At 39.2% G+C, this 72,089-nt stretch overlaps 1 protein-coding gene across 1 annotated transcript; it reads right to left on the bottom strand.

Annotated features, from left to right (window-relative positions):
- Positions 1–12,173: 12,173 nt before the first annotated feature.
- SLC25A36 (solute carrier family 25 member 36) lies at positions 12,174–42,623 on the bottom strand. Its single transcript, XM_059822841.1, has 7 exons — positions 42,583–42,623; positions 31,698–31,868; positions 26,844–26,921; positions 23,963–24,063; positions 16,325–16,391; positions 13,432–13,721; positions 12,174–12,690 (listed from the first exon to the last, which is right to left on the bottom strand). The coding sequence occupies exons 1-7, from the start codon at positions 42,621–42,623 to the stop codon at positions 12,497–12,499; spliced, it is 942 nt and encodes a 313-aa protein (XP_059678824.1). The 3' UTR covers positions 12,174–12,496.
- Between the last annotated feature and the right edge of the window lie 29,466 nt (positions 42,624–72,089).

Here is a 72,089-nt window from a genome sequence, read left to right on the forward strand (position 1 = left end):
CATCATAAAAAGCTCAATAAAAAGTTAAAATCCAACCCTAAGAACTTGAACTCACTGATTCATATGTACATGTCTCTACACTCAGTCACCCTAAGTAAGAAATAATACCCATCATGTTTTACACACTGAAGGAAAAGATGAGAAAGCTCAAACATACTTCTTTCAGTTCTGTGGGACAGGAAAGATGTTATTTATGAATGTGAATTTATGTGGTACTTCTGTTCTGTAAGTGTTATGACACATTAATGATTTACTGTTGGGTGACCCTACCTGTGCTGCATAAAATTTCGACTGTGAGATGATATTACCATTGTATTTCACCTTCAAAGTGCTTTCTTAGACAGTCTTGCGCTTTTCATCCTATTATATACCTCATATTCATGTTAGGAGATATTTAATTGCCTGTAAACAAGGAAATAATCAGAGTAAATTAATCTTTTAGGCATTCATGTAATTTTGCCTCCATTAATTCCATCTTACTGACTTCCTGCTAACCTGGAAAAGTTGAAGTGGGGGTGCGTGAAGGGGTGGAAATACTGCTTAGAGAACAATGACTGGAATTGCTTTAGCTGGTATGCAATTCCCATAAGACCATACTGCTGTTTCTGCACAGAAATTCTTATGACTAGAAAAACAGTGGGAAAACCATGTTTCTGTATAAAAAGCTGCTTTTGATAGAAGGGTGATAAAATTTCATCATGAAAAGACATATTTGCGCCTGAACAAATTCACCATTTTGCCCAGAGGGAGAAGTTCAGTCATTTACACCACGAATAAGAGTGCTGGCTGGCAGAAAGAGCAAACTGTACACTGGATCAAATTTTCACGTACTTGCAAAACTATCAGTTTTCATATTAAGTGAAAATTGGTAGTTTTCTATAGCTCTGTTTTCAATATTCCCCATCACCATCAGTCCAGGGACAAGAAGTCTCAAGGTCAAGAACAAGCCCCCACTTTCAGAGTCAAAAGTTCAGAATGACCTCTTACAAAAATAGGCTTTTTTTCCACTAGTCCCTCTAGGTCTTCTGGAGTTACACTGCTTTTTCACAATGAACCACTTTATAACACTTCAAATTAACAGGCTAAATAACAGCTCTGTTAATAAAATCAGATATTGCAGTTGGAAATGCTTTTCTTCCCACTAAGACTCCTAAATATTCAAAAACTAAACGAAGAGAAAGCTAAATCAAGAATTAGTTTGACTACACCATTTACCTGACTTAGCTTGCAGAAAATTAATTTGCACCTAAAATATTCTGCATTAATTGGGGCCTGCTTATAAGGCAACTGACATTCCTCTCAAAAGGTCTGTGTCTGTGGCTTACACAAAGAGGTCCTGATCCATGACTAACACTCCTCAATGTTAGGATAATATTCATCATAATCCAAATTCCCTCAACACAATTCAGTAAGAGACTCTAGCTAACTCAGTGAGTTTTTAAATCATCTCATATTATGGTCACCTGATCAGTCCTTTCTGTAGAAACTGAACAGAAAAAAAACTACGGAGCTGAACCACCAACATTCAACTCCAGCAGGTCTCCTCAGTAAGGCTGTCAGGGGTTGCAAAATACCTCAGTGGGTTGAATTTTTTTTTAATTTGATTTGTGCTCATCTGAAAGTGTTAACTATCAGATTGACAGTTGTGTTCTTGAACTACAGCAATAACTTAATGGTTTTTGACCAGTGGCAGTTTGGGGCTTTTTGATTTAGGGATAGCAAGTAATTATTTCTTTATGGAGGCTGATAAAGATGCAGCTGCACCCTTGCATGCTGCAGCAATTTCGACCTACAAAACCAATCAATAATGCCAAGAAGAGAGTAAATGAAGGTTTGCATAAGGTAAAAACACATGTTGCATTCTTGCCATATCCCCCCTGCCCCTACTTGTTTCCTTCTTTTGGGTACCAGCAGCTTTAAGCACTTCAGCACAATCTTAATATATGCTGACAGAGTGCTCTGGCAGAATAGAGTTGAAATAGGTGCTGGTGTTTTCCCACTGCAATATAGTATATATACAATATATATGCAATATAATTGAGTAAGATGCATATAGTATGTAACATTGAATACAGATTTCGGTTCAGAGCCTTATTCATCCCAGGGACTCAAATAAGCAGTTCAAACCCATAGCAACTCCATGTTTTCTCCAGATACTGTCTCTTTGCCTGTATCCTTCTTTTGGAAGGGATTTACAGCACTGTATCTCAGTTATTTCACCTTTAGGAAGGAACAGGAAGCTTGGCAGATACTGCCACCACATGTTGCCAACTCTCCATTTGAATAATGAGGTGTATTTTCATAGCTAGGGAGAAATAAAGCTCTAAGTTTCTCGAAGATTTGTCTTTCTTGAGATATTTGGGAAGGGGAGGTGGTTACGGCTTTTGGTCTTCTCCAGTAAGCCGAAACCCTCATACTTTTACATATCTTTCAGTGTCTTTTCTTGTCTGTCATCTCTAAAAATCCCATCCCTCCCAAATTAATTCTGCACACCATTTCAGGGAGGATGGAAGGGTAAGGTAAGTGGCAGCCCTAGTAATTCTCAGGATCTGAGCTTTTTATCAGAATGCTGTCCCACAGAAATATCCCATCATGTCTGATGAACGCTCCAGTGCCCCTGCCCTGCCATAAGGAAACAATTTTTTACCCTGAGAAAGGTGGTGATGGGAAGGAAGTATAGTTCTGGCTGAACTGAGCTCTGGGGAACTGCAAGCTCAAACTGGTTCACCCCTGTGTGGTTAAGGCATTTCAGCGTGTGTGGTTTTAACAGCTCTAAGCTGCTGTTGCTCAAGAGGTAATATTCCATTTACATCCAAGCTATAAAGTTTTGGCAATAGTTCCCTCAGTTTATAGCAGTTAGGGACTAGAGCAGATATTCTTCCCTCTAATGGGGAAAGGTCAGTATTTTTTATACGGGTTTTGTGATTTTATTTTTTTTTTTTAGTATTGCAAAGAAAGCACTTTAAATCTTTGTCTATTGCCTGAATGAATTAGGGAATAATATTGGACCACCCTACAAGCATAGCTGGATGGTTGTCATTTTTCAGTATTTTCCCTCAACTAGTCTCTTAGGAAAATGTGTGAATGATAATAGATCATTCCTTTTTCAAGTAATTGAAACCATATTCCCAAGTCTTTAAACATATCCAGCACAAATCCAGCTGGAGCTCCCCAAAGCAACTTGCAAGTCATTCAATCACTGTGAAGGCCAGAAAACATTTGTAGTGGCAGTGCAAGGTAATATAAACTCTGCAAACTTTTACTGATAGCTACATTTCAGAAGAGACAGAAGGGAAACAAATAGCTTAAAGAATGACAGAATGAAAGCACCTGAGAAGGATCATGAAAATTTACCAGCTTAGAAACAAATTCTACTTGCCTGCCTTTAGCAGCCAGAGGAGAAAAGCTATTTGTACATCAATAAGAATTTTCTGTAGGAAACAGTATTTGTGGACAGTGAAAGGAGTAACAACAGGATATGTGTCTTCAGCTATTTCCAGAGGATGAGGAAGGAAATCCCAATTTCTTCCCCAGAAGACCTTGCTCCTGGATATGGCTGAAAACAGGGAATGCCTAGGGAAATCCATTGTGAGTTCCCACAGAATTCCTTGCAGAATGTCCCAGCTCTGGGAAGATATTCACACTTACTGGGGTTTCTTAGTAAAAACAGAGTTGTTACTTTTTTCAGCATTCACTTCCTTTTTCTATCCAAAGGATAAACTAGAGAACCTGGGGGAATTTTCTCTCAAGAGGTGTGCTCTCTCTTCAGTATTTGTATCCACAACATTCTCACTGATTCGCATTTTAGCCAAAGTCTACCCTGAGTGAACAGGCCTATGAGAACTGGTCTTCTCTTTAGGGGAGGCCAACATTTCTATTGGACATTCTTCTGGAGACGTTGAGAAGCTAGAGACAGCACAAAGCCAGACGTGGCCCTGAAAAGTATGCATACTATTACCTTCTCAATGGAAAAATCTGGCACAGCTAAATTGGGATAAAAATTCTGCAGAGCTGTACTTGGAGAACTTTATTGCCTTGGGTGGGAATTGCTGGCAAAGGGGACCACTTTTCCATTATTTTTAAAATATTGTTTACATCTAACCTCAGATCATGAAAACAATAATAAAAATAAAACCAATCACATTGCCTTCTCATTCCTTTTGGTCTATTTTTACATGTTTCTTCTTGTTATCGCAAGGACACTACTTACTCTTGCTCTAACTCAGATTTGTCAAAGTAACTTCCAGATTTTTAGGCTTTCCAGAGAAATTCTTAGCCTGTAACTTGTAAAGGACAGCTTCTCACCAACAAGTTCCCTTGAAACCTTTGCAACAACCCCACTCATCCCCTATTCAATATTCCCAAATCCTTGCTTAATACAGAAACTTGCCCTCACTACATATACAGATTGCATAAGGCCGAGTTAGACATCACCTGGGAAGCGCTGGATTTTCCTTCTGTACCTGTTGCTGCAGCACTCCCTCACTTTACCTTTAGCCAAAGCCTAACCTGAGTGAGCACAGAATGATTCCATGGGAGTCTTGCTGGACGTCATGGATGTGGGATGACTGTTTCTAAAGAGGATGTGGCATGTTCATTGTTGCAATCCATTTTAAATTTACAAAATCCTTTCCCTGGGAAACTAGAGGAAAACAACTGCATACAACACGAATGCACTAAGTTGAACCAGCCCAGAAGGACATTCCTGGTAACATTTATCCTAAGTCAAAACAGTAATCAGTAATACTAAGAGAAATGGAAAAGTAGACAGACTGATAGCTAGGTGATTTGTATTTAACTGAGTAGTTTGGAACATACTGTATGAACTCATTAAACCACAGTAGTGACCAGGAATCAGTAACTAGATGTAGCAGGAACAAAGTAACAAACAAGGATAAAGTTATTCATATTAGTGTAAGAATTGGCAAATTTCAGTCACGGTTTAGGTCAACTGAAGTAGATTTACACGAGGAATCTCCTTGACCCCTTGCATGCGCCGTGAGAAAGCAATGTAGTCTTTCCTAACATCTTCGCATACAACAGTGTCATTCCTCAGACACTGACAAAAATGTATCACTTGCAGAAAAGCAACATGTGGCATAAAACCAGGAAAAATTCACATCAGCAATGAAATATATGATATTGTTCAGTTAAACTGATAAACTGCTTAAAGATAGATGTACGAAAGGGGATGCTGGAAAGACAAGTTCTTGTGATTGACTGATTCTAACGGAGAGGGAGAGAGAGGGAAAAAAAAATAACATAAGCCCTAGTTTATCTTTTCTATAAAACCTCCCAAAACAAGCCACATGCACCCCACGAGCACAGGGTAGTTAACTCCATCATAAACAGAAAGCCTAATCCCTATTAAACATACAGAAGAGATCATTGCAGGTCACCAGATCATGGCATCCCTTTCACATGCTATTCAGGCACTCTGAAGTGCCTTCTTCCTTCCTGCTCTCACTACTATTTAAGACTGTTTTGCATTGATCATTAAAAGATTTCTTACATTCAGGCTAGGTATAGTAACAGCAAACAGTTCTTCATTTTGTAGCAGCAGGTCTTGTAACTTAACATTTCACCTATAGTACTTATCCTTCTGGGGGTTTTTTTGTTACATAAAACCACCATATCCCTTTTCAGATTCTATCAGGTTGAGCTACAGTTTTATGCTCTGACAGGATACACACACTTCTTTCCCTGATCATTTTTTATAACCTTCTCTTTTTTTAATAGCTGTGATGAACCAGAGCTGTGCATGTACCTCAAGTTATGTCAGCCCAAGATTTGTACATACAGTGCTGTTTATGCTTCCCTTTATTGTCTGTAATTTTTATTTTTTATTTTTTAATAGGTGAGTAACTGTGATCATTGTTGAACAAACTGTACCTGGAGTCTTTCTTCTCTCCTTTCCAACTGAGGAAGTGACGCTCCTGGCCTATGATAAAAATTCTCATTAGTATTTTGTAACTGATTGAATATGCATTTTGCACTGTTATTTAATCTTACTTTGCTGGTCAAAACAATCTTTTTTTAAAAAAATCATATTCAAAACTTAGTGTACTGCAAATTGTTTCAAACTGATCATCCACAAATCACACTAATGTAGCCCAAGTCTTTCTGACAAAAACATTCACAGACATACTAAATACAATACCAAGATCAGTTCTTGCAAAAGTATTCTTCAGAGGTCATCAAGTACTTGTAGCATTCATCACCAATCCAACAGTTCCCATTACAAAACACTTTTTCTTTAGCTAAGATCTTACTATGTTGGAATAATCTAGATATTTCCTTTGTGGCGCCACATCACATAGTTCCACAAAAAAACATATGGATTGGATCTCCTGCATTTGCTTCCTCTCCTGATGATCACAAATAATCATCAGCTTATTTTAACATCATCAATTCTCACTTACTGTCGAGTTACCTTTATGTCTATAACATACTTTGCAGAAGACTGATGTACTTAGAGCTCTGCTTGCTACAGACACATGAGCCTGTAGTTTCCTCATTTAATTGTTTTCCCTTTTAAACACTGGTTCTACATCATCTAGTCTCTAATTATATAGTGACAGTACTAAATTAACAGAATCCTTAAAATATTTTCTGCCACTTGCACATTGCATACTTGCTTTCATAATTTTGGATGGATGATCAAGTCTCAGAACAGACTGCTCTGAGTTTTGTTTACACTCCAGACAATTTCAACATTTACATCCTCAGTCCCATCCCAAGTGTCTGCTGCAGGAGCAGGATTAGGAAAAGCTACCAACTTCTAAACAGCCACTGTTAGGGGAGGAAACACTCCTTTGGGTAGAAATCTACCCAGAACTAGCAGTAAGTTTCACCATCTGGAGTTTGTCTTTGAAAGCTTCTAGTTAACTTCACACAATTCTATCATTAACAAATATCTCTGCATTAGTGAAACCAGTCTTAAGAGCATCCCTTGAAATACTCCATCTACACAAACAGAAGCTCCTCCCCTCCAATATATTTTTCAGAGCTCAATATACCATTTTCTTCGCATCAATTTGCTCGAGAACTAGATTCCTGTCCTGGCATTTCCTGCCTTTGACAGAAGCCGTGCAAAAAGATAATGATGTTCTGAGTCAGCAGAAAGCACACTGGCTAGCAACAGCACATAGATGAGAGGACTGTTTGTCTTCAGAAGTACCTTTTTATTTTAGTGTTAAGTGCATTATCAAATTCAAGGGCTTTCTTTTGTGAAAGAGATCATTGTTAAACCTCACATGCTTTTAGGTTGCATCTATGTCAGACTACACTACTGCATTAATGCCCAGCCATAACTCTGTTAGGACTTCAAATATACCTTCATTTTAGACACATGGTTTTTGTCCAGGGCAAGCTTAATACAACACCTCCAGCAGAAGGGGTTGTAAGGCAGCATGAATGTCAAAACATTCCCAAACACTTAGCCTGAGCTGTGTCCTGCCAATGTGCCTCTTTTGGAGAGTTAAAGTGAAAGATCAATTACAGACAACTACAATTATGCCAGTCAGAGGCGTAATTTCAGATGTCAGGGATAGGCACACCGGTTGCCTGTACTGATTCCAGAAGACTGATCACCTCTAAGCCTGGCTGACCTGGAAGCTGGAAAGTTTCAGAAGCAGAGCAAGGTACGTCAATTCACATTAACACCTACTGAAAGAAAAGAAAAAAGTTATCACAGATGTGCTGTTTTAATGCAAGTTTTGAAATAGCTCTGAATAGCTGAAAGAATCAAATCAGAGACATCAAGCCTGGCTCCATATTAAAGGCTGCAGAGGATTCAGTTCCAGAACACACACCGAGGGAAAAAAACACAGCACATAATCACCAAACAAAACCTACATATACATTTGCAGAATGATTTCTGAGGAAATTCTGAGGACAGACTTTAGATCGAACCCTACTGTTAAGAGAAACGATATTTAATAATGTTTCAGATTCAAGGATTTGATTATAACTGCACATGCAATTCAGTCTGAATATTTTAGGGAATTACTGCCCTTCATTTTTGTCAGCAGTAGTTTGTGCTAGCTGGCACTTTAAAAATGGACACAAGTTTTCTGATCGCTAGTTGCCAAATCATAGTTGATAGACAGTAACACTTAGTTCTGCAGAGGCAACAGTATTCAAATCCAACTGCAAGAACACATCCAACTGGTTTAGGTCATTCACGAACCCCTCCAAAAAGAACATATTATAGGTATAATACAGATACATTACTTTCAGCTACTATAAAATGGCACAAGATAAAATGATTCACTGGGATCTCCTAATGAATTGCTCATTTTTAATCACAACTGTCCAGGCACTGGTATATATCAATAATAGAAAAATTAGAAGGTTAAAAATAGTGTACAGTTTAGCACAGACAGCAACATTTGAATAGAAGCACATCATTTTAATTCGCTTTGAAGTTTAAAGCAATCCAAACAAAAAAGTTAACTATATAAATACAGAGTAAATGCACATAGTTTACAGCCAACTACATATATGCAAGAATAATAGCAAACCTCACATGAGCATTGAACTGTTCTCAAACTGTCATTTGTGAGTGTTTAGCTATGACTCCGAGGGCATAATTATATTCACATATGCAGGGTAGGCAGACTCTTTTAAATAGAAGAGCTGAAAACTTACATAACTGAGTCTTAACAGACAAAAAGTTGAAAAAAGTAGTACATTTACCTAGGCACACTTCAGTGTTCAGCTTGTTTCCGAATTTGAACAGTTTAAACAGGAAGCAACATTTATAAAGGCTCTCCAATCTTTTGTCTCTGGAAGAATTCTTTTAAAATGCTACAGTCCAAGGAATGTTACAAATGTCATAAGAACAAAAACAGAATAGCAGAAACTGTCATTAGCAAACATCTCAATCAGAAAGGAAATATATGGAGTGCATTATGTAAACAGGGAACTAGATAGCGGCAATGTCAATATACAAGTGGACAGGTTGATGTTTCAGTTACAATTAAAATAATAAAAAAACTCCATAGATCTCTGGTGTAAACCTACTTAAAACAACATAGGCTAAGGCTAGCAGATCAGAAATTCAGACAGAAACAGCTGATCTATCAGTCAGTTTAAAGGCTGGGCTCAGCCCTCTGCAACACACCACAACTCACCTATTTTCACATAGCTCTATGGGGACCGAATTGATAATAGAGGGGCTGAGAAATGCGACTGCATTCACCGAAATCTTTTTTTTTAAGGCTTTCTGAACTTGGGCCACCTTGCCGTGTCCCCCCAATATGCCACAGCCATTCAGTGAGAACCAGTGCACTGTAACACACTGAGCTATCCATGCCCTGGCAGAGGAGCCCCTTTTCCCTCTGATGAATGCATGCTCCAGTGCCATCTCTTGACTGGTTCAGGAAACTGCAGTCTCACAGTGTTTCCCAAATCTAACTGGTTGCCATGTCAAAATTAACAGCTTACAACATTTAGGTTTCATCTAGGCAAGGGAAATATGAGGAAACTAATTAATTACTGAGAGTTTTTCAGACATCCAAGACCTTTGTCTCTAGCACAGAAAAGTGTGACATAAATACATTACATTCAAATATCAATCAAGATGACCATCTAAGTTACAAGAAAGTTTAAATGCACTCCTTTCAGTTCTGTACTAAAAGATATTACTGAATGGACCATGTTCTTATTCCCTTTGAGTTTTTATAATAAATATCAAGGAAATGGTATAAATAATTTAAAGATCTTTGGGAAATATTTCAGAGGTAACTTTGTATGTACTGGTAGTTTAAACAAAAAAAAAAAACCAAAAAACTTTGGGTTTGTGTTTTGTTATGTAAAGCAAGCCAAAAAGATCACCCCTGAAGTTTAAAACATTGCTTAAACGCCCATTAAAAAGGTGGAATAATAAGCTGATTGTCTATTTTTAGCTGTTGTCTCCCATATTCAATTGTCCTTGTTAACATTTTCTACTTATCAACTCCAGGGGGTCTGTTCTCACCCAGACAATGCACACACATTGTACCTAGAGAATTAATAGGAGATGAACATGTCACCAAGGGAGACCGTATCCAACGGAGGAGAGCAACCCTCATGAAGCCTAGGCTAATCCAAGTGTTAATTGTATTCATGAACTCCCAAGCTGAATATTGTCTTTGCCAATTTAAATTTTGGCTATGACTGAATAATCTGGACAGCCTAAAGAGTAATCCACTTGCTACAGAAAAAAATTACAGTAAGTAGCTATTCCTGCACTTAGTTGAGTTATCTGAACAATGACATCACAGCAAAACTTAGGTCAGAGTCATGAATACTCCAGACTTTTCCTAGAGAGATCACTAGAAAAAGCCCACTTTAGAACATACATTTAAGCACTCCCCTCACTTTAAAACAATCAAGTTCACCTGTGGTCACATCACAGACACTATCTGTCTTTAAGAAGGTAAGATAACATTTTCCAAGGAGAAAGAAGTCAATACAGCTAAGCCTGCACTGCAAGGTCGTTGTACATACTATAAGTGGCTTTTAGAAGGATGAGTAATTAGTACAGAGAATTACATTAAATACTCAAATACTTTGACACTGTGTAGAGAACATGACAAGGGTTAAAATAAAGGAAAGCAAATGAGAAAAACCCAGACTGATTGTTCTGTAAGCTTCGAGCTTTTACATACAGCCTACAGAACTACTGCAGCAGAGATGCTATGGATTTACAGCATAAAATGTTTTATCTTGCACAGCCTACACGGAAATCAAACCACATGCTTTGTTTAAAACCAAACTGCATGTTTTGAACACAGTTTGACTACAGATAATGAGTAAGAGGAAGAAAAGTCACAAGCCATAAGAAGGCCACAAAGTGCATAAGGAGTCATTCATAAAATAAAGCCATTGCACACAATGCACAGTTGAAGTGTACTCAAGTACCACACTGGAAGAGTTGATAGCACAGTTTTGTCCACACCAGTGTAGCAGCATTTATATGTAGAAAGGTATTGCCCCCAATTTATAATGATCATCTGCCTCATAAGGATCACGGATGCAGACTGAGAAGTACTCAAAGTGCAGATAAAAGATATTTGTTTGGTAAGCTGTACAAGTTCTTGTAACATTAAGCTGTTGATTTTGAAACTCCAGCTGTGTGGTTTTGGAAAACCCTGTAAATTATGACAGAATAAACTAGCTAAGCCCCACTGCTGAATGCAAAGCATTGATTTGCAATTGCTTATAGAACAACAAAAAACAATGCCTGAATATTCAGACAATTTGGAGGACAAGCTTATACTGCCAGCTGCAGTTCAGTGCACAGGCTCAAGTTGGTAGAAGTGATACAGCTATTATCAGGGGAATGCTTACAAGAAAATCTCAATTACAATTTTCTCCATCGTTCTGCACAGAGCCTGTCTGCACTGAAAAGATCTATCACAACTTTAACTGTTTTCTGCTTTCTGGGCACCTTAGCCATGGTGATGTGTGTTCTCTCCCTGTACTCCCACATAAATACTGGTAATCCAAGTCAGGATTTGCCAGATATTTTAGGGTAATACAACTTATTCTTAGGTAGCATGAAACTATTTGAGTGAATCCTGTCTTTACAAATGGTAGGCTGGGCTAGTTGAGATTTCTCATCACATTAAGAATCCCTAAAAAGCTATGAAGTAGCATTCAGCAAGTTCTTCCTTAGCTGTGTGAGTAACCTGACAGGTTGGCAAAGAAAACTGATGATATAGGAGAACATTTCATAGGTCTCTCTTACTTAAGGAAGGAAAGTTCCAGAAAAGAGAATGATGCAGCAGAACTAGAAATCCACATACACCAGTATTAACAGATTGATAACCTGAAGAGTTCAATCAGATCCTCTCTCACTAACCTACAACACTGCTCAAACTTCAAAAAAAAACCCAACCCCCAAGTATCACTTTTTGTAGTGAAGAAATAACTCTGTACTGAGTCCCTGCGCCATATTTTGTCTTGAGGTAGCAACATGGAAAACTTTACACACTGACTACTACCTCTGTCTCCTTATGAATCTTCAGAGCAACTGAATGGAAGTTTCAGGTATGGAAAGGCATGAAACTACTGTCTTGCCCATTGTTCCAACAGGTTACTGTGCAGTAAAACAGAACAAAAAGGATGTAGTTGAGAGCAACCACTAAGAGAAGTGAATAAGGCTGCCCAACAATAAATTTTACGCCCCCTCCCTCACCCATCACGTCTCTGAAGATGACTGAATGGCCTTGTCTAGATTAAGAGATGAAAAGAAAGTGACAATTTTGAATTAAGAGATGTATAAAGGCATTCCCTCAGGGGCAGTCCTGTTTGTCACAATGCCAAGAGACCATACAAATAAGGCAGCAAAATTATTCATAGTTGCCCACAATCAGCCTTCTGTTTTGTCCGTAGCTGCATGTTCCTGATATAACTTTCCTTTTGCCCACCACATTGGCATTGACATTCAGTGGTCCACTCCAGTCTTTCAATCTTTAACCTTCTTCTAGGAAGCCTTGTCACGCTGCTATCCATCAAGCAAGTAGACTACCACTTCATAGGTTGACATCATGATAGCTGTGTTTGGAATCTGTCTGATCAGATGTGTAGTTAAACCTCGGTAGAGGGATCCATACCCTTCTTCTCGCACAAGCAAAGATAGTGTCTGGAAGAAAGATCTGTATTTTGTTCCCTCTTCTCTTAGTCTTGTTCGTACAACCTCTGTACAAAGAAAACCACATGTGGTTACATTCACCACTTTTCATTATCTTTCCCAGAAACCAGTTAGTGATTTTACATTAAAAGGCAACCTTCTCCCCTCCCCAAGCTCTCAATCTCAGAAGAACTCTTTAAAAAAGGAGGAGGAAGACAAACAGAGAAGCAAACCAAGCATGTCTGAGAGGAAAACAAGTTAAATTTTTGGCAGTATTAGATATCTAACTAAGCAAGGAAAGTTCATTTGCTTAGTTAAAATCCAGAAGGCAACCATTGTTAGGGCTTATGAAGTTGAAAGTTGCCACTAATAAAGTACTCAATCCATTAATAAATTTAATGTATACACAACTAGTTTGCAGGAAAATTAAGTGCAACTGAAAACCAAACTAGACAGCCTGTTTTCCTAGAAGGGGGACATGAACTTGCTGGAAAATTACGTGAAACTGCTGAGTATATAGAGAGATTCCAAGTGAAAAAGGAGCTTCTCCTTAAATTCTTTGGGCCATACCCTGGCAAATCCTTTGGAAAAACAAACATTGCCTAAGAAGAGGCCATGCTAGATATCCACTTAAAAATACTTCCATTTCTGAATACTATACTCATGTTGACTCACTGAATCTGACGTGAAAAGCTTTAGACAAAGAAATCATTCTTGAGCAAGTGAGCCAAAGTCTGCTACAGATATCACTGAAAAGATTCCCTTTGGCCAATTTGATTCAGGCTCTCAGGTGTACATGCCCCACTTACCATGGGGATATGCTATTGATGTTGCACAAGTTTTGGAAGTGGCAGCAGCCATCATCATTCCAACAAAGTCCGAAGCTTCTTTTGCTGATTCATCCTCATTGTCCATGGCTGAAGCAGTCTTATACTCCAGTAGTTTTCTCTTAATACTCTCATAAATAACAAAATGAATAACAGTCTCAGATATGCCCGCATAGGATGCTGACATTCCTCTGTAAAAGCCTTTAATACCATCTGATCGATAAACTTTTTGGACGCATTCAAAAGCACTCATTCGCTTTTCTCCACGATTCCTAAAAAGGATAGAAAAAGACAGACATCAAACTGGTGCAACCTGAGACTGGAAAATAATTAAACAGTTTTGCTTGAGTGACAAGAGGACTTAGGAAACATTTCGCACTGATGCTGAGGGGCTCCGATTCAGATACATTTAAGAACACAGAGAACTTGAAGTCTCAGAGGCCTTCAGCACTAAACATGGGTAAAGCATTACACTGAATCCAAGCCAAACTTCATATGGTGACTAAAGGAAAAGTATCACATCGACAAGTTGAACAGCTCTAGGCCTCCCCAAGTCTTATGGAATAAAGGACTAAATGGCTTGAAAACAGACTCCCAAATGAACCGTCGATGTCAGTGACTCATGAAAAAAATGACCATTTTCTTCTGCACAATGAGAGTGGATTTCCCCTAAATTTTTCCTCAAATAAACGCTCCATAGGATGGTAATTCCAGTGGCTAAAAGTTTGAACAGCAGGCCTCACAGCATCACAGCTAGCAGCAAACAACTAGCATATCCAAAGGGAGCATACCAACGAATACAACACAGGTAGCTATTGTTTGATTCAACTAAGTCACCGCTGATGTCAAGAAAAATGCTCATTAGACATGACTCTATCAAGCAATATTTGGTAAATAAAATCTTATTCCCATTTTTAGCTTGCTTGTTGAATTGAGTTGTGCGTATTGAAATACTTAGCATACTGTACACAGCTACGCAAAACCATTACAACACTGCATAAAGTATGCTTCATTGCAGCAGCAAGTGCAGGCACTTGAAACATACGGCTTCTGCCACCAGAGGTCTCCTGAGTGAGCGAGTCACAGAATAAAACAGCAGATAACCTTGTAAGAAGTTATGGTAACTCATATGGATACTGCCAAAGCAAGACAGACAGTGGCAGCAGCTATTATGTAAGTAGTATGGGGCATCGCTTGATGGCAGAATTTAAGTCCTGATGGTCTGAACCTGCAGTGTCAGACAGCAACGAAACAAGGTACCAAGCACAATGAAGAGAGAGTGGGCACACATAACTGCCAATCAGATCTTGAGTAAGTTAGGTAGCAGATGCTGCAGAGAACCGGAGGGCTGGCACTAATTTGCTGACAGGCAAGAGAAAAGAGTCAAAGAACAACTGGTGGGAAATGCAGCCAGATCTACAGCTGCAGCTCCAGGGGCATTCCAGTCCCCATATGTCCCTGGTGCACCTGAACAGGTGCACTGACACAGACTGGTGTAAGAGTTTGTTCTTCTGATGTGCAAGATGCACACTGTCCTGAAGGCCAAAGCAATTTCACTTTCGAAACAAAACACATGCCTTCTCCAGCTCTTACTGGGATCAGAGGGATTTTTGAGAAGAACTTCAACAGAAACAAGGTTGCGCGAGGGTAATCCCACAGGCCAAGTGTTTTTATGCCTCTAACAACAACTGAATTAGAACAGCTGAGAATGCAGTATGTGCTAAGCTAGCCCACGTAATTGCAGTGTCCTACACAAAGTTAGGAGATCCTTCTTCAGGTCTCCCAATGAACAATGTACTTTATGTGATGTACAGAAATAATGTGCCCAAGAAATCCATAATTTTCCCCAATTTCCTTAAAGCCCTATAGTTTAAGCAATTTAACTGATTAATCAGTAAAAACCAAGCAGAGGCACACGATGCCATCAGGTTGCACATAGCACCAAAACCCCCTTGGAATTAGTCATGGAATTATCACCCCAATCATACGATGGCATCACAAAAAAAAATCTCACAGTAAAAATAGTTCTGGGATATATTCACTAAGGTCACCTTGCAGCTGGAAATACGCCTGCTAAGAGGAAAAACGCTAATATGCGCTTAATACAGAAAGTCCAACAGATCTCCAAAATAGAAATATGTGGGTCATTCATGTATTTAGGATGGCTGAAGAAAGAATTTTATATTGCATGCTAAGTTTTCAGTAAGAAAGTCTCTAAAATGAACAAGACAGTTGCATTGAGACACTTGAATCCTATCAGTCTCTCCCTACAGTTTTAAATAGATGGGAATATAAAGGTCTTTCTTCCTCCATATTTGCATAAAATTCTACTTCATTACCAGTTGTGTAATAATAAACAGTTTCTGTAGTAAGTCCAAACAACTTCTATTGACTATCTTGCATTAGTACAACTCCTGTGTTTCGATCCATGAAAGCAGTCTTCCCCTTTTATAGGCTAGAGCTCATTGTCTGTAAAAAAATGAAGACCAGGATGTTTCAGGCATTTTTCTAAACTTTTGCTAAAACACTTAAATCCTTATTTCAGGAATGTTTAGCTCAACAGCTAAAACCAAAGAGAATGTATTACTGAAGGAAAATGTAAGCATCTGGGTTGGTAGAACATTGTTTTAGTGACACTGTTACCTTGTAATTAATTCCAAATTTGCTGGCCAGTCTACTAGTGCCTCAAGCATGCCTCGAAAAACAGAAATTCAAATAGAGAAAAATGATCATGTAACTTGTAGATAGATAAGCATCAACCTTCTAATTCGAAGTGTTGGATATTTAAAGAATCGTTCCATTTTGGGATGCAGAACAGATACACAACATTTAAGCAAACTTATCACAGCAGTGATATTTCCCATTGTCACCATACCTTGCATCAAGCTGTAATCGTGTCTTTACTAGCCAAATGGGATTAGTTGTTGTGATCGCAGTAAAACCTAAAATATTTAAAAAGAAAAAAGTTAGATGTGATAGTATCACAAGAGCAACTGCATCTAAGTTTGAAACACACATAGTAAGGTACAGTGGATGCAAAAACTCGGACTATACTGATTTATAGAAAGTACCCATTGTAGCCCTTTACTGATATAGTATGAACCCATACAGCCAATAAACAATTAGCTTATTTTTTAATTTTACAGTAATATTGAGTAAGTTTTGATTCTTAGCAAGAGACGCCCCATATAAAATAAGCCCAATTGTGTACATTTCTCTGCCTAGCTAATCATACCAACCCTGTTTTGACACTATAGAACAGTAACACTAGCTAAACTGATATTAACCAATTTGGCAAACATGTAAGTAAGAATGCATTGCAGATACTGCTAGAGCAATTTGAGATGGTATAAAACCTTGTGTCAATTTAATTTACTACCTGAAATACAATCCGAGTTTAAAAGCATGCAGACTGAATAAATACTACTTTTGGTGCAGTTAAAAGGCATGTATTACTGTAAGTTAAGAGACCTTTTAATACTGAACTACGAAGAGCAGTTAAATTTGAGTGCTAATGTTTTACTTAGTATTCAAAGCAGAGATTGTTGGTTGGCCTAGGAATACTTTTACAAGGACATGAGTGTTTAAATTGTTAAAGTAAATAGTATGACTTCTAACTATCCAGACAGACAGCAACTATTCAGGCTTGCATAAGGGCTAAGGGTTAAAGCTTTGATTTTTAATCCACTAAAGAAAAAGAAAAGGAAGAAGAGAAAAGGAAACAAATTAAAAAAAAAATAAAGAAAAGAAGTAAGAATCACTCTTACTTCTGTACAACCATGGAGAGAAAAAGAGCAGAGTGAAAGGCAGCTCTGAAAAAAAAGTAAAATAAAAAACCATCTAGAGTTGTAATACCACACATGCACCATTAATGAGGTGTCACGTCTGCAGGAGAGAAGAGGAAAAGGGAAGAGCTGGAACATGGCCAGGCAAGAGGTGGTAAATTTAGACACTTGCTTTCTAAGTGACACACATCACTTGTATATCACTACAAAGACATGCTGCCCTCCTGCAAGGGAATGGACTGCGGTTGTGGGAAAGCAACAGAGAGTTACCTTGTTCAGTGCATATCTGGTGCACAATACTTATACAACAAACAGGCTATTGATAAGCTTGTTTATGGAGATCATTAACAGTTTACATATATATATATTTAGCAGAACTGCTTGCATACATGTTACTTCTGTTCAATCACAATCTAGGTTTACATTGCACACAAATGACTGCAATACTCAGAGAAATGCCAGGGGATCTTAACTGTTTTAAGGTCTGTTTTACCCCCACCCCCAAATCTTAAACAAGTCATTATGGTTTTCAGTTTCAGTTCTAAAGACAAACTACAAGGTTTAGCAGCTACTAAAATTTAGCTATATTTCTGTGCCAAAATAGCAAAACCACATTAGATTTCAGTTTAATCTTTTGATGAAGTAGATTTTTAAACTGACTCAAACCTCTTAACTAAATAACATCCTGTGGTAGATAATAAAGGTTTGGGGCTAGCTTTTTTTTGATACACTACTCTTTTTTCTATGTCTGGGTACATATATAGCCCTTCATACGATGCAGTGAAATCCTAATAAGCCACAAGTGCTTTATATCTGCATTTCATGTAGGTAAATAATTATGTAAAAACTTAAAGCATCAGGGAAGTACTCTGCCATAACAAGGCACGGGAAGTTTTTAAAACATACCGCATCTGTAAAAAAGGTTCTGTAGTTCAACTAGTCAGAGGCCTTCTGACCCGTCACTTAATCCCACAGAAATACCACTGATTTCAACAGCACTTGGCCCTGGGTTGAACTAAACTGAAAGGAAATACTGTTCTTGCGGTTTTTACTTCTTTATACTAGCACTAAGAAAGCTTTAATTTTCTTTTACTTCAAATCAGAATCTTTCCATATCTATAGTTCAGTGAAGGGCACTAGGAATGCACAGGACTGCAACAAAGGCTTTGAAACAAGGTGGGAAAAAATTACTAACTTCCCCTAACAATCCGTTTTCCAGGAAAGACTTCTCTCTAAAAAACAAAATTAGTTCTTAAGTCTGTCCTAGTTCTTAATTACAAGTGAACGAGACCAAAAAAATCTTTTGCATTCCTATTTAAGTTGCATGCTTTGGAATTTTGTTATACTGCTAGACTGTATGTTACAGCATTATCTGCTCAGCCCTTTCTCCCTCCTATTCAACCCAAAAAAACGGTCTCTGTAGATCCTAAATCTGGAACAGGAAACACATAGGTGAGATCAGAGGCAGTGTCTGAGTGGCAGCAGTGACTGTATTCATCCACAGCAGCAGCCTGATACTTCTAGGCAGGCTGGGAAGACTATATTGGAAACTGCCAGTGAACTGTGGTTGGCACAGGATGCAGCCTATTCTGTCCAAACTTGCACTCCCTGGGTTTCTCTAAACATTATTTAAGCATAGCACCCCTAATGGTAGGATCAGACACTTAGCAACATAGCCAATTTTTTTTTCCCTAACCAGGGCTCTCATAAGCCTAAATTGCGTGACAGTTTGAACCAAAGCTTTCAAATCAAAGAGCCTTCAATAATTCAGGTTTCAAGATGAAACAACTGCAGCTTAATTCTTACAGGTAATGTAGTAAATACAGTTAGTGGAAGAAGAAAAATAAATTAAGAGTTGAGTGATGCTGACACCAAGGAGAGCACTCCAGAACATGAAACATATCATTTGGGATCTTTGATAAGATAAGCTTTTCTTTTTAAATACAGAAAATCTGTAGCAAAAGTACTTGTTAAAAAATAAAGGGGGGGGGGGGGCTTTCAACAACTACTATGAAGCTCTATCAATTGTTTCCTTTTTCTTTTTAGAAGTCTCAGTGAACTTTGATAAGCATTGTAAAGCATTATAACGTGTTGTATCCTAAAGAAAGATTCCAGATTCATTAGAAGTGTAAATCAGTTTAGCAATACCAGAAACTCTGGTACTTTTCTATGTTTTATTTTCTTCTATGAAATTGTATCCCAGTTTCAGATGGAAATAATTATTTCAATCTATGTTTTCAGCTATACCAGCTATGACAGGTAAGATCCCAGGTATTCCTATTATGCATCATATTTCAAAGGTTAGGGATTTTTTTTTTTAATCTATAAGCCAATGTAATTGATACAGACGCATGTGAATATGGAATGCTGAATTAAAAATCCAAAGTAGTAAACCAAAAACAAACAAAAAGAAAACAGAAAGAGACAGAAAGGAGATTATATACATATTAAAAAAGAAAAAGAAAAGAGGTCTTTGAAATAATGTGACAACACAGAATATCAGCTGCAGCATTTTAAAGGCAGCTCTGGGACACTGAAAAAACCCAAAAGGCCTTGTTTAACCCAGTAGGGACTTTCAATTAGCCAGAGCTAAATAAAGTAGCAGCTATCAGTGAAAGGTATTTTCCACCTTTCCCTGAACTGGACATGAAAAAAATAACTCTTAGCAGAGTTAAGGAGAAGTGATGTCTTTGCACAATGCACATCATCTGAGTTCAAGATAATGAAAGTGAATTCCCCTTATTTTGTTTATTTAACAGATATTACAAACCCAATGTGTGGTTCTTACACTAGAGGCTGCAAGAGACGCTCAGTTCAGTACTCACGAGGTTTAAGTTAGTCCATATTTCTGCAGGAAGTGACCTGCGGATGGGGAGCATGAGATGACACGATCTCACTCTTTTCACGGGAGAAATGTACAGTAAATGCCTAAAATAGACACAGGCTTTTCTGTATCATAACAACAAGCAGTGACCTCATCAGACACATGTGTACAAATCGAATCCCATTGGAAGGATTTGTGAATTAGTTATTGTGAGATCTAACTGTTTTCAGGTAAAAGTTTAGGAAAAAAGAACGTAAAATAATCAGAACAGGCCACAGATATTAAAATAGTTGTGTAAAATGCACTGAGTACTGAAATTTCTGCTCATTTGCAGCAGTTCAATTTTATATCTCCACATACTTACCTATATATCAAATTTACAAATGAACCCTCCTCCTTCTCCACTCCCTCCCAAATATCATTTGAAAAAGCTAGCCTTGTCTTAGGACTGAAAAAGCAAGATAGATGCCTTATGAAATCGAACTTTCTAATATCAGTAACCAATGAACTAAATATGCATTTTATTTGGTATTAAGTAACTGTGCACATACTACTAAAAAGTCAACATCAGTATGGTATCTCTGTAAGTAGTAACATGGTCCCAATTTTTTTCTAATAAATAAAAAAATAATCTGCATTTGGGTTGGTTTGCAAGTAGAGTTCTAGAAAGAGGAATAGCATACAAGGCAAAGTAGTTTTGCAGCAGATTTGCAACCACGTTGTCCAAATGAGGTTATGAATCATTAAAAGGGCAAATCAGAAAGCCATACAGGAATCAAGTATCTCATTCAGTTCTCTACAGTTTTTATTCTCTATGGCAAAAGAGGTTGAGTAAGTGCAACAAGAACGCAGAGTTTACAATGAATCTGAGAATTTAGCCAACTTTGAAGTGTACAGAGATAAACTATCTTCACACAAGCAAACACTCTCATTCTTGTAGTATGCTTCAGATACATTCACTGTCCAAGTTTGCAAAAAGAGAACCATGTGATATGCTGAGTAGTAAGCAAGAGATTGCCAAGTACTTCATGTCAATATACAGATATTTTAGGTATGAAGGTGACGTGTATTATATGCTGGAAGCTAGCACACAGCAACAGAAAAACATTACTTTCTAATTGCATAAGGCATCAGTTACTAATATGTAGCATAATTCATCCTCCTTGGGATAAAACAAACTTACTAAAAGAATCTTAATAAAACCAAATATATGTTTTATCTTGAGAAGGAAGAATCAGGCCTAAAACCAAACAAAAGTGCTTAAAATACCATATCTCAGCTTCTCACTCCCAAAAATGCCATGTGCATAAAATAATCCTTATTTAACAATGACATCAGTCTAGCCTGAGATACTTATGTATTAACATATGATACAAGTAAACAGTATTTGAAGTTGACTAAAGTTCACTACTTACAGTACTTCCATAAAACAGTAAGTTACAGATTCTTTTTTAAACTGTATTTTTGTATCGTTATTGTATTTTGCAACCTACAGGAAAAGCTTTGTAAGTGCAAACACCACCTCATGCTCATTAGGTATTAGAAGCCTTTATGTAACAGAAAGGTCATATCCAAATTAAAAAAGCTACCCTCATTTAAGACTGAGTTACTCAATTCCTTACTGAAACCAATGGTAGCTGCAAAAGAAAAAACCAATACTGATTACTTTTTGCTAATTATTAGAAGTGGTTATCCACCTTGCCAATTTTGAAATCTTAAGTTCCAAAGCAAATATTATGGTCATCTTCTGTGTTAACCTGTTTAAGTCAACCAATTAAGAGCTCACATTCAATCTTGTCCCTGTTATTCTGCCATTTCCTTAAGTTTATTTGCATCGTATAGCAATACAAACCTTGCAGGTAAAACTGTTAATAGCTGGTTTAAGTGCATTTTCTGAAATATATTAGAATTACAAAAACAAGGTTAGCACGTTCCCAAAAAAGTACCGTTAATTTTAACTACAGTCCTCTTCATATAAAACAGAATACTGCCAGTACTGAATATTGAGAAATTGTTTGTCAAAGAACCTTCTTTTACAGATCATCCAGAGAACGCCTGTAGTATACAGTGCGAAGACATTTCAAGAGAGAAAGAAAGTTGTGACCTGTAGCGTGAACCTGCACTGGCATTCAGTTTCATTGGCTATATGGTTTAGAAATACAACTGCAGAACTAGGCAAGTGTGGGAAAGGTAACAGCCACAAAACTTGTTCAATATTAAAACTTGTATACAAATGTAAAAAAGGCAAACAGCAATTAAGGCTCAATTACATTTACCCCAGTCTCCCGCAGCTGTTAAGTACAAATACATAATACCAACCTTCTGGAAAGGAAGCAAGTTAATAAGCAGATACAGAACTCCTTGATAAACTACAGTCTGTCTGCAGGCACCTGGGAGAAGTCACTATAGCACATCTCCATAAACGTTCTTTTCATTGCAGAATGAGGGCAGTAACTTCCAAAGATAAGGAACACTCTGAACCTTTGCTGCCTGCAGCACTGCATGAGTTACACAAGTTGTCTGCAACTGAGGATAGACTTGTTTCTATCACCCATACTTCTCCCTCCCTGACACCTTCCCCCCCCCCCCAATTTAAAGACATGTTTTATCCCCTTGACAAAAGGCCAAAGACAATTTATTTTTCTTGGAGCAATTAACTGATTAGGATGAACTTTTCATTAAATCCCCTTCCATCCCATTCCCCATGCTGTTCACCTACAAACAGAACACACATTTCCAGGTGATAAGAAATACTGCATCATCTGAGCACCTTATTTTTTCCCATTTACAACAAAATGGTTCTCGCATTTCTCATGTGCTAGAGATGAGCATTGGTATGTTATTTAAGTATAAAGCTAATGTTACTTAGATTTTCTATGCTCTGTAACATTTTTTTGTATCAGATTATTAGCAAGTATTAAATAGAAAACTAATCCTATTCATTATTCTGACATCACCTTTAGCAGTCCATTCCAGATTGCTAATCCTCATGTTATATACACTGATTTTAAAATTTGACAGGAATTAGAAGCTTCAACAGGCTACCATAAAATCGTCAGAATTCATCTGTGAAGTGTCTACATCCTATACAGAAAAAAAACTTTTGAAAATTTGCTTTTGTATAGGAAAGATGCAGGCAACAATAGGTAAAGTGTTGCCAGCCCAAGTTTTGATTTCCCCAGCACAAGTCCATGACCATAACTCAGCTCAGTGGCCTTTAACACCCCTTGTTAATGATCCCAAAGCACAGAACATACAGATCAAGCAACAAATATTGGTAGCTGCTAAAATATACCAAAGTTACACTGCAGATATAAAATAGAAATTTATTTCCAGAGATGAAAATGTATGAAAACTACAGAAATCTGCTCTTCTATGTCACTTTAGTGGTAGAGCAAACTTCACACAGAATGGTATTTGAACAAAGGAGGAGGGAGTGTTACGTATAATTTACACAAATATCTGCAGGCATATTTCAGAAAGACAAAAATAAGCCAGATACACAAAGCTGTAACAGAAAGTGATGGTAAAAAAACAGATTAAGAAGCATTAAACCAGAGTTCAGTGCAAACAATGTTTATAGCTTGCAGAGGGAAAAGTTACTGTTTTCAAAGTTTTCATTTTACATTTCACAAATTTACAACTGTAAAAGCAGGTATGCAAGTTTTCCTAGAAAAGCCTATTCACACACACAGTGTTAAAGATCTTCATTAACACTAAGTTTCATGCACATATTCTCCAGATAGCTTGTTTAATGAGAGGCCAAAGAAGATAACCACTAGAACAAAAAGAGATCATTCAATCATGAACATTTTCTATTTTGTTTTGGTTTTTCCACACTTATTGCCACCTCTCATTTGCAGATACGACTCTAGAATGAAGCTGAAAAGTTACAGATCCTTACCTGCCACACCAGCCGAAATCATGTGTACCTGCGTAGAATCTGGATTAAAAATGTTGTTCAACTTCTCCTTGCAGTTTGAGTAAGCAGCAAAATATATCGCTCTAAAATTAGAACAAAATCCAAGTTATGTTATGTTTCATGTGTCGATACCCTTTTGAGCAGTGCCATTAACTTCACTAACTCAAGATGATCTTGGTTCATGTCTCACTTCCTCAGTAAAAAACTACTCAAGCAATAACTCTTGCAAAGTAGCGGGACTATTCTAGGAATAGAAAAGAAAAAAAAAGACCATACTTTACAACTTTTTCTTCCACAACAGCTCCAATTAACCATTAGTGAGGGGAAGGATAGATAATTAGAAATATGGCAGTGATTTTTGTGACACTGGGAAGTTTAGCCAGGGAAGCAAAACACTGCTGAACTGAAGTTACAGTATTCTGGATTTCTTTACTAACACATCAAATTTGTTCTAACAGACCTAAACTCATTTCAATAGCATTACAACTTTAAAAGAAATCTCAAGTAGGTAGCTTTTTTTTAAACCAAGCAGCACACTTAATATTTATACTATTCTAGCATGTAAGATGTAAATATTGGTAACTTGTGGTTATACTTTATAACTTGAGGTAATAAATATTTATATTTTAAATGCTAGAACAGCTGGGATCCACATTTTGTTTCTTTAATTCTGTATTTAGAATAGACATAGATTTTTTTCCTCTGAATACACAACAAAGAAAATTTGGAAACTTGTACTACATTCAAGTCTGTGAGCTGGTATCAAAACAAAGCTAGACATAAAAGTCAGCATGTCAATGCAATATATTATGAAAAATGCTTGTTCTCATTGATTAAAGCTAAAAACTTATTTTTAGCACATCTAAAACTCACACTTAAGGTTGTAACTCAGTTTTTTTAAACTTACAGACACCCTCTACAAGAGAAAACAGGAACATGCAAGTTTTCATGAACAGAACATTAACCTCATTAGCTGTGCAAACATGTTTTTCTTTATTATGAAAAAAGATAAAGTGCTTGCTTCATGGGTGTAATTTCTAAAATGGAATCTGAACTCAGTTAAGTATACTGGATGTGTTATGAAACATGCTTCTCTACAGGTTATTTAAACAAAGAGCTGCTGTTAAATCCACTTAGCTAATGCTTAATTGAAATGAAGTACTGGATGAAGACTAAGCCAGCTGGAGGGGAATGAGGATATGCTTATTTATAAGACTTCACACAATATATCAAGTTGACATTTTTTCGGGGGGGGGGGGGGGGGGGGGGGGGCGGAACAAGCTAAGTATTTCACCTGAGGGAAGAAGGGAAGGGAATTAGAAGATTTAACATAAAATTTACTGAAAAGTAAGAGTTTTTTGCAATTGAGGATATTTTTCATTGGGGAGAGTCACTTATAAAATGGAATCCACTGCTGTACAAAAATCGCTGTTAAAAAAGTAATATCAATGTTGAACATTCAGACCAGACTGGACTATCAAACAAAAGTACAGGCTCTTCAGATTAGGAAGCACTGATGCCCCACAGGTGTCAAGAACAAAAAAGCTACTGGAATTACTTCAGCTTTTCCAAACAGCAATGCCAAATTAGTGATCAGAAAATGCCTCAGGTATTCCTAATTCCTTAAAAAATCTGCTAGAATAAAAGTACTCCAATTCCTGAATTATATTTTCTCTTACTTGTGCAGAAGATCTACAGAACAACACCTCACCTGTCAGATCTAAGTAAAGACAGATCAATGCTAAATGAAAAGCCGATTTTAATAAAATTTTCCAGAAGCATCCAAAGACCTTAAACCAGAAAAGTTAAGATACTCTCCAACTGGGTGTGCAGGAGACAAGAATGTCTTCTCTTCAGACCAAAAAACCCCAAAAAAACGAAAGCATGGCACTAAGTCAAAGGAAGACTAAAACCTTTGTGGAATGTATTCCCTTTGCATAAAGGCTCTTAAACACAATAGAAGGGAATAAAAATGGGCCAGAAAACAACTATAGCGTCATCCAGGATTAAGTAGTTATGTTAGTTTTACACAGCTTGGTTTCCATATTCTTCCTTAGGTATTCTCCTATTTTTTGAACTGAATTTAGGCTAACACTTGTATGTAAGGATCAGCTGAAACTCTGGCATAACCTGCACCTTGCTCTGACTGCCAGCACCACCCGAGTAGCTAGAGTATTTGTGCTGATGCAGAGCAACACACAGCAGCAATACCATTGCCAACTAGATCAGATTTACATCCTTGTCTGATGTCCTCTCTGACACTGACCCAGTACCCTTTGGAGTCTAGCCCACTGCTGCATCTGCTTTCTCTGGGACAGCTGTTAAGTGTGTCATCCTACCCAGTCTTGCCCTTTTTGAAGTTTCAGAACAGGCTTCCTACTGCAGGGGGACAGTAGACTGTGCTTCACCAGAATTCAGGAAGAAAGACCCAGTGTTTTGAGGCTACAGTCACACAATTGCTTCCTGAAGATGATGGATTAACTGAAAGCTAAATCTACCTTTGTATTTTCAAAGGTACAAACTTCTTGTTTACATGTGCAACTCCTTAAGCGTTTTCCTTCCTAACTGGACAAAACTCTGCGTAAGGGATAGTACACAATAGTAAATACTATTATAGTAGCATATAGGATAGTAAATGCTGAGACAGTTGGTACAAGGATGTAGGACTGCAGCTGCAGAGTACATGAGCGGCTCGATTTCTCAGGCAATGACATTACTCCAGGAACCAAAGGTTATTTGCTATTAAGTATTTACAACTGCAGATGCAAAACTCGCTTCAGATAAACCTTAAATCCCGTAAATAACGTACAGCAACATAGATTTCATCAAAATTATTTCATTTACTGTACACGTTTGTATTTACCTGGAAGGAGCAACACCTACTAAATTAGGACCCAGCCCTCTAAACAGAGAACGAGGACCTTCCTTTTGCAAGATCATCCTGGAAAACAAAAAAAAGTAACAATACTGTAACATTCACACCAAAATTAAGGAATGCACTGACCACCAAAGCTACACCATTTTAAGTTTTACTCTGTGTAAAACTTTCATAATAACTGACAATGCAATGCTGACCACAAAAAATTAGTCATTTCCTAGAATCAGCATAAAATAAAATTCCATTATTGCTTGACATGCCATAGAAATCCAGGAACTAAATGCAGAAGTAAATCCTTATGATGTCAATACAGACTTACCTCAAAGATAGGAACACATACATAGATGCAGTTACCTCTCATTAGGAAGTTAAAGAAAGTGTCCTTTTATCAGGGAGAAAATACTAAGCATGGAAATTTTCACGTTCCTCTAGGTTGTAGAGTTTTGTCTCCTGTTGTTAAGGAGACGAAAATATTTGATTCTATTCTATATTCCTTTCATCACCCTTTAGCTCCCAATGCTTGGGAACTTTTTTGGATGGGAGGGACAGGGAGTGAAGAGCAAGAGAGGAGGAGAGGAGAGAATAGAAGAGACTTATGAAGGTTCAGTTACAGCAAGTCATATGCCTTCTGAGAGCTGCTCAGGAAAATGTTAGCTCTACTGCTTATCATGCCCAGCCAGGGACATCATCTGCAATCTATTATCTACTTTTCTCAAAAGGACAGAAGCCTCAGCATGGCTTTGCATGTGCTACCCTGGTTTGATTCTACAAGACTCCTAAGAGTACGCTGAGTTACATTGCAGAAGTTAGAGGAAAGCAGCCTTTCAGTTGCAAAGTCCTGCCTTCCCCATCCCCATAAAAGATTTAAATCCACTAAGCAGTCAACTAGGAACCCATTCTTATCTTTATTCTTTCTGTAAGATATGGTGATTATTTTGACTACAGTAAAAGGAAATGGAAACCCTCAATGTGAGAAGTGGCCCTTCCTTGAGGCTGCCAGGGATTCCCTCCTATCAGTTCTAGACTGCTGCCTGTGTGCTCCTAACCCAAGCACTGCTGCTGGGCTGCAGAAACAGTGTTTTTTTCTTTCCGACTCATTCCAGAAAAGACAATCCTGACCTCCTCATGCAAAGTAACTCACTTAAGTTTGAGATTAACTGAAAAAGGAGTGTAACCCATGCAAAGAGTCACAGCCACAGTACAGCCCTACCATCTCGTGGTACCAGCTCCACTATAAACACAGCTCTGAAAAGACTGCTCGGGTGGCAGGGGGGTGTCACCTCCCATCTTTGTGCGATTTGCAGAGAAACAAAGGGATACAAGCAGTGTATTGAGACCTCAAATGAGGCATTACTAGTACTTAAGTGTTTGGAATACCTATACCATGTAACTGTAGTTTTTAGAAAGAGTTGAAAACCATTATACAGCAAGGTACAGTGGCACAGTAAGAGGATATCCAGTAATACTCAGTTTTAGTGAAATCAATCTGCCCAACAATCTAGATGTTAATCAGGTATGGTATTTTAAAAGGTATGGTTGGACATGGGAGGAGAAACAAGGACTATCTGCATGCCATCACTGCAAACTGCTCCAGCAATTACTTTAGAACCAGATTTAAAGTTAATTCTTAACTACTTCAACTAGATATTGCAAAACAGAACTCTGTGCTTACCGATTTAGAAACACTGGCCAATACACACAAATAGTTCTCCTGTATATTTCTTCTTCAAAGAGACATGCAGGTTAATGACAAGTCAATTACTCAATAAAGCAAACTACCCTTGTATAAATGGCTGTTTTGTTTGGAATTTACTATCAGAACAAACAGGTGAAAGCCATCTATAGCACTGAAGGAGATTCCAAACCTATTCTGATTTCCAGCAGCTGATTCACCACAGTTCTGCCGCTAAATCAAACTGAAAGTTTACATTTGCTTTCAGTAAGCCAAAATAAAATGGTGGTTCTGCACAGTTACCATCACTATTTAGGAATGCTAGCATATAATGTGTCCAGCAACATCTTAGCTTAGATATGATTTCACTATGTGGGTAGCATTACTCCACAGCAATAACTGGAATATTGAACACACTCAAAAGCAGAGAATCACAGAATCACAGAATGATAGGGGTTGGAAGGGACCTCTGGAGATCATCTAGTCCAACCTCATCACCAGAGCAGGTTCACCTAGAGCAGATTTGGAAATACAAATTACTTAGACATGTCTGTTACCCTGAAAGCGTTTCGAACACTTATGGAAGGAATTATTAAAAAAAAAAATCTTACTCTATTCCAGAGCTCAGCATGGGCACAGCAACAGATTACAGCAAAGCTGATCCCAATTAACATGATCTGTGTCCACTTAAAACACTAAAAAGTCACTACCCCCACAACATCATGTGTTACACATATGTATATATGCACATATATGCATGTATACAAAGCAGCAGGAACCTCAGTGTCTTAAGAGAAACTTGGGAGTGAAGTGTACCAGGTCCATTTGTTTCTTCTGGATCTACATTGTCCCAAAACTTGACAGAGCACCAAAGAGTTAAAGAGATGTTGCAGCAGACAGGATTATAACAGTGGTAGTTACTGACACTCTTCTACATTCACAGACACCAGCTGGAGGAGTTCCAGAGCCTACACTGAAAATAAGACACAAACTTAGCCTGCACTGTTTATTGAAAGTAGTAAATGGCAAATCCATGGTTGGAAGAACAGCACAAATGCTCTGTATGGCCTCAGCTGACCTGCTTCTGTCACATGGGGAAGGCTGTCAGATTTCCATTATCAAGACCTCAGGTTTAAACTCAGCATGGTTAGTTGTAAGAGGCATCCGCAATATGATATACACCACAGATATTTAAGAAAAAGGGAATTCGCTTTTGTTGCCAGAGAATGCAGTCACCTGTACCAGTTCTTCTGAGTTTGTTTCCTGACAGAGATGCCTTTGAAGTCACCTCTATCGATGCTTAAGATGCAGAAGTGATTCCACAGCAGTCAGTTAACTGAAATTCTGACATCATTTGCCCGATTCACTCTGCTTTTAGGCTGAGTACTGTGAACCTTGGAGCACTGCACTGAATTTGGTATGAGAAGAGACAGCCAAACCCTGACACCTATGAGTCAGAAAATATCAAGTGACAGTAAAGGCATGAGAATGCCAGAGGGATCCAGTTTGATTTCTCTACTAAACAGCCCTAGTCCCTTAACTGAGAATAATTATGTCCTGCACCTACATATTTTTATTGTCACAGTCCATTGCCATGTCATTTGGGATGTTTTCATATTTCCTGTATTTAAAGAACTTGAAACCCAGAAAAGTTACTTGGCATCTCAGTTGTTTGATACTGACCTGGAAGAAAACACATCTAAGCAAAGAACAAAAGCAGCAGAAGATACACATTCTTATATCACAGATAAACAAACAACATGTCTAAGAAGCAGATTTAAAAAAAAACAAACAAAACCAAACAAGCCCTACCAATGAAGTTCATCACAGACTACCTCTACCTCAGTCTGAATTTGCTTCCTGGGAAGACCAAGTTGTTTTAGGGATGGGTTTAAAGCATAGCACACTTCTAGAAGAGGGGCATATGAAACAAACATCTGTTCATCGTGCTATTCATTCAGATACATTTCTAAACAGAAAATAAATACATAACCAATCATTCAGGGAAGAAGCTGAAGGGCTCCACTTCCATCAAGAGAAGCCAATAAGGCAAGTGTTTTGGATGGAACTCTCCTTCCTTGTCACAACCTGAGCCCACCCTTCCTTCCCACATACCTGTTCCCAACATGTTCACCCATCATACTCTTATACATAAAAGGCTCTGAATCAAAACTTCCATGATAAGAACTACCTTGCATTCAAGGAGCTATTTGGGTACAACCTCCATTTAAGCAAGTCCTACCCTCTAACCAGATTAAGCCTAAATCCTACACTGCAACTGCCAGAAGGGGCTCTCTAAAACTACTTCTCACTGATTAATTGGGGATAGAAGGTAGGTGGTCTGAGTCTTACCAAATTCTTTTTAATGCAAGAAGCAGTAGCAGGTCCTTTCTGGAGGAAAATTCCCCTCATTCCCAAATACTGAAGGTACCTCCCCATACCTGGCTAGCTTGAGTCCCCCGGAGCAGAGTGAAACCTGCCTGCCTGTGGTCTGTACTAGCAGTTTAACTGTTGCCATACAACTTTCCTGCTGGCTACTGAACATCACAAGCACTGGTGGCAAGGAGAGGAACAGCAGTCCCTGTTCAGTGAGGTGCTATGCAAACAAAATGTCCCAAAGCATGGCAAAAATCTAGCCTTACTTATATCTCTTACTAGCTCTAAAAAAGTGTTAAGCATCACACATCCACCAGAAGATACTGAAAAGCAGGAAGGGTATGGAGTAGTGAAAGTTGAGAGAGACTAAGAAGCTGAGTTAGTTTTCATATGGCTTCTTGCTTCCATATCCAGTAACACCTATGATTTGGACACAGAACAGTTTAAGTCGTCTTACACTAACACTTTTTCAGGATGAAAATAGAGTCTGGCAGGTAAGTGTTACAGTGCTCCCACTGAGTTTTGGGGATGTAGTTTGGAGCTGTGAATTGTACAGGGTATACATGCTCTGGCTAATTCAAGGTACAAACTCAAACATGAAGGAAATTCTGAAAAGTGGAATGTGAAACTACATTTTTAAGTACAGTTAAAAGGCAAAACATGGAAAGTCACCTCATGGTAGCACCATGAAAGACATAAGAGTCTGAATCTTTCATATGGATTTATCCAACACAACTCTCTCCTCCTCCCTCTCCAAAATGAAGCAAAAACCTAGTAACATGTACACTCACTTCAAACAATGGAGAGGTCCAGGAGAAACTCTAGTTACTCGATTGACGCTAGCACCATTCACAGTGTTGAGATGGACTTCAGAAATGTAAAGAGTCACAGAGGAGGACTGCAATCGTGTTTTCACAACTTCCAGTGGACATGTCAGAATTGCACCAACAGTACCGCCACATCTGCAAAAAGAAATAGGATCATCACATTCTTAACCGCGAAGAAACTGAAGGATACGCTCATATGATACGTAATTAACATTATACTCAACACAGTCAAATTGCAAAAGGTGAAGACACAGCTGGAACACGTGTGACAATGCTGCAGTTATTTGCCCTTGAAGGCAAGCAAACTGTTAAGTCAGTTTGTTAACCCCGCAACTTGGAGCGAAAATTTAAACAGACAAAAAAAAGTTTCCCGAAGTAGTGAAGGTGCACAGTCGTCAGTACATGCTGTTCAAATCAGTTCTGGGAAGTAGCTCAGTATCTGAAATGTTTAACTTCTTATGGTAAATTTTAACTTTTTTTGAATGTTTAGTGTGCTCCTGACCACAAACAAGATGCCAAAAATCCTTAAGGGTAGAAAAGATTTATGCACTATGCACACAGGGCTACATGTAAAAACTGGTATAAACTGCGGTGTGGCAATTTACTAAAATTAAATACTTATGAAGACATCTTCAAAACTCCATTTGTATTTTGGGCATTGCACCATGAAAGCAATGATTCTGAGTGTTTCCCGAGCTCTACCCATTACAGCAAGACAGACTAGATACTGTAGAGTAGAACCTGGGAAGACACAAGAGCTTTAAGTGGCTAACCAGGTGAAGACTTGCAGATTTGGCTTGTCTGCCACTCGTTTCTGTGAGCAAGCCAAGGCAAGTCATGCATGACTTCTCTATGACTGCTCTAGCAGAATGGGAGTAACTCCACTGTCAGCAGAACACAGCCAAGAACATACTGCCTTTTAGCAGCTCTGCTCAGAGGATTCTTCTGGTGCTTGTTCATAACCAATTTATTAATATCCACACTCCTATCTGCTTAATTACAATCACATATAGCCTCTGACAGAAAAATGTCAAATTCTCAAATTCTGATTCTAAAGACAACCCCAAATTCCTTGACATTACTATTACAAAAGAGTGCTTCCCTTGAACCTTTTCCAAGATCAGTATTCTTAACTTTGTCAAATACTGTTCTTAAAACTATTAACAAGACACTATATGCACCCTATTTAAAACAAACAAATAAAACCCCCAACAAAACAAAAAACCAAACCCAGATTTAAATTAATTAACACTACTAACAGAGTCTGAATTCCACCAACACACAAATACAAATCGTACTAAATCCAAAGGGCCTGGCATTCACTTCTCTGATGCAATAACTAGAGTTGGTGTTTGATTCTGACAAGATAGTTATCAGCTATTTTGTTGTAACGTGAGAGGCTCAAACACCCCCAAAACCTTTAAAAAGCTGTAAAACTTGTTCAACAGTATTTCTTAAATAATGTCTTCCAAAACGCAAAGGAGAGTTCAGTACAAATTAGGAGTAATAGCTAAGACAAGATCTCCTATAAACTTTCATAGGAAGGTAGCTTTTAGTCTGTTGACTCTACTACTGCAGAGAATACCAGAAGTAATGGTAGTTGTTAGCACTGCACCCTAAAAAACTAATCTGTTTGTACAAATTTAACTGCTGCAAAGTAGCATAATGTTCGATGATGTTCACTTAATGCTCCCATTTAAACCTAGTGACCTAGAAGTATCCTATTACTAAGCCTAAAGACATCTTGTGCCACCCTTAATTCCAACATTAGACTGAAGTCTAATGTTTTCCAAGTTTTAATTGATGAAAGAAATCAAGTTGCTTTGTCAGGCTGGAAAAAAATGTTCTCACAGGAAGATGGAAGACAGTCTTCCAGTGTGTGCTGTACACATGGAGTCACAGACTGATACAGGTTTTACAGTAGCATGTTTAAAACATCTCTGAATGAGCAATTCACTTGCTTTTCCAATGGTAAGCTACAAATAGACTTTTTAAAATAAGAACTGCAGGAAGAGACAGGCCAGATGTGCTAATATTTATTTTAGCCAGTGTTGGAAGCAGTAGGAGCCTGTAACATGTAACGATTCATGACATGAGAACCACAGGTAGGCCAGCCCTCAAAACAACTTGACATGGAGCTTTAGAGCTTGAGCATCTTCAAGACAGCAAGTTACTGTGTTTCCTGCAGTTCAACAGCAGACACTGCTGTAGGGTAATGTGCCCATGCAGGCAGTGTAGGAAGCTGGCTTTAGAGTTTATCTCCTTTCTTGTAACCCCTCTGTTTCTGATCCCCTCGAGCCTATTCCCTTTAAGACCTTTCTGCATTTGATTTTGGACAGGTTACATGAGGACTTGTTTTCAAGCAACAGTAATAGCAAGAGAAAGCACGTGGTATGGTTTATATTAACGAGATAATACCATGGAAGGGGGAAAAAAGGAGAAAAAAATTGGCCTGCATTCTTCAACAGGGCTTGGAATTTGGAGACTTTAATGCTACTGGCTCTGCAGCTACGTTGCACTGGAAAAAATTTCTAAAGTTGAAGATTAACACCTACCTGGAGCTTGTATCCTGCATGCTTCCCTGCACCACACCCAAATCACCACAAGGTATGCCTGACTGCAACAGCACTTCTGTCAGACATTCGCTGTGGATGGGTTAGAAATACTTCATTCAGCAATGGATTACTAGATTACTAGGGAAGAGGGCAGACAACCAGCTACGCAATGCTTGTTCTTTTTAAGTCTGCCTACAAGCAAGTGTTGTTCACTGATAACCAGCTGATGTAACAGCTGCCAGCACTATATTTAAATGCATCATAAAGAAGCAGCAGACCAACTGCCTCCCTTTAAGAACTGGGTACCCTTTACCCGCACCACATTCTGCCATTCAAGTCATTTCAAATAATTGTTTGTTCTTTCTTTAAACAGTTTAAGACGTCTCAACTGAACCTAAGAATATTTTGAATGTTTTCCACTAACTATTGATAGTTTGGATTAAAATTCTCCTCTGTTTCCTATCTTCAAGATCTCAAATTGCTACTTACAAATGAAGAAAGCAGAGAATTGTTTTATGGTGTTATGTGGTTCTGTATTGCTCAAACAAGTAATTGCAAAATCCCCCATTTCTACTTCTGTCAAAATGTAATACCTCACTCTCCCAGCCCTCAAAAAGCCCCATATAATAGAGAAAGCACCTGGAATTGAAGGAATGACAGAAAAAGTCCCCAGATGTTGAGGAACCAGACCTTGCTCAGTAGTCACAAGATCCACTGAGTTTGAACTGAACCACTAAATGAAAGCATAATCCAGGAACTACACTGTTTATCTAGTTCACTTGAACTTTAAGATAAACACTGCAAGGCTTGACAAAAATCTGTTTATGAGAAACTGTCAGTAAACATAGCTTGTAGGTAAACAAAGAGAGACAATTCAATAACTATGCACCCTGTACAAATAAGCAACTTCTAAGAAGCATGCCAGCTGTTCTGTCACCAGCATCAATGGCAGTGTATTTTACTTAGAAATATATTTCCGTCCTTGCTTATTTAACACACTACTAGAAATACTGTGAAAGAGACAGCTACTTCTTTGTGCTCCAAGTCCTGGCAAGCCATTAACAAGCAGCCACCAGCTCCAGCTTAGCAAAAGTGTTCTATAAATTGCCAGCAGACCACTGCCACTATTCCTGCTACCCTCCTCACCGGCTCAGATTAAGGGGAGGTTTTTTTTAGTTTGTGGCTTAACACAAAATAGGCATTAGCACATTTTGGAAAAAACATTTTTTAAGAGTTAGAAAATTATTAGATTTCTTCTCCTTAATAACACAGGTGGGATTTTGTAAACTACTTAAGAAATTTCTACTACCTAAAACCACTCTGGGCTTCAGCATCTCCAGTCACCTACTAGGGCCCAACAACTGGGACTTGTGAGAACACTTACTAATGTGTAACTTTTTCTCCAGGATTAGATGAGTTTCACCTGGCAGAGTGAGTAGGTAAGCACTCCTCCTGACAGAGTATAAACTGGAAGTGAAGAAGGGCAAAACCTGAGACTGAATGTTTACAGCAGTTTCTAATAAATGCTGTTCAGAAGACCACTTGCTAATCTTACCTATCCTAAATTTGACATTTGCATCTAAATCAATGTTTACTACAAGCCTTTTCCAGCTTTGCCAAGTGAGTATAAGAAAAACTTGCAAAGCTAACTTTCATCAGAAACACCTGATCATACAAGGGCATGAGAACTCACCCATAGGTCCCAAGTAATTTGAAGGGCAGAAAAGCAAAGATCAGTAGGTAAATCCACAAAAATAAACACACAGGTAAAAAAGGAATATTAAAATCACACTACTATTAACACAGTCAAGTTAGAGAATTAAAGCTGCAGCTTAAACTGTACAAGAAGGCTCAAGAGACATTGTACTCAGTGAAACAGATACAGAGCATGTAGTTATCTAACCTGCAGGATTATGACAAACTTAAAACAACAACAGTAAAATTAAGAACAGTTGTCTGCTTGAGATCTCTTGGACAGAAGAATCTAGGAAGATAGCAATGCCCTCCTAAACAGCAGCTTATTCCAGAGAGTACCCATAGAAAAACCCAAAACTATTTAATTTGATCCCTAACGTGCATTTAGAAGTCCATCACCTCACTGAATTAACAGAAACAAATCTGGAACTATTTGGGCTTTAAACTCTGCTAGCAATTCAACACAGATACAGTATTGACAACCATTTTCCCCAGATAAACCTGTATTATTTGTGAGACACTGCAAGGAAAGAAATATGCACATGCTTCAAAAACCTAATCCTGTTTGGCATTCAAATCCCAGGTTCTATTTCCAGAGATGGCTGCACAAGAAAACCTTCTTTTATTATTGCAAGTTGAGGGTATCTGCTAAGGAATCACTTTGCCCAAAGTAGTTGAGTATCTTCTACTGTTGTTACCTTACACCCCTGCAAGTAAAAGCAGAGACAGCTCCAGCATGGATGAGGGTCTCAACTTCAGCCACTGACTGTCTATAAATGCTCCAAAGCAGATTAATATTCCCACTGCTAGTGTCAGCTGACCTAGAATTGAAACTGTCAGTGCAAGAATTTTTTATTCCTTCAGATAATTATTTACTTTACACAAATAAAAACTAAGGCTGTATAGTGCTAGTCTCCGATTCACCTTTCACAGTATTTGTAATCACAGCCTCAAAGACTCAAAGATAACCTTTGACCTTGTTATCTTGGGTCTACATTCATTCATGTATTTTACCAGCTGTTTTTCTCTCTTGTATGAAAATGAAAGTTCGATGCAAATACAAGAAAAATAGCAAGAAAACTGAGCTCAAAACTATCAAAAGAAACAAAACCCAAGCCACTTGCAAACAGAACTCCTTCTAATCTCTTCACCACTTACTGCAAATTCAGGTCCCAAATCTATCAGCAATTTCACAAAGCTGCCTTACAACACATGAATAACTTTTACATCAACAGATAAAGTTGCAGGTTGGGTATTAAGTTTACAGCATCCCGCTTTTGAGGGTATTTAAGGGCTTTAGCAAGTACAACTTTCAGAAACAGCAAGAAGTATCTCATTAATCCTCAACAGTCAGGGTTTTCCTATTATACTGCTAAACCTGCACAGTATACACCTTTCCAACTTTAGAATTAATGTGATGACTAGAAGTACTGGCAGCCGGAAACCCTTAACCCCCTTATTCACCGATTATGTTTCTTTGCTGAAACTTAGAAAGCATAAGTTAAGCTAACATCCTCAAACTAAAAATACTAATCAAACTTGCTATTTCTAATTAACAGCATAAAAATAAAATTCCCCTGATGTGCTGACATATAGAAACCTACAAGTGAAAACAGGAAAAACATCACAAGGGAAACAAGCATCACTGGGTTCCATTATCCAAAAAACCCATCAACATGTACTGTGTAGCTTCTATTAGGAACCAGGGTAAATAAATATTTACAACAGCATTTGTATTAAGTAAAAACATCTGAAAACATCTAGAAAGAAATATGAGAAACACACCAGCTTCACAGTTTCTCAAGTACTGACAGCAACTTTCATGCAATTTGGTAACCTCACGAAGCAAAATCCAAGCTGCTCAGTGCTTTAAACAAACACTGCCTTATTCCTCACAGAAGAGTATCTGAACACAAAAATAACCTGAAGATTGGACAGGCAGGTACTAACCTTCTCCTATGCCTTACAACAGGAAGAACTCATTCTGGAAGACACCCAGGGTTATGCCAGGAATGTATTTTAGGGTAGAGGGGAGTCCAAGTGCTTGGCTACTCAGTTATGGCTCAAGTGGCTATTTTCTGAAAGGGAGCCAAAAAGCCCCTATCATCACACTACCTGCTACATTATTAACTAGTATCTTCTTAAATCAAAACACCCCAAGGGTCTTTCACCTCCACTTCATGCATTTCAACAGTGTCTCATCTTCCTGAAGAATTCAAAGATTTGTCTCAAATGTACTTTCTGAGTGTTAACTATTTCAGCCGCTGCAGGGATTTGCTAAGAAGCTCTGTCAAAGAGTGATTTAAATTACAGATCAATTTGAGACAGTTCTATGATCAGGACAAATAAACAGAGGCTCCTCCCTATACTCCCTCACATATTAAATTAGAAAACAACAAACTTTCTGCAGGAAACACTAAGAGTAAAGAAAGAATTAAGAAGTGAACCCGAGACTGTCCAACCCTGAACTTAGAAAAGCAGCTGTCTACCTCCTAACTCAAAACAGTCCCTCCTTTTGCTGAGGAAACAAAGCCTAGGCGAGCCCTGATGGAAGTTTGTATGATACAGAATTACTGTCATAAGCTTTCTGGAAATGAAGAATAAATCATGAAAATCTGGAAATTATTTTTTGTAGCCAACACCTGAATTTTCATTCGAGGTACCACTTATGATTTCAAGTAAGTACATCCAAAACATATTAGTCTTCCCTATAACGCAAAACATTAATGTCTTCCTACTACTTTTTTTGTTGTTTTAAGTAGTCTAATAACTAAAAAAGCATGTAACTGTGTAACTTACACACTTGAAGTAAAATGTTCATCTAAAGCCTACATGTCAATCACAAGACTTTGTAATTTAAGGATGCAAGACATTCAACTGATTATTCCTCTTGGTTTGGAGTAAAAGCACCTGAGTTTATACTACCAACATGCTGCCTACAGTGACAACACTTGCAATTTGACTAGGAGATGGAAAAACAGAAGATAGGCAAAAAAATCTACAGTTTGATTCCTGAAACAGAAGAGTTCTGAGTAATGCAACTGAGTAGTTCAAAAAATAAAAAAAAAATAAAAAAAATCAAGTTTCACCTGAAGCACAATTATGTATCCTGATCCAACACTACAGGCGCCCAGCTAGTTCCTGCTCCCACAAGGACAAGACACTATTAGCAAATGGAACTGTGGTAACTACGTGGTTTGCGGAAACAGAACCTGACAAATAGGGGCATCATGACAAAATATGAGCTAAGTAAGTGATTTCAAATGTGTCACAGCATGAAACTGAACTCCAGGTACACTATCAATCCATTCAGTTATGCTCCCTGCAATTACTCTTCAGCATGGAGTGCACAATGGCAGTTTTGAATATAGCCTAGAAAACCACACTAAGTGTCTTTAGGTGACAGCAAAATTACTGCATGGAGCCAATTGCTTACAAATTCTATCAGTTAAAACTGTTTTTCTTTAAGGAATGTGTTCTTAAAAGTTTGTAAACTTTTTTTTTTTAATTAAAAAGGAATTCTTTATTTTTGTTAAAAATGAAACTACTTGAGTAAAAATTACTTATTTTTAGAAAAACAAAGCAAGTAGGAATTGCTGTGTAATTGTCTCACCATCACTGCCCCAGTGGCCAGCACTGATAAGAGTCTATCAAACCAGTTGGAAAGGGATAAAGATGCAGAGATAGGAAAAAAGGAATGAGGGGAAAAAAATTATTAGAAATACGAAACTAACTCCCAGCATAAACTTGTAATGGCCCCAAAATTGCAGTTTGACAGTTGTTGTTGAATTGGTCATGAAACAAGCTAGACAGCTACAGAAAAATCCCAGGATGGCCTCGCCTACACTACTAAAACAGCAATGTCATCAGTTATAGCCTCATTAAAGAAAGCAGGAATTGACGACTGAACTTAGACATTACAAAAAAAGGCCAGCAAATTGACAAATCATGTTGTTTCCATACAGTCTCCAGTGAAACCTAAAGGAAAACAAAGCTTCCTTCCTTTTTCTTTAAGTTTCACTGAAGACTAAAGATCCCTCAGGTGATCTGCAGTCCACCATGCTTGAAAAGAAGTTAGGAGATGACCCTGAATAACTTTTCTACTGTTAAATGTGACCAAATATACACTGTTAGCTTTGCTGAACTAAGGTTACAGGAAATGTGTAGCTGGCATATAAGGAAATGGCATTCAGCCTTTTCCTCACAGTATAACCCTTGACCCAACTGGCCAGCAGCTAACCATAGACCAGACTTCTCTGCAAAAAATAGGAACCAATGATTTGAGCTGAGCAATCTTCATCTGGTCTTAAGTTCCAGGTTTATAAACCTGTCTCTATCATTACACAGGATTCTGCCTAGTAATCTCCCCTGTGCAGAGCTATCAAGTTAAAGTGCTACAATAAGGCAGCACCCCTTCTACTGCTTTTCTGAATGTTTACAAGGATGTGAATTCTGAAGGAAAAAAGTACACACTTCCACATCTTGGGCCTCCTACTGCATAATCCCCCTCCTCTTAAACAAAGTGCCAGAAACCAGGGGGGTGAAAAAGCACCCACATAAGCACTGAATCAGGTGTGTAACAGTGAAAACCTGCAAAGTATGCTGGAAGCAGAGAACGTGCTCATGTGTATCCAACTCACCCAGACCTGCTCAGAGTAGACAGTCCATCCTTCTTCCACCTCAAACACACCAGTCCACAGTCAGTGAGTACAAATGGAATTCCAAGCTTCAAGCTCTCTCTTGGGATACAAAGTATGTTCTCAGTGTGTCACTTTTCCCACTTCCGTACAGCCACGCTCACTACCCAAATACACTTTTATCGTTATGCTAAACAGGATCCTCAGCTTTCTCTTTTATAAACCTGTCTCTATCATTACACAGGATTCTGCCTAGTAATCTCCCCTGTGCAGAGCTATCAAGTTAAAGTGCTACAATAAGGCAGCACCCCTTCTACTGCTTTTCTGAATGTTTACAAGGATGTGAATTCTGAAGGAAAAAAGTACACACTTCCACATCTTGGGCCTCCTACTGCATAATCCCCCTCCTCTTAAACAAAGTGCCAGAAACCAGGGGGGTGAAAAAGCACCCACATAAGCACTGAATCAGGTGTGTAACAGTGAAAACCTGCAAAGTACGCTGGAAGCAGAGAACGTGCTCATGTGTATCCAACTCACCCAGACCTGCTCAGAGTAGACAGTCCATCCTTCTTCCACCTCAAACACACCAGTCCACAGTCAGTGAGTACAAATGGAATTCCAAGCTTCAAGCTCTCTCTTGGGATACAAAGTATGTTCTCAGTGTGTCACTTTTCCCACTTCCGTACAGCCACGCTCACTACCCAAATACACTTTTATCGTTATGCTAAACAGGATCCTCAGCTTTCTCTTTTAAGCTACATGCTCCTCCCGCTTTATCCCTGGAGGGACTGCAGGCTGTGTAACCAAAGAAATCCCAAGCATTACAAAGCTCAAAAAGATGAAGGCAGACTAACATCTGCAAAGGTGCAAGAGTTACCTCAAACCTAATCAAGGCTACAAGGGCCTTCCTTCTAGCTATATTCTTCCCTCTGGTTTCTTCTCTCTTCGTGGGTGGAAAGCTGCACAACTGCATCAAGCCTCACACCTAAAAGCAGTACACACCAGGATGTTGAAATGCATTCAAGTAACAACACAGTGGCCCTTCAACACTAGTGTTAATAACAGCTAGCCATTTGCAGACTCCTAAAAGGACAGGCATGTTTGGGAAGCCTCTCCGACGGGGTGAGGAGCCCACGTGCAGAGGGCTCAGCGTGTTTCTCTGCGGAAACACCAGACAAGGGACAAACTCCTAGAAGGGCGAAGAGAGGGAACGGGCCATTTTTAAGGTAAACCTTCACCCCCACTTCCCCCAAGCGCCCAGGTACCACCTGCACGCTGCCCGTGGCAAAAGACAACAACCGGGACCGGGCCTGGCAGGCACCGCACACCCGCGGCGCGCCCGGGCTCCCAGCGAGGACCAGGGGCGCCCGCCCGGGCAGCCAGGGCTCCCCGCAGGGCCGGGCCCAAACGCGCGCAGCCAGCCGAGGGCAGGCCCGGAAGGGCCTTAGGGCACCGCGCGGGAAGCGGCGCGCCGAGAGCGCCTCAGCGCGGCCTGCCGCCCTCCTCCCCGCCTCAGAGGCCCCCCGCCCCGCCGCCGGGACCCCCCCTCTGTTCCCCCACGCTCCCTCAGGCACAGAGCGGGGGCAGCAGCCCCTCGCAGTGCTCCGGGGGCGCCTGTGCACCCCTCCGGCCCCGGCAGGACCCCCGCGACGCCACTGGGCAGCCGCTCGAGGCCGCGGCCGTCCCCTCCTAGGCCAGGCCGCGGCGGGCGCGCTCAGCAGCGGGGCAGGATCCCCACAGCCTCAGGGAGGAGGGACGGGAAAACCCTGCAGGGGCTATTTCCAGGGTTACAGCGATAAGGACGGGGGTGGCTGCAAGGCGGCACCCACCACACATCCCACCCCACTGGGGCGGCAGAGCCTGCGGGGAAGGAAGATGGGTGGGCGGACGGCCCCGCCTCACAGCCCGCGCGGAAGGGCCGGTATGGTGCCCGCTCCCCCACCGGGCGGCGGTCTGACCTACCCGCCGGCGAAGAGATGCACCAGGGTGTCTCTCTGGCTCATCCTCGTCGCCTGCACCCGGGCGGGAAAGAGGGGTGCCAGGCGCTTCCGCCCCGCGCTCAGCCGAGCCGCTCCTCGCAGGGCTCAGCATAAATACGCACCGCGGCCGCGCGGCTTCCTGCGGCGGCGGCGGTGGAGGGGGGCGGGCGGCCTCGCTCCGCCTCCCGCCCGGAGCCGCTGCGGCAACTGCCGGGCGCGGGGGCCCTCCTCATGAATATGCAAGACCCCCGAAGTAAACAGAGGTCGCCATTGGCTGGAGGGGTGCGACGTCACCGCCGGGTCTGCTTCATAAGCTGTCGAGGTGGCGATAGCCGCCTGTCTTGAGGCGGGAGCTGTGTTCGTGTGGTGCTGCTCTAGCGGGCCTGCTTCTCCGCTGTGTCAGGTGTTTCTCTGGGCTCCCTGCTGTAAATGCCTCTTTTAACAGTCTCCTTTCCATTTTCTCTTCCTTCTAGTGGGTTTTATGCGCAGCTCTCTGAGGCTCACGGCCTGCTGCAGCTCTGGCTCCTCTCCTGAGGTGTCTGCTGGCCCTGAGGGAAGGTCATGTCCAGCAGCCACAGAAAATGTGGGGAAGAGGGACATGAAAAACGACCCCTGTGCCCTGACTGTCCAAAAGCAGGGGTATTAGCAAGGCATGTAGTGGTCTTAGTTTTTATCTCCTTCTGGTTTTGTGTTATAGGTCATATTCTCAGCTACTGAAGCAATGCATCTTCTGAAAGAGGCACCCAAATACTGGCTCCTTGCGAGTGTTTCTGAAGTGAGTATTGTGACTCGTTGGATCACTTTTGTCTTCTTTTTCTCCCAAAATACATGGTAAGGGAAAATAAATAATGCTACACAAAAAAAATTCTTAATATTGCATATAAAATTGTTGTCCAAGTCAATGTTTTGAAAATCTAAGCACCTAAAAGAAAATAAATGACTAGTTAAGATATTCATGAATGTCCACATAATAAACACAAATTCTTCCAAAGTATAAGGAGCTATTTCATAATAGCACAACAATTTAAAAACTCTGTATTAATAAAACAAGCAGGCATTTTGAAGCAGTCATTTTTTAAAACAAAAAAAACTACTTTGAGCTGATGTGAGCTGATGTGGAAGACACAAATAAGCTAGAAATGTAATGTGAAATTTTGCAAGAGTAGTGGGACTTGAGGAGGAGATTGGGTGGGAGAAGGCTTGAGGAAATGTGAGATGTGGAGATGCTGGGGGAAAAAGTAGCTACATTGAACTAAGGCAAGTAAAAGTAGGACAATAATTTTGCAGTTTGTGTTCTGCATTGCTACTGCACACAGCGTGTAGTTGAAACTGGTGTATCATGCACTGCACAGGGAGTGAGGTGGGAGCAGAGGAGGAGTATGCCTGCTGAAAGGCTGTTTTCCAGGGCTTGCACCCGTAGCTACTCTGTTGCAGGGCCACAGTTAGTACAGAGTTACATGTCTATGCCTGGAGACCTATGACAGATGTTGGGTTTGGGGTTTCCAGGGGACTAAGTATTGGGAAGATATTCCATTGGGGAATCCTTGCATTTGAACTTTCATAATGTTCTCCTCTCATGGATGTCATTACAGAAGGAGGCTATGCCTGAAATTTCCACTGCTTTCAGGAGTAATATTATTAGGAATGTTATTTCTGATGTATTTGTTTGTCATCTGAATACAACAGATTTTTATTTCGATCGGTAATGTATAACATTTCTGGGCTCACAGTTATTCTCCTTCCTTTCACTATAGCACAGAGCAGGCTTGTCCAAAAGGTATTCCCCAGGACCTTTCTTAGCTACTTGCCTTCTTCAACTACTCTTTAAATCAGCTAGGTAAAGCAAAATGCCTGCATCCTGTAGGATGAGAGTATGTATCAGCGAGAACTAAAATGGGCTTGAAGGTTTGTATATGTTCAAGTCTACTTTCACTGCCTTGTTGGTGAAAAACAACTGAGAACTTGTCTTCTTGTATAGTCTTTGTGCAAATTAGGAATGGATTTTTCTATCAGGTTAGTTTCTGGTGGTCCCTTGAACTGATGGGGTCCCTTCATGTTTATCACCTGCATGTTTAACAGCTACCTTCCTGCTTCAGTGTCAATTCATTTACAGTGAATAGTAGTCAGCTGTGAAGAACTACAAAGCACAAGGTAGGATTACAAGCTAGATTAACTATGAGAAGATGAAAGACAAGAATTGTCTTCAAGAGTTTTCTATTGAGGTTTTTTTGAGCAGTAGGCATGTTTTCATCAACTTCTACAAAGGATTTATCAGTTTTGTATCAGAACTTAAATACTGTATAGTTCCTTTGTGGAGGAAGTATCACCCTAAGCTAAGTGTAAACTTGGAGCCTTAGAGTGCAAGACTCCTAGATCAAAGAGAAGAGGGAGGTGCAAGAGACAGTTCAGCAAGTAAGGTGTTGGAGTCTGTAGATGGTTCTGTGTGGTAAAATACTAAACAACAGAAGTTACTTAAGAGCCTAATGAGGAAACTGGTAGGAGAAACAAAAGTGGGAATGGCTAAAGGTAGCTGGTACTGCAGGGTCAGCTGCAGCTCAGATGAGGCCTTGTTACAAGTACACTAAGTGAGATAAAGCCCAAGGACTTGGAAGCAACAAAGTGTGCGTGGGGTGTTACACTGAGAGGGAAAACAGTGAGCTGCTCTCACAAGGAAGTCAGAAATGAGACTTTAAATTACAACTTTGGTGGTTTGGAAAAGGGGTAGTGGGTGACTAAGGCTTACTGTTTTATTATTCTTTTCTGTGTTTTATGAAGTGCATTTTTAAGTCATTTGATTCAACATCTGTGAATGGATGAAGTACAGCTCGTTAAACAGCCAGCATTCATTTCCCTGTATGTCCGGCTGAGAAATGAGACTTGACCTAGTGTTCATTAATGACACTGAGAAATTGAACTGCTTCATTACTGCTAATGAAGGCCTGGCAGAAGGGTTAAATTTAGATGTAAAATAAGCCTCCGGGAAAAAACTGGATGGGTTTCTTTAGTATGTGGTATATGAGATGGAGAGATTGTTTTTTTTCTTTTAAATACCATTTTCCTGATGTTTTATCTAGCTTGTTTCCATAAACTGTTCAAAATGGAGGGAGGTGATGATGGTGGTTTCACATACAGTGTTCTTTTTCTCTCTGCTAATATGTTCAGAGAGCTTTTCAATGAAGGGAAAAGAACTTTAGATATACAAAGCCCAAAATGTTAAGGTTGTCCTATAAATAACTCATTTTCTGACTTGTGCAACTCAGACTTGAGTGATAAATACCATCAGCGTAAATTATGAGATTAGAGGGTTTGTTGCCAGGAGTTGGGCATATTTTAAGTTGTGGATCTGGAATCATGGCAAGACATTACAAGGAATGTTTTTAGCTCATAGTGTACTGTTTCTGAAAGTGAATAAAATGAGTGTGTTTGTACTGCTATTTTGAAATGGTAGAAGTGAATTTGTGTAATGGTGTAAAGTACAATAGTTGGGGGACCTCTATTCCATGCTATCAAAAGCTGACCACTTAACTCTGAGAAATTAAAAAAGTGCTGTGATTTTATTAATACTCTTCTATCAATCTATATATTAATATATTTAACTCCATTTCACAAATAACGAAGCAGAATGGGACAAGTCAGATGTTTAACTGAAACCATTGGACAGATCACTGATTTAGAAATAACCTTTTGACCAAGAAAACCAGCAGGGAGATTGTGGTAAACAACTACCTCTATACTTCTTGTAGGCCTTCTTTTTCTTGAGAATGGAGCAGCCTTTGTTCCTTTGAGTACACATACATTTGCATGTCTGTTGCTCAGCGGCTTGTTTATCTGAAGTTTGTAGCTTACAGGATCTCCAGAAATATCCAGAAGATAAAGCAGAAGAGGACAGGGGAAAAGGATAATAGGTAGGGAAAGAAGAAAAGAGGAGCAGTTGATCTTCTTTTAAAAAGGGGTGGGGATATCACCAGCGTGAAAATGAGGACTGGGAGAGTGGTATATATAAGACTGAGAAGGAACAGAAGGCAGGATGATTAGCAAACAAAGAGTGAAGACAAGGTAAGTCTTATCAATACCTGGAGGTGCTTGCTAGGGAGGGTGTAAGCCCGATGTGTTGAAAATTGCATTTTAGAATTGGGAACATCCAGATACTCACAGGGGAGACAAGGAAGTAGTTAATTCTATTGTACTTGGCCCTTGTGAGAGCTGTGGAGAACCCTTTGTATGACTTAAGCTGTCAGTTTTCAAGACAGGTGTATTCAAACTGAATCAGGTGTACAGAAGAGCCATTCAGATTATCTCAAAAATGGATAGCTTATCATATCAGAGAACACTTAAAAGATTTGGTTTGTTTAGACTGGGTAAATAAAGGCTAAGACAAGATATGATTGCTGCCTATAAATATGTCAAGGGAATAAACTACAGGGACCAGAAAAGTAAAATGCTACATAAGCTAAAGGTCAATCTTAGCAGAGTTACCAGAGGTCATGAATAAATTCAGGCTGAGAAAAAGAAGTGAGAGTCCTTGATGTGGTTTTCTGCAGCACCTGGAGTCTAGAATGGAAGATCTAAAGTACTGTGCAGCCTATGCTCAGATGAGTCTCAAATAGTAAGATTAAACTGTCAAGGCATCCCTCCTTTGAAAGATGCGAATCTATCATGCAATTGTGTTTCAGCCCATCTCTAAAGCATGGGCTTCCGTCCTTAGCTTACTTTGAGAGCAGTGCGTAAACAATGTCCTATAGATTGCAAATGAGTTTCCTGATGTGAAAATTTTCAAATATTTGAGAAATTTACTCACTCCTAAATAGAATGAAGCAGAACCTCTGCATTTTTTCATGAAAAGGCAGAAGGAAGAGCAACTCGTTTAGAAAAGGTGAATGTGTGACTCCATAGGTTTTGCACAGCTGGAGTAAGTAAAACCAGGGAGTTTAGTAGTAGTGTAGTTAGTAACAGCACCTCACTGTTGTGTTTATTGGAAGAGACTGGGTGTAAGTGGAGAGGATGGATCACAGCAGCACATGTTGGTCTCTGTGGTGTGTTGGCCTGTGGGGTTTAATGTAAGCAGCCTGATTTGGACAACTGAGGAAATCCAGCCATCTTAGATGTGCATGAAGACTACAGAAGTGCTTTCAGGCCACTAGCAGTTGCCTAGGGAGTCAGCCATCTTTCTGCTCTCACTTGATAAATGTGGCTTAATAATTAATTTCCATCTGGAGGAGATGTTACTACTTTAGCTTGTCTAAGCCTGGACAAGGAATTTGCTGACTCAGATGTACATTAGGGAGCTAAGCTTCATTATTGCTAATGAACCAATTTAGGAAGTATTGCAAGGAGGCTTTGCTTTTTTCAAGAGAATTCATCTGAAGTTTTGGTACTTAGCTGCAAGGTATAGTTTTTGTTTCCTGGGTTGTACCCTGGATGTTATGCATATGAGACAAAGCTCAGTTTAAGCCTCAATTTTTAAGTGTAGCAACCATAACTGAAGTGAAAACTGTTAGATTAGTTGGTCCTACAAATGGAGGATGTTGAGCATTGTTAATAGGTCATTTATCCTAATGAAGCAAATATTGTTTCAAATTTTATTTTAAATATATGAAGTTTTCATTATTTTCTGTAGGTTATAGAAATGGCTTGTCATGTTCCAGATTCTTCTGACAGTCTCTTCATTTACTTCCAGAAATGGGGTGTGGGGGGAAACGAAGTTTGGGGTTTTTTAAAAAGGGTGATAGGTTATCAGATTGTAGTTGATTTTCTGCCCTTGAACAACCTGTGGGCGTGATTCTTTTGCCTAGAAAAGGCACTTATAAGAAATAGAGAGAACCTACTCACAGTGTAAGCAATGCCAGTTTAAAACATGTTTAACAGTGCAAAAAAGGAAACTTACAAGTTGATCTATTTTATACAAGACTTTATGGAATACTGATTTACTTGACTTTTGAGAAAATCTTAACAATATTACGATGAGCAATTAATGTAGCTCTGGGACAGGGCATCAGATCAAACAGATGAAATCCTCACATTTTCTGGAGTTTATGTAGCACACATAGGCTCATGTAAGCTCTGGGCATACATCACAGCCCCAGATACAAAGCCCCAGTAACTATTCCTTTCTTAGAACTGTTATTTCCTCTCCTGTGGAGCACAAACTCACTTTTTCTTTAACCTGTTCTCTAATCAAACACAATCCAATCAAATGAGTTATCTTCCCCTAGTTCTTTTAAAGTACTCTGGAAAATCTTTTGCACATTTTTTAAGTTTAGACACACTGAACCTCAAGTAGGTGCATTCATATTATGCTGCAAGTCCCTTAGCCTTGGTGAAATTGCAGCTTGGATGAATTTGATCTTATCAGCCTTGTGCAAACAGCAGTGGCTTTTGTGAGGTGATACCAGTGAGATCTATCTGATGGCACCTCCATCAGATTTGACAAATTCCTCTTTCAAGTCTTGACTGGATTTGGAGTTAGGTTGTTAGCAACTGTGGTGGGAAGAACTATATTTAATTTTTCTCTGACACAGTGACGAGGAAATTTGATTATCCTGATTTCATGACAAAACATATGTCTAACAGGATGTATTTCTCCCCATAAATGAAAGAGAAATTCTGTATAAGCCAGCATGATTGCTGACCTACATTTCAAAACCCCTGTTTTTACTCATACTATGAAATTTTCCATGTCTCTTTTTAAAAAAAGTCTTTTCAATTTCCATCTCTCAAAAGACAAGAATTTCTGGCTAAGAATATACTCTTTATTCTTTCCCACAATGTTCTTCCAGTTATATTTGAATCTTATCTTGAGTGTAGTTTGCCATGTGAGCAAAGCAGCAGTCTATTACATGTTCACAAACCAAGTCTGTGTGTTGTTATGTAATATACATGTGCTTCAAGTATCACCAAAAGAATTCAAATGTTTCTAAATCCAACTGTGTAGTACAGTACTGACTTTGTTTCCTGCTGTCTTTCAAGTTCTGAGTATAGATCAGTTGATTCCTTGCCTGTTACTGTGTTCTATCCAGACTGGAGCACAACATTAAGTTCTGAGATATTTGGCCACATTTTTACATGAAATGGAGTCTGATGGGAGGTTTGCTGTGTAACTTGAGGCTTATGTCTTTATTCCGTTAGAGCAGATGTTTTGAATTTTTTAAGTTACTGACAGTTACTATAAATCAAGCTTTAGTTACTAACCACCACCTGACATGGCAAAGGAAGGAAGGGACAGTCCCACTGTAATAATAGTACAAACTTAATTAAGAGAGTGGGTGAGAGGAGCCTCTGTTTTGCAATTTTATTTGCTTTAGAGGTGGGAAAGAATATCAGAGTGAAAAAGCTAAAGTTTGGAGAACCCACATGAGTTCGTTTTCAGTGGTAGGTCCTAGAAGACATGGCATGGATCCAGCTGTAGGGCATACCCATTGTCTACCTATGAGTCCAAAAGCCTTTTTTTAAGCTTAGACCTGGGCCTTCAATCCTGGCCTGAGCTGTGTCATAGGTGTTGTATCTGTTCCCAGTCCTGTTCCTGAATTACTGTTTGTATTTCCCAGTTTGACCTTGGATTTGACTTGTTACCTTGCTTTTACCTGATGATCACTGGACTGTTGACAGGACCTGTTGTCATCACCCACCTTGGGTGCTGTGGGACTGTGCCCTGTGGGTGAGCTTGCTGCCCAGTCAGTGTGGTGGCTGTATTCAGCTCTCCCTAGCCTTCCCTTAGGGAGCAGCCCAGCTCTTACTGCTCCATCCCACTGTCCTTCACAGTCTTTTACTGATTTTTATGGTGTCAATAGTAAGAACACTCAAATGATGAAAGTCATCATTCTGGATGTTAGAATCATCCTCAGAAATGGATACAGTCCATTCTGATGTGTAAAGGAGGATGGAGGGGGAAAGCATACAACTTTGTTCAAGTAATTCTCAAGTTTATATGTAGACTGTATGGTGGTAGAGATATTAACAGTGGATTCTCATTTTGACTTTGCTCTGAGATAAATGTTAATAAAATGACAGTTTGCATTTTAGCAATGTGGAAAGATCTCTTTTGAATGGCTTTATCTTCTCGTGAATTTTTTTAAGGAACAAGCACTGAACTATAGTACTCAGGTAGTTGGCTTTCTTCTTAGAAAACTGAATTTATAGTGTTTAGAGGAAAAGTTACTGTCCATTTTGCAACCGTTATTTCCAGAATGGTAAGCTAATGGTGAGCTGGATCTAAGATTATGATATTTTCTGCTTCCTTAAGATAAACATACACTTAATTTAAGAATGTGTTATTCTCAGAGCTTGGTAAGTAACTGGGATTTATCACAGTAAGAACACTGATTGCCTGTCACTTAAAAAAACCTAACAAAACAAAAAACCCTCTAGCTTATAATCCAACTCCCCTATGATTATCAGGCTGAGACCCTATAAAAGAGCTATTGATATAACCCTCAAAATAGTATGTCCAAATCACCTTTAAAATATATCTGTGTGAAAAGCAGTTCAAAATATACTGGTGAACATAACAAGAAAGAAGGTATGTGGCATTTACAGGAAACAGTTATTCCATATTATGCAAGAGTTACCAAAACCAATTGCAGTGATATATTTAAATTGGGGGGGGGGGGGAAATCCTGAGATGTGAACATATGTTAAATGTTAGAAGTGAGACTTTCAACTTCGCCCAACTTATATTTAGTGTGAACAGATGGGATTTTTGTTTTCTAATTCTGTGAGTTGCCTTTAAGAATTCTATCCTAGAGTGAGTCCAAGACACTGGGGTTTTTTTGCTGTGACTTAGTCACTTATTAGAAAGGACTGGAGATCTGAGGATATGCTGATACTTTTCTTTTCCTTTAAGAATTTCATAGAACAGCAAATAAATTGTGCTATGCATGTGCAACTTTCTTCTATAAACTTAATGAAAAACTATAGAAAATAGTTTTCTGTATGTCGTGAAAACTGCTGGATTGCCAGTGAATGAAGATGATAGACTTGACTTCTTGCATTTCTTTTAAAAGACAGCATATAGAGGAACTAACAAAGGGTTGTTGATATGTCATGGCAAATATTAACAAATACCCATTAAAAACTGTTCTCTTCTGCACTTTCTGCATTCACCTGTTTTTAGTTGTTAGTGAGATTTTCAAAAAGGAGGAACTGTATTTCCAACATCAGATGACAAATACATCCTGAAACCTTTATATGTGAAGAATTTTCCAGCACTTTGAGTTGCTGATGTCATTTCAGAAACATACTTAGTTTTGGTTGTGGTATTGGAATGGATTGCTGTGGAAGTTAATTTTCAATCTCAGTCTAGTTCTAGAAAGAAACAGAAGAGTAACTTAGAAATATAGATCCAATTTTTAACTCATTTTTGTCACTGCTTAGAAGAAACAGAATTATTGCTTAAGCAATGTGTTGCTTGTATATGTTCAAACAACACTGCTGTATAATGCTTCAAAGGAGCATGTACCATGATGTCAAAAATATGCAATTAGGCAGTAGTCTGTAAAACAAACAAACAAAAAAAACTATTAGGTGTTCAGAAGACAGGATTATGCTTCCCCAGGTCAGATAAGCATATCCACTATTTTGAATACAGTTTCAGAAAACTTCAATAGTTAGTATTTGGGTTGCAACCTCAATAGTGGCTTGACTTAATCGACTCTAATGATCTTTGGCCAGGCACTACACACCACAGATTTAGGTTATACCAAGTGACTTCTCATACTGAATTGGAGGTGATGCACATGTGTATGAAGGAAATACTTCAGTTTGAGTAAAACTGAGCAATCTTCAAACAATATGACACTTCCAGTTCCTTTGACTCTACATGGAACCTAATTCACACTGAATGTAATCAGTTACAGTTCAGTGTTGGCTAATCTTCAACTGAAATCAATAAATCAGCCTGGACAGGGAGAGATTAGGCAAGTCAGAAACATGTACTGTGATGTTTGCTTTTGTAGTCTTTTTGAGAGGTCAGATAACGGAGACATCAATTAAAAGCAGGATAAACATCAGGCTTCATCCAGTGCAATAGCCTTTTCCTTTCTTCAATGGGAGTGTGAATTTAGCTTTACAGTAAGCTGCCAAATCATCGGTTATGTTTATATCCAATATATCGCAGTCTTGGCCAGTGAAAACTTCAGTGTTCAAACTTGTTTTATAGAAAGCAAAGTGTAGATTTTGAGTGAAAACACCCATGTTCAAACCTGCCTTACAGAAAGCAGTGGTTTTTTCAACCTCATTTACTTTCCAGTGTTACAATTATATCAGCATGACTTCAACATTCAGAATGAAAGTTGGTTGTGATGCACATATATGTTAAGGAAATACTTCAATTTGATAAAACTGATTAAACCTCAAACAATGTGCCACTTCCAGTTCTTCAGGCTCTAAATGGAACCTAAGCATGCTGTCTCCTAAGTGTCTTTGTCAACAATGACAATTTCTTCTGTGGAGTGAAACTACAATATTTATCCATTGACCTTTATTATCCAGGCTGTTTCATGCAAATATCCTTTTTTCCTCCACTGTCTTTTAATCCCATAGACTTGGTAAATAGCATGATCTTATATTCCTCAGATGTGGTTTTATTGTGTGTATCTTTTTTCAGGGCAAAGGGGATATTTTGGTTCCCAGCCTTGTTTTATAGGCCCCAAATAAGATGCCTCCAGTAGTCAGAGGTGCCATCACTGAGGCTGTTGTTTAACAGGTAAAGTATATGCTGAATCAGAACGTCTGTTGAGAAGGGAAGTGGTTTGGCAGTGAGTTTGTCCTCAAACTAGGAAGTAGGTTGGCCGTTTGGATTCTAAAGGCCTGTGGTCTTGGGCTTGCAGAGGAGAAAGAATTACGTGAGGGGCTTTATGGGGTTGTGTTCTGCTCCACAACAGATGTGGTTATTTGGCTGTAGCTCAGAAAATTTACAGGCATCTTATTAGAAAAGCAAGCCAAAATGCAACACTCTGGTAGTTGATGGTGATTTCTTACATTGTTTTTGATACTGCACAATTATTATGCAAGAAGGCATAGCCAGCTGTGAGACAGATGGAGCCACATATGTTTCCACACCCAAGAGGGAGATTTGTGTACACAGCTACAGTCTAAGTAAGGCTGAGTGAATGATACCAAAGGTTATTCATATGTAAGTCTGGATTTGTAGATAAATTCACTTTTGTTGTATGGGTGATTGGTTGTTTTTGTGTTAACTTTCTGACTATAATAGAGTTTTTCTTGCATTGAAGTCTATATAAAGCAGTAAATAGTGAAGAAGTACTAGGAGATTATTTTGGTCAGCAGTCTGAATTCAAGAATATTGTATGCCTTATGCATGTGGTCTTGTTCCTAAACTGGGCCGGTTATGCCACCTTCCTCCTCCTCCCCAAAACCAATGGCACCTTGCCACCACCACCTAGTAAAGTCTAGTGTGAAAAGAAATGCCATATTCTTTTCCTCTCTCACTTGCTACAGCACTGAAAACCTCTGCAAAATGAGATTAGAGCTACTGCTGTGCTGAGCCTTTAGGATTGGCTGAATGTGAGGATGAATTAATAGTGTATTGGTGGCGCCTTCTTTTCTCCCCTAGATCAATCAGAGCACAGAAGAGTTGCAGGGGCAGGAAAGCAGAGAACAGTGATCAGCCAGGCTCCTGTTTGCTTGCTGTAGCCTCTAGTAGAGGGAAGAAAATTTATTCAGCAGTGCTCTGATTCCAGTCAGCAGTACTCTTTGGCACTGGTCAGGGCTATAAGCAGGCAGATCAGGGAGTGCCAGTATTACCCGGGACAGGTAGAGTGCATGCCAACTCATACCTGACAGGTGTAAAAGGAGTGCTGTCTTCAGTGTGAGTTAGGTAAAAGAGTAGGTTTTTTCATGTGTTTGTGTTCAGATTTTTATTCTCTGCTATAACTTCCTCCTTTAATCTTTTGCCTTTTTTGAGACAATGGGATGAAAAAAGATTTGGCTACATTTCAGCCTTATTAACTGCCTGTTATGCCAACATAAAATTAGAACAGTGCTGTGGAGAAGTGAGCTCCCTGAGTGCATACAGCTAGGAACTGTCATGGGCTGAGGGAATGTACCAAAGGTAATTTGCAGATAAGTATCTGGATCTTCCTAACAAATCAGTCTCCCCTGTTACAATCAGCCTAAGGTACTGGACTGCTATGTCTTCCTTTTGTAAGTAAGAAAAATCACTGCTGGGATTAAAGCAAGCACTGAGAACTTCAGATGAGGGAGAAGACAGTAAAGTTTACAAAGCCAAATGTCAGTAACCATAATTGTAAAGCTTCCATTCCTAGGCTATTCAGTCATTTCCAAAGTGACTTTTAAAAAGAATATAACGTTTGCGGACAGATGTTTCGTATCTTTTCTAATCCATTCTAGAACAAATAACATGCATATGATTTACAGTTTGGGTTTTTTATCTGTATTGCACACAATTCCTTGAAGAGATGTTAGTCTTAAGAAATACTAAACATATCTTCAATTCAATCTGAAATCGAAGAGCTGCAGGTACCTGGCACTGCTAAAAAGCAGGCCATATTGTCTTGGCTAAGACCAGTCTGTGAAGGACAGATATTAATGCTATCAACAAAAGTAATTCTTGAAAGTAGGGATCCTATAGACTGAGGGATTCTGCTTGTATTGTAAAACATCTTCAAGAAAACTTACTGGCCAGATAAGAGGTTGAAAATTATTTGAGGTGGGCTGTAGAGATCAGCATACCTAGCCTATTAGTGAGTCACTGTTGAAAAGTGGCAGGACAATTCAGGAAGATTAATTGTAATGTTGTCCCAGTTTAGCTGTGCACTTCCTTCCAGCCATAGCCCTACAAGAAACAACAACAAATGAACAAATATAAAAATACAGATTCTGCTATGTTGCATTACACACTGGGTATGTTGGATGATTTGAGAGGTATAGGTGTCCTTCCTCTTCCTGCAGTGTTATCCTAGAGAACCAGCCAGCTAGATTATTTTTTTAACTATATCCTGTAACCTGATTTATTAACTACTTCTGAGAGTAGAAGACCCAATATAATGCTGCATAATGCTGTGGTAAATTAGCTCCCTTGATTTCTAATCAGGATGCATCAAGCACTGTTTAAATTGCCTAACATTAGATAGACACTTTACAAGTTCTCTAGATACATGAAGTTCTGCCTACTTCAGGAAGAGCTAGTAGAAAACTACTTACCCAAAAGCCATGATTGCCTTTACTCCAGCCTGTAACAGAAAAATAGAGGGCTGAACACCTGATAGTTTGGTACCTGTCTCTATTCTTGCTTTCTACCCTTTGGCTTCCTTTTTGTTACTGCTGTGGTCCTGCAGTGACAGTAAGAGATAGAAGAGCTGTCATATTTGTTCCCACTTGGCCTTCCTGGTAGCCCAGGTGAGTAGCTGTTACACCAGCAGCAAGTCCCCCTGCTCAGAGCCTGTCCAGAAGAATGGGAAAGGCAGAGTAACTAGAGCTACTAGATGGAGAGTAAGAAACATCTTCAAAATACTAAGCAATGTATTTCAGCCTAAATGTATTGCAATAGATTTGCCACAATGTCATGGGAGCTTTTAATTGTGCTTAAGGATGTAGTTGAATTCAAGCAACTTGCAGATTTGCAGTCAACAGTTATGCCATCTGCAGTACTCTTTGAATGCTTCAGCAGAAATACGTTTGACAACTATACTCTGAAGGCCTGCTAAGTGATCAAACTTCATAGGGGCAGTGGGAGAAACTAGCTCTTTACTTTGGAAATTACTCTATCCTTTTGTGAGCGTGCAGACACTGAGAGCAGGGAATGCCGGTAACACTAATGTAGCATGCTCCTGCAAAACACCTCTCCATAGACTGGCTGCTTAGTTTGCCACCACCCACAGTTTCCAATATGTGCACCATCACTCCACATAGTGTGAGGTAGCTCTTCAGTTTTTAATCACAGATAAGTAGGGCAAGGCCCAGAATAGAAACAAGCCCTTGCAGTCTTCATGTTATATATGGAGGGAAAGAGGCACTGTGGATAATTAAACTCTAGTAGCTGAGGGAATACCACTGTGACTGTTAGAGCTTTCACTATACCAAGCAATGTGCCTCCATCCTGACTGAGCTGAACCTTAGCTGCCTTGCTGCCTGTCCTAATGTGTGCTGGTGAGATGCTAAATCATCTATATTCAGTTAGAGGAACCCACATGAAACTGATGTTGGCATTGCCACAAAAATCTTGCTCAGCAGCTTAACCCCAGGGTCTTCAAAAGCAGGAGTGTCGTCAGTCAAGTGTGATGGCATTCACCACAATTAGTCAAGTCAGTAACACCATTGGGGTGAAGTATTCAAGGCTGATGAGAGGCTTTCAAATCACCACCAGAATGCCCAGTTATTCATCTTCAGTTACTGAGGGGGTGTTCAAGAAACAAGGCCAAAATGGCCTTTTTACAATGCTGTGGTAGCATTTTGTTGTGGGCATCAGAGAATGCCTGTAGAGGTAAAGCTTGCTTCTCACTAGCAGTGCTTCAGACTAGCAGATTGGAATGATGTTGCTAATGCTGTCAAATATTTAAGTTGAACTGTAGAAGGAAATGAGTGGTAGCCTTTGGAATAATTATCACCCAAAAATACATTTGGCATTTCTATATGAAATATACATTTGGCAAAGTATGTGAAATACTTATCATGCCATAATGCAGGTTAGCTAAGCTGTCCATCACAAGACCAGTTCTGTTGGACTAGACTTAGTGTCTGGTATTGCTGAAAGCTTCTTGCTCCTATAGGAACCACAGTGCAGGAAATTAAAAAGCTATAGCTGGTTCAAGGCAGACCGCAGTGGCTGCCATAACCATTTCATCTAATTTTCAGAAGCTGTAACATTAAAAAAATGAGAACATGATACCGAGGATTAGATGTTATGCTGGGATTCTAACCAGTTAACTTCCAGTTTTGCCATACAGAAGAGCAAAGTTAATAAATCTTATACAAGTGGAGAAGGACAGCTTTTAGGAGGTTCTAAATTTACAGAAAATTCAGGGAGAAGTGGGACAGCTAAGCTCAGGCCTGACACTGCCTGTCCTCCTTCCCTGGCATTCACTCTCAGATAAAACCAGCTGGATTCAAAAAAAGTGGTTCAGTGCTGAGTGCTTCCATCACCTGGAACTGGAGCTGTTATAATTGACAACAGCTCCCTTTCTCGTATTTGCCTTGATAAGCAAAATCTTTTTCCTTTCAATGATGTTTTCAACTTACCTAGGTATGTTGCTCTCATCAATATCAGTGACTGTTTGCCTGCTGGAGCCCTTTGGACTTTGCACCACTCCTATTCACATGATGCTCTCACATTCCTCCTGGAGGCAAAAACGCATGTTAGTGCTGCTAGAGAGTGGAAACTTACTGGTTGTACAGAGGTTGGCAGAAGCTCCTGTTCCAGCCTCCTGGCAGGAGCAAAGAGACAGGCTGCATTTTTGTAAGTGCTAAGCCAATAAAAGCCTTATCTCTGCGCTGATGTTTCTTCTGTTCCTGTCTGTCCCTTCCTCCAAACTCACGCCAAGTATGCAAAGCAAGAAGGCTTCTTGTTCCTGTGTTTAGTCAGTGATGGAGGCAAAGTTTGGAGCAAATGGAGTCCCATTGTAATAACATTTGTTAGAGCCCTGCAAGTGGAACTGCCTACAGCAAGTGCGCAGATTATGTTTAATGCCTGACACATCCATTTATATTAACATTATAGCAGAAGACGGAACTGTTCCTGAGGAGTCCCCAAATGAATTAGCAGTGCAAACTGGCTTTCTAATGCTTGGAGCTCTGTCCACACTCCTTGTTTTAACTCTATGCTAGCCACAGTCCAGACCATGGAGAAAACAGCAGTGAGACTGTACAGTGGCTGCTCACTACTGTTACAGTTAAATAACTGCATGAACTTTTGTTTTTATTGTAATATTAATTAAGTTATTGTCTGTAGTGGAGGTAGATACCTGCATATTGCAAAAGCAGTATCAATGTGTGGCTATATTGGAAGAGAATAGCTCAACGCATAGGATATTTTTCCTATTTTTCTTTTTAAAACTTTCCTACTAGTAAGCTTATTTCTACTAGTAAGCTTTAAAGTGGTTTAAACACACCTGCTGACCCCAAAGCTGTAACTATGCAGACGTTTTTGGGGAAGACTTGGTGAGTTATTCCTGAAGGTTCAGAGCAAAGGCAGCCAGTTTCTACCTTTCCTCCTCCTATTGCTTGGTGCCCTTTTTATGAAGTCCTATAAAACATGCATTTTGAATGAGACATACTATGGGCACTTACATAGTCAGACATGCACACTGATCAGCGTTAAAGGTATGTCTCCAAACTTTCACCAAAATGTACAAGACTAGCTTTTCAAATGGGTTGTGATAAACTTTTATTTTTGCAGGCATGCATTTGCATCCAGTATGCCTGAATTTGATATATGTAAACCTAGCAGAACAAAGCCTTAGGGATCTGTAATTGCGCTATTAAAACTGCCAGTCTGATATTTGGAAATTTAAATCTAAAAGTAGGTATTCTTATTATAATTATTACAGGATAGTAATGAATAATAAAGAGCTAAGTCCAAGTTTGTCAAAGTTGTAGTGCAGTACTGAATGTAAATACACTGTCAATAAATCTCTGATGGGTATGAATGCCAAGGGAGAGGAGGATTACTGCTGTACCATTAGTTATATTGAGATGCACTTTGAAGAATTAAGAATGTGAAAAACTTTTTATCAGCAGAATCCATAAGGCTTAGGTTCAGATAAAGGTTCTGCTTTCCCAAGAAGTATTTAAAACCCTATTAACGCGGGCACACAGCTTGCGCTTCCAAGAAGATAAGACAGAGAGAGGAGTTAAGACTTTTCCCCTTCCTGTCTTTTTGTTCTCCTACTTGGCTGCTGACTCTGGCCATGTTATGGCTCACCAGCCGTTCTCCATGGGGAGCATTTGAGCTGGAAGGGAGAGGAGACAGGTGGGTGGTTGGAGACTGTCCCCACACTTCTCAGTTACTTCCTCGCTTTGGGGGAAGAGTACACAGTAATATGGGAACAGTTGCTGCTCTGCTGGGCAGGCAGAGTAGTTACAGTTCAGCCCTGTATTACTTCAGAGAAAGAAGGTACCAAACTTGGTAGGTGTTTCAGCAGGACATTGATAAAAGACTGATTCCGGATATTTTTCTCCACCCTTGCCACTTCACCCTCCCCTAGCCACACAGTCATTGCCATAACATCACAGCGCATTTGTTGTGTACTATCTGTGCAGCATTGCTTTTCTAAAAGGTGTTTTTAATCTGCAAGTACTACCTCTGCTGAGAACACCAAACCTTTATAGTCCGTAGTAATTTCTAAATGACAGAATTGCTAGAACACATGACAATAAAGAGGCTAGCTTGGCTAAAGTTTGATAACCTCTGATTATAACCTCTATAACACAAGCAGGGAGAGAGAAGATGTCAAATAGGGGATGGACAGAAAGTCAGCTTGAATCCCAAGATGCTGTGTTATTGCTTGAGCACTTTCACTTTCTTTCAGTGGTTTATTTTTTGTTGGCAAATGATTCTTGCACTGTCGGCTTTTTATGCAAGATAAAATATATTTTTTTATGGAAACCAGTGGGAGAACTTAAACATTTTAAAACAAAGAGAACTTGTTTTACGGAGCCATGGCCAATATGAGATTATATATTAAAGTATTTTCCTTAGCTGAAAATTCTGAGAACAGGTAAAACTGAAAGAAAATTGAGAACTCTTCAAATGCAGGCTTTGTTTTGGTTAGCTCGTTAGATTTCAAGAATGAAAATGAATTTATGGAGAACTATAATGCAATGGAGACAGTTGTTTAAACTTTGGATTTGCTAATACTAACAGCCTGCTGATATCCTTGAGAGGAAAATCCTTGGTAGCAGTGCAAAACAAGCCCAGTGCTTTCATCTGCCTTAGCAAAAGCTTTGCTGAAAATATCACTGCTGTGAGTAAAAGAGGAGAGAAAAAGAGTTATTGTTCAGTCTGCCTAGAAAAAAAACAAAGATGAAGGAAGCAGTGTTCTGAGTCTGATATGGATGAAGTTAAGATTGAGATTGAGCATTTGGGTTTGATTGCCCTGTGGTGTGGTGAGTTCCCTTAAGAGTTTGATTGCATCTTTATGGAAAGTTTGTATTTCATTCTGAAGTTAGATTGTATGTTTCTTAGCAGGAGATATATCTTTGAGATTATCTAGGAAAATCACATAGAGGTTATGGGGAATAATCAGTTCTACAAAAAATTGCAAAATGGGAACCCAGAAGTCCTAGTTTAGGACAGAAATTATATTAAAGTCATAATGTAGGCTTCCCCTCCTTTTAACACATAGCAGGATTTGGATTTGGCCTTTATGTTCAGCCTCCTATCTGACATGCAGCAACTCTGAAGAAAATTTTTGTGTCGAAACTCGTGATAAGGCAAAGCAGAACTTGTACCGGAGACGTTCTTTTTTCAGCCAGTTATCAAAGCCCTTGCAGCTTCCCGTCAAAGCAAGTGAATCCACAACAACATGTATTGAACATGGTACCAAGCTTTGAACTTGTGCTTACCGACTCCCTTTGAACCCAGCCAGAAGCAGGCTCAACCTGTGGTAGGAAGGGCCTAAAACTGATTTGTTGTAGCAGAGATGTATTTGACTAGAAGAAGGCAAGGATGTGCTGTATTAAGTGTTAGGCTTTCATGCTGCCTTACAGCAAGGCAAAGCTGAAAACTGTAGCCCTTTTAAAAGCAGTAATGCAATTATGTGTTTTATAAATGCTTTAAAAATCATCTGGTGAAAAACAGCCACTTCTGTTATTAGCAGCAATGCTGGGGAAGGCAGTGTAAAAGCACAAGATGGTACATTTCAAGGCTCCTCAGCACTGGGGTGAGTAAAACAACCAGAAACACCACCACCACCCCTGAGACTGGTATGCAAGTCACACGTTGGGCAGATAGCCATAAAAGCATTGTAACAGTACATTCTATCTACTAAATATGCATTGAGAAATTACAAACTTACTGCTACTATACTATTTCTCCTAGTACCACTACTAAGCAGATCTTATCTTGACGGTCTAACAACAGTGTAGCTTTTGGAAAGTTGCTACTTGTTTCTGCTGATGACTAAATGTGTGGATAGGCACAAGCTATTTGAAAGCTTATTTTATGAAATCTGAGGCATAATGCACATTATAATCTGGAAAAACAGTAGTTTCATCTATATTCCTTATTTGTTCCAGCAAAGGTGCCTTTGAAAGGGCTTGAAAATTGTGCTTTCCAAAGTCCATCTGGAGCCCAGGTAGTTAACAGGATTGTTTCTGCTGACTTCATGGGACTTTGATATAACAGTATATGTGAAATGGAATTTGTGTATTTCATAAGCATTAGACGCAGAATTAACTCTACAAGGAATTTGAAAAAATACACACCCTCTGTTAGACTAACAGATTATTGTTGATATAAAGATGGAAACAGGCAGTTTTTTTTAAAAATAATCCCACAGCTCATTTCTAATCTTAGTAACATATTCTATAAACCCTGTTGTGCGAGTCATAAAGAAATCGGGATCAGAGATGTCATTTTCCAAATAATGGCTGCTTAGAAAGCTTCCATTCATATGCTACCCATGTTTTTACACAGATTTTGGCTCAAACAATGTAAACTTCATAGAATAATCAGATGTCACATAGAGGTTCAAACATCAAATAGATTTAGTAGGCACTGGGATAAGAAGAAACTTACCTTTTAGCGAGGAAAAAAAAAAGGACAAAGGAATGATGTGCAGCTTTATGGATGCTTTTCTGAAGCCTGTGGCTGGTTTGTATTCCCACAGGTTGAAGCGCTTCACCTACTCTAGTTCCAACCTACTATCGCACTGTTTGGCTTGTCTTTGCTCCAGCACAGCAGCAAGCAGGACAACAGCAGTAGGATTACTCTGTTCTAATAATGAGGTGTGTTGAGACAGATGTCTGGGGTTGCTGTCTGTAATACTGTCTACCGGGGTGCCAAATCTACACACACCCAAGCAGTAGTAGTCACATTCTGTTTAATTAAACCACAGAGCTCAGTTTCTCAAGTGCTTCTCAAATGGAAGAATTAGAAGTGTGCATGACAGCACAGGAAAAAAGGACCATATCACTTCTGCTGACCAAGCTTATTTGAGTCATTAGGAAGGAAAACAAAAAGGCAGTTCATAAGCTAGCAATACCTCAGACAAATATAGGTTTTATGCTAGGTGTGTACGAGGTTTCCTGTTTGCCTGGTTCTTTCGCCTCTACAGGTGAAATAATGTCTCAAATACCCTCTCATGACATGGGGCATGCAGACAGGAGTTGATCGTTAATGCTGGGTGTAACTTCAATGGCTATTCTGATCTCCTCCTTCATCACCTCATACCATTTGAAAAGTCTGTAGGATAACTCTGTGGGCACGGAGGGATTCTGCTTCCTCAGAGAGACAGGACAAATGAACAGACCTGTTTGAATGTGAAACAGCTGAAATGGGCTAGGTCTTGCATTCAGATCCCAATGCAATAGTGTTCAGTTGGTCATGAGAGCTTTCCAGTTAGCTGCAATAGTTAAAAATGCATCTAAAAGTGCTGTCCAAGGGTTATCAACATCAAATGTGAAGCATTTGCATCAGAGATGGAATTTCTTAATCTGTTTTAAAACAGGATTACACTGGTCATGGAGAACAGAATCATTTTACAATAGAATTTGGGATGCAGAAGAGTCTCTAGTCTCTGGAAAGTGGACTGAGCAAAAATCACTCTGCCAGCATTTAGGATAATGCCAACAGTAATGTAGATGTTTGCTGCATCTCAGGAGGAGATAGGATTGAAGCTTATGGGGCTCCATCACCAGAGGGGGCTGCATACACTGGGTAGGAGTAGGTGAAACAGAGATATGTGTCCCCACATCCTGAGTGACCTCATGGTGCAGCTTTAGGCTACTCTGTGTGATACTGTATCTAAGCAGATCAGCCATGGTCACAGTTAAATGGACCAATACTTTAGGACAAATGTAATTGGTAAGACTAAGTAGGCTCAACCTACTTATCCATCCTGTCACAGAGAATGAATAAATATTTGCAAGTGTATAAATGGAATTACTTTCAGCTGCTCACAATTTAGCTTTGACCCTCCCCTTTCTGCAAAGCAGGATAGCCTAGAAGAGCCATTTGAAATCAGGCATTCATATTCACAGAGCTTACATTGACCCATTTCTGACTCAAAACATGCCTCACAGCATGAGTCTCCAAGTGTCTAAAAACATAAAGCAAAGCTACATAAATTGTTTGCCTTCACTTGGATTAACACCAGCATTTACAAGACAGGTGTCATTGCAGGTGTTTAACTAGAGGCATATGAACCAAGACAGATGCAACAGCTTATTGAAAACTTCCCTTGACTCAGCCTGAGATCTGCCTGACTTGCTCAGCTCTTGGAATGAGTTAATAGCAAGGCAAGGGAAAAGATTTGTTTTGGTGATTCAAAGATCAGCAACTTGTGCTCTTTCCCTTCAGTTCTGTGGGGAATAGGCAGAGGGTCATAGGTTAGTAATGTTGAGGTACATAGGCAGTGTATATGGTGGCACTGTTTGCTGACCAAAAGGGGAAGGAAATGTAATAGTGTAGCTGGTCCTCAAAGTGTTAACAAAATAAGACCCATGCTTCACTGATCCCAAGGGCACACTGAAGTTGCTCTGACAACAGCAGTTCTGCTTTCTGGTATAATCTACTCTCACCGATACCTGGTTTTATTTATATCACAAAGGCACTTTGTGCACAAAATGTGCTGCTGTGATGGCATTACCTGGCCACCAGATTGGGAAAGAAAGCAACCCTCAATAGAAAGTAGGTATGGGAAGAATGGTATTATTTCAGTTACATATTTAAGAGAATTTTTTCACTCTAGTTCCGTGCTCTGTTCCGCTAGAAATCAGAAAGTATGTTTAGTTTTGGGACAGGGTCTCTTTTCACTTGCTCTGATCAACAAGTTTCATTCTAGAATATATACAGTGGCATAAAGGATATGAATGAAAACTACTACCAAACTTTGGACTTTGAGATAAACAAGGTGTGTGTGCAACCCCTGAACCTTCTTAACTTCCTTTGCAATAGTTTCCAGTGTCCCCAGATGCTGAGGTTGTGAAGTTCAGCTACTGTGTTACTGAAGTTGGCCTCACAGCTGCAATACCACAACAGAGTGCATTTAGCACTCTGTGCAGTGATGCTTATTTAAGTGACTTGCTTAATTCAGGTGTGATGCCCAGTTCTGTGTCAAAACATTTTCATCTCAGAGTAGGACCAGTGTTGATCCTCTTCCCATGAGGTAGAGAAAGCTAACACATCAGGAAAAAAACCCCATAAACCAAACAACCCCCAAAAATGTTTAAGTTCCTTTTACAATTTTGTCATATCTGTTTTATAACATTACTTTAAATGAATGGAGGGCAGTTAGTGAGCCACATTTTCAGCTGTTGCAGATCTCTAACTTTGGAAGTTATGCCTAGTTCACAGTGGTGAATTTGGCCTACTTGTATTACACATAGTTGTGTATATGAATTTGGGTACTGTTGAAGGGGGGCTTAAAAATGAAGTCACTGGAATTAATCAATCCAGTTAGGAGAATGAATATTGAAAAAAGCAGGATAATTTTATAACTGATGCTATGGGCCCTGCAAGCTCAGGATAATTAGATTTCATGCTTCGCTTCTTGCACCTGAGCTGTTGCCTAAGGGACAGCAGAATTTCCTCTAGTGATCATAAATCCAGTCCTGGCTGGAGAATCTCTGGACAACTCACTTGACAACTTTCCCAGCGTTTTGTTTTCCTCCTTCATTGATACAGACCCTAAAACCTTACAGACATTTTAATTTATTGTAGCCACCACTTTTGGCTCAAGAAAATCAGTTATGTGACCTTCAGAAGTAATCAGGCCTATCTTGGATCTCAGAAACTTTCCTGTAATTCTTTTTTTCTTAAAGTAAAATAGATGTGTCTTTAAGAAAGGGTATAACTTTGGCAGAACAGTTCCTTTCTGTGAAAAACATTCATCAGTGAAGGGTTCATGCCAGCTCTGAGGAAAGCCATACTCTTGGGTGCAGTATGGAAGAATGGAAACAGCATCTGGTAGTGCTGCAAATGCAAGGCATTGGAAAAGTCTTGGAACTGGAACTCACACTTATCTAGACTGTATCCACTTCTGTGCAGGTGAATTTTTGATTTCTTATACCTGGCTTCTTGAAAGCAGAGTCAGATTTCCTCAAATATGTGGAAACATGCAAAACACATGTTCTAGAGCAAGTCTGTTAAATCAAATCAGTGATACTCAGTATCACTTCCATGGGAGTGGCTCTCAGTCCAACCAGTTGTATTCTTCTGTCCTTTTTTGATCCGAGTCATTAATATTAAATACTGTAATTTATTTAGAAATAGAAAAAAAGGGACACTGTTGGTTCAGGGAAAAAAAGTCACATTACTCCAACATTTTCGTTATTCCCCCTATGAAGGTAGAGTAGCTTATGTGGATTAGAACAAACAATCTAAGATTTCTGTTTATTTTGCATGTTTGGAAGAATTGTGTATAGACAACTTCCATTCATTTTGCTTGGACTACTCCACAAAGAAATATGGAGGAAGTAAAGTTTGAGGCATGTACTCCTCAACTTCCTCAGAAAAGAAAATACTCTCAGGGAGACTGAATGGGAAGAGTTTTAGAACCCCCTGCTCTTTTTAATTGATTTAAGCTAATAAGATCTAATTTTCAGGAAGCAACCATACTAGTTTGAATCACTCACAGGCAGACATTTGTCAGTCACCATTCTTGGAGATACACTACATTAGAAAAACCACATAAAAACAAATAGGCCAGAGAAAAGGAAAGAATTAGCAAAGTTAAAATATAAAGTCAATCTTATGCTCGTGGAAGTATTTTCCTTTTATCAAGTAAAGTAGTAAACAATCCTCCCTGCCTTGTTAAAGAACAGAGGGCTGTGGTATTGCTTGTAAAAACTGTACATGAACAATGTAGCTCTAGGAAATTATGCACATCTATAAAACAGTACCTCACATCTTTCTGATCTGTTTAGTTTCCCTTTTATTTACCTTCTCTTAATTCATCTATGTCTTTGGGATGCAGAGACCAGAACTGCATGCTGTATTTAAGATGTGGGCAAAGCAAGGATTTATATAGCAGCAAAATGATACTTTCAAAATGTTGGGGTTTTTTTTCAAAACAAAATATTTTCCACCTTATTCCTCTTTATTCCGTTCAGAAATCAGAGTCATAGAAAAGCAGTTGTTCACTCAGCTTTATTTCCTCTGATTCAGATATAGGAAGCAAAAATGCATCTAAAGGTTTACTCAGATTGAATTAGGCAGCAGTTATGCCTTGTGTATTATAGGCCCTTACATCAGTAATTGGAAGGAGGAGATGAAATAGCAGCTGTATTGCTGCTGTACTTGAAGTGACTGGTTCCTCATGAGAGCCAGTGGTGAGACACATTTTCTATCTCACTATTTCCCTGCAGGACAGTCCATCTAACAGGGTATCTGGAAGACAGTAGATGCTTTTTGGTGAAAGTATATCCCATATAAACAGGATGTCTAGGTTTATGGCTGTTTTGTGGTATTGAAGTAGCATTCAGCACTCCTAGTGTAAAGAACCAGACCCTGGACAACTAAAGCTGCAAGTCATCTCTGTTTGCACAGTCTGTCTTGATGGAGCTGTGGATCAATTATCTTTCTGATCTAGGTATAAGTAATACACTAGAAAGGAGCTTAGTACCAGCAGTTCCTGAGAAATCTGTCAGTGAATTATAACAACAAGTATTTAATTAAAAGATTAATTCAATCTCATGGCTAGAGAAGCTCAGTGTAGGTCATCTGAATGAGCAAGAACCCCTTAAGACCAGTTTGTTCAGAGCACCACTCACAAAAACATTGGTAGGGGAATTATTCATAAAGAGAAAGAAACCCCATTTGTTCTTATCAATGCAGGGCCTGTTGTTTAGCAGCTTCTGAAAACTGTTTGACTCTTTCAGGGGCGTAACATACATCTTATTGTCACAGATGTGTTTTAGTTTTCCTTCACTATTACTACAGCAAAACAATTTAAATGGAAAACTATTAAGTCGGACTAAATAGGACTTCACCTCAATCCAGTCCTCCTCCTGCCTATATTGCCCACACCTAAAACTTCATTCTAACTCAGAATTCTAACTCACTCTTTTACACAGTTGACTGCCCACTGAAGACATGAGGGAGCATCTGTATTAGTTCCAGGCCACTTTCCACGGAGCAGAGATCAATGCATATCTCTCTCAAATAAAGTCTTACTTCATGTCCTAATTCTTGATACAAATCTGCGAGATCAATCATGGCTTCCCTTCCTACTTTACAAAGATACTTGTTCCATATGATGACATTAATCATGGCTAACTTAATTTTTCAGGGTTTGAGTTACATCTCCACTCTGCCTACACAGGTTCCAGTAAGGATTCTACAGTTACAGACCAGTGATTTACTGAGAGTTTTCTGCAGCGATGTTTCTTCTGAAAGGATATTGGAAGTTTTACTTGAAAAACTGATGGTGCCGTTTGTACAAACTAGTAGATGTGTCCTTGTCTTTGGCCCTAAGATAGTCCTTCCAATGACTACTATACACCGTTTTTTTGCTGTTATATATGTACAATTCTTCTATCACTTTTTCAGATGCTATACATTTATTTATGTTAGAATTCTGCCTACTGTCTTTTTTTCCAGTTTTTAGGATGGAGAAAGGAGAAGGATTGCATTTAATCTGCAGCTCTGGATTTACTTTTACATGTCCAAAATCTATGTAGAACTTCATGTATGGACAAAGAGAAACTGAAAGTTTAAGAAAGGAAATTCAGACTAATGACTAAAAGCCCTGCATTGTTTTTACATCTATTATAGAAAAGAAATGAAGAAACTATTCAATGAGGACTCACGACTTAAGATAATGAAAAATATTTTTAGGTAGCACTGGAGGAAAAATTTCCAGGATAGCCGATATGTATTGAGTTACCAATTGTGTCACTGATTTCTTACTACTTCACTTCTATCTATAAGTATTTATTGGCCTATCTTCATCTGGGGAGAACTCTTTTTGAGGTGAAAATATAGGTGAAATCACATTTTCACTAAAGCATTCACCTTTTGATACTGTCAAAATGCCACACATTAATGCTAATTGCAGTGGATGCAATTTGTCTCCTGAAAATTGGATTTGGAACATGAACAACTTTATCCAGGTTTCAACATCAGCACCAAATTTCATAACTCTGATTTTCAATATTATTTGAGGCTGTTATTTTAGCGGTTTCAGTTCCCTCTTTCCTCTTACAGCAGTAGAAACTCCATGAAAGAACGGACCGTTTTAACTATCCCAAGTAAGATGTGCACAAGAACACTACTTTTAATTAACACAACCTTTTCTCAAAGTAGCTGAGTGCTTACTAAACCCTGAAAAGGCCCACTACCTTGCTGTGATGCATTTTAAAACCTTGCTGTACAGACTGGTGAACTGGAGCATGACAAGTTAAACCAAGGCCAGAGTATACCACAGCCGGAAATAAACCAAGACTAGAAAGCAAGTTATGTTTACATTGCATAAACAAATCTTAGAAATCTGGACTCTTAATCTGCTTGTATGCTAATTTCTGCATTTCCTTTTACTCCGTTAGGGTCCTTCAATGACAGTATTTGCAGCAGTGGTTTGGAGTGGTGTGAATTCATTCCAGTCCAGCAGAATTAAGGGCAAGAAGTGAGCTCCTCAGGGGTCCAGTGCCTCATGGTGAGCTAGATTACTTCAGCCCACTTCTCACGTGGTTTATGTGCCTTTAGAAAACCTGGGACTGGCCTAGAAAGGTCTGTGGCCTTTTGGGATATACTGTGAGAAGAGCTCCTGCTATTCTCTTTCTATTTTGAGTTACCTATAAAAGGATTGAGAACATTCTGGCCTTCAGCACGAGATGTTGTCTGAACATTATTCACTGCATGTGCCTTTTATAATTTAAAGCTTGCTTTTAGCTAGGCTGTTTTTTGCATCTATCTCTTAAGAAGTATGCAATATATCTTCTTACATGTGCATAGCTGGTGGGTGGATATAGATCATAGCAACAAGATGTTGCATTCTTCCTTCCTCTTGCCATAGGTACTAAACTTTCACTGAAGAGGTATGTTTCCTCATTGCCAGTGGTGTGTGCATGGGAAGAACAGAGCTCTAAAACAGGGCAATTCGATTTTGTGAAGATACATTTGCAGAGGAAACATTTTAAATCACTATTCTGTGTGTTCCCAGTTCCACGTGGAATCCCAACAGCCAATTGTTTGAGTCCTTTACTGTATCAATTTATTTTAATTAGGATAGCTAGCTGTTTTAGTTATAAAAGGTTTACAAGATTTAGCTATATCTGCATCTATAAATATGTGTGTGTATTTAAAGCTTCTGTTACACAAATTCAAAAAGCAAACTTGTTTGAAAAATAGATGGTGAGTTTGCAAGAATTTTGTCTTCTGCCTTCAGGGGTTATTACTGAACAAATAAAATGATCTTTCTTATTCTGCAACATGGTAGGTACCTCTGTTAAAAATACTCAGGATCCTGGATGACTTGTGGATGAGTTAGAAATTATGAATACTTTATCACCTTGATGGAAGAGAGAGATAACCAAGCTGACAAGTGTTTTGGCTGCAGTATTCTTATGCCTTGTTCCTCATCCAGTTACTTATCTTCAGACCACATTGCCAAGCTCTCAGTCCCATTGTTGATTTCAACAAAACACCGTCACAGGTCACAGAATGACAAGTCAGGAAAGAACATTCTTTCCACTCCTTGTTTCTATTTATGTCTTTCCCTGTCATTCCTCTAAGCCAGTGTCTGCTCCCAGTTGCACCATCTATACTAATGGTATAGCTGGTCCTACATAGAAAGTCTATTTGTTTTATTTTTCTACTAGCTACATAAATGGGATAAGGAGCATATATAGGTATTTTAATGTCTTTATTGGGTCCTGAAGCGCTTATACAAAACACTGAAGCAGTCCCGTGATCTTACTTGGTTGTTAGATAGACTCAGATTATGAACTGTTTGAAGGTGGACTTCTAACTGTTCTCATTTATTTTGAATTGTGTTATTTGAAAATACAGCCTTAAATCCTTATGCTTCACTTCTCAGTCTTCATTCACATGTTCTGCTTCAGAGTTCAGTTTAACACATGAAAATTTAGGTGAAATATGTAAACAAATGGTAGGAACCAGCTGCTTTGCTTTTAGGTAAAGCAGACTCTTACTCTAGTGAGAAAGTAGATTTGCCACGGAGAGTTGTCAGTATTGTTAAGTATTTCAGATCGCCTTGTTCCATTGCAGCTCTCAGACTGTGCTCCTTGCTATGATGGCTAAGCCCTGTCATTCTGTGGCAATTGGTCAGTTTCTAGGAAATGGCTATGAAGTCCTAGAAAGAGAAATATTGTCATTTTATGTTTGCTTTTTATTTGAAAACAAACTCAAAACTCGTCAGTGCTGGAGGTAATGTAGTGTAAAATTGCCATGTTTCATTCATTTCCTATTAAATTGTAGAAAAGCTGTTCAGTAAGGATATAACTGTGTGAGCTAATGTTTCTTTGGTTTTAACAAGTTTCTGCAACTTGTTACTTTTTGCAGCAATTTTGAGTGCCATCTAGTATTTATCTAGAATGTTATGAAAGCAGAGATAAGTTTTCCCCAGGAACTGTATATATGATTAATTCTGGGAATTAATATTGAAGTTATCTATCTGGAAGTGAGATGAGTCCTTTAAAAATTTTCTATCTGGGAAGGATCATCAATGCAAGACCAGTAACAGAATGCATCTCCCAGGGCTAAGTTTACCTCTTGGCTCCATGTTGCACTTTGGGCCTGAGCGTGCTTTAGACCTGTGTGACACAGTCCTCCTGCTTGCCTTTCCTCTGGGGTGTCTGCTGGAAGAGGTGTGCTTTATCAGCAGTTTAAAACGGCAATCCACTGGAAAATGGTCTCTGGGACAGACCTGAAAATGGCAATCCTAATGACACTTCTATCTCACAGCAAGTAGGTGGCTGATACTCCTATGTGGAAAAGACTGCACTGTAGAATAAGCAAGCTGGTGCCATTGCTTGGTGAAAGTCAGGTTGTCCAAATACTGGGGGAAAAAACCCGAAACATCTGGAGGGAGGAAAACCCCTCTCTTCATTTATCGTGGCCTTTAAGCAAATACTTAATAGAACCATAGGGGAAAAAAAAAATCTCCTTACATCTGTGCAAATCTGAATTAGACTCATTACACTGCATTAAAAGATAGGAGATTGTGCATAGAAGATCTATTTATTCATGACCTATTGATATTTTGGGCATTAATTCATTGGCAGAGAACAAAAAATAGTGTACTAAAACTATTTTCCTGAAGTTCAGATACCAACATACATCCCACAGGGCATTTTTCTTTATTTGTAGTTGTAGAAGTTTGTTCTAATTTGATA

This window comes from Gavia stellata, chromosome 11 (assembly GCF_030936135.1).
Source record: "Gavia stellata isolate bGavSte3 chromosome 11, bGavSte3.hap2, whole genome shotgun sequence".
Taxonomy (NCBI): Eukaryota; Metazoa; Chordata; class Aves; order Gaviiformes; family Gaviidae; genus Gavia; species Gavia stellata.

Excerpts from the sequence above, each read along its gene's own strand:
- SLC25A36 (XM_059822841.1), bottom strand. The coding sequence starts at position 42,623 with ATGAGCCAGAGAGACACCCTGGTGCATCTCTTCGCCGGCGG. Across the intron at positions 26,922-31,697 it reads GGACCTCTCCATTGTTTGAA|GATGATCTTGCAAAAGGAAG; the intron begins GTGAGTGTACAT and ends TTTGTTTTCCAG. Across the intron at positions 13,722-16,324 it reads CGATTACAGCTTGATGCAAG|GAATCGTGGAGAAAAGCGAA; the intron begins GTATGGTGACAA and ends TATCCTTTTTAG.